This window comes from Adiantum capillus-veneris, chromosome 5 (assembly GCF_014529385.1).
Source record: "Adiantum capillus-veneris isolate H3 chromosome 5, ASM1452938v2, whole genome shotgun sequence".
NCBI lineage: Eukaryota > Viridiplantae > Streptophyta > Polypodiopsida > Polypodiales > Pteridaceae > Adiantum > Adiantum capillus-veneris.
Window position 1 is genome coordinate 107206940 of NC_140935.1, and position 72089 is coordinate 107279028.

Here is a 72089-nt window from a genome sequence, read left to right on the forward strand (position 1 = left end):
TTCAAAAATGCTGGTTGAGGGAGGTGAAAAGCAGAAATTTTGCCTCAAAACATACAAAAATAGTGTAAAAACCCAAAAAAGAATCTAATTTTTTGAAATTTCCTCTTGACAAAATCAAGGAAAGGAATTTTTGTATGTTTGGAAAAATGAATTTTCCCGAACATTGGGACTCAAAGAGAGAGCTTCCTGTGCACACGCTTGCACATGATGATGAGCGGTTGCTACTGCAATGACAGTGATGGTGACGCCACTCAATTAGGACCAGGCCTGACGACGACTGCTCGCAAATGAAAATAATAGCTGTTGTAGCTCACTACAACTTCGATGTTATTGTCATTGCCACTACCACTTAGTACTTAATCTTAGTCTTGGTCGTAGGCTCACTGGCAAGGCTAGAAAAAGTCATTTTTCCTAACTGGCAAAAATAAGGACAAACTTGGAATTGTCCCAACTTTCAAGTCGAAATTTGAAGCTTTTGCCAGTAATCACACTAACACTATCCACACATGCCAACAATGAAGAGAGAGAGAGAGAGAGAGAGAGAGAGAGAGAGAGAGAGAGAGGTAGATCAGTATTTTCGCACAGAGAGCAGCCATGAATCGTCTACGTCAGTCATCTCGCTCGATTGGGCTTGTTCCGTGTTGTGGTCCTCATTACAAAAAAAAAACACAACTCTCTCGCCTCCAACTCGACATGTGGTCCTCCCTCGGGGGACCCTCCCCCACTTTCCTATTCAAACTAAAATACTTAGGTTTACTTTTCCTTTTCCTCTTTTGTTTTTCCAACTAAGGTATCTTGGTTGATTCCCCTGAATGAGACATGCGTAGAGACCTACCTATTTTTGGGCTTAATAAACTTCCTCCACAACCCTTCACAATACACTCACAAAGAAGAAAAAAGAATCTTCATCAACCACATCAAGAAGTTAAAATGGGGCATAACAATTGAAGCAAAGTCAATTAACTCAAACTTCCATTACCGATAACTCAAAAACAAAAAACATGGCAAGTTCTACTGGAACAATAGGGGTAGAGGCATGTGAATTAGGTGATGGATGATGAACACAATTAGGTAGAATTCAATGATGCTATGGTTTCGGGCGGCATTTGGCAAGAGGTGGTGTGTGGAAGATGCCACATCTTGGTGGCAACACACGTCGTTGGCAAAGGGGTTTGGCCTCCGTTGTGGCTTGACCTACTAGAGATGATCCTGGGCTCATTATTAATAGCATGTAGCTTGTACTTTGCAATGTGTTTGGTGATTTCTCGGACTCAGCTTTCCTCCGGGTAGTTTGTGATAGAAAGAGCCCTTGTAGATTGTGATGGAGTGTTTGGCTCTCCTCTTATTCTTACAGCAATAAGTTTTGTACTAATCCTGCATCATTTTTTTGTTCTTGATAGTTTTAACTTGGGTTGTAATACCTCAAAGAAGAATATCGATCACTAAAAACTCAAAGCCAAAGGACAAAGCATACAAAGGATAAAGAAAGAATAATGCCTCAAATTTTGTTTCACCCAAAACAAATTTACACTTATTTGCAAAACACGGACCGCTAAGGAAAGCCTATTTCATATCTCAACAATTGGAAAGAATGACTTAGTGCCTATAGAGAGTGGATCCTTCCATAAGATCTCACCAAAATACATAGTCAATATAATGTTTCCTAAATCTCATCACACAGGGACCAAAATCACAACGGCTCTTAGGGTTCTTCTGATATCTTTTAATTACCGATGGCTCAACACGAGCATGACAAGGCCTTGTAATTTTTTAGGTTGATCAATATAATTCATTCATAATTGTGAGTTTTGCCATTAAAAAACAAAAAAATGTTTCCTAAATCTCTAACGCAAGCCCAGACAAGTAATACATCCTCACAAGGAGCTATAAGGTTGCCACATCACAAAATTCAGTCAAGAGGAAAGCTTGGTGCCCAAAAAAAACAAAAAAGGATACTCACTACCGTCAAGCCATTATATTTAAGTAAGAAAAAAAGCGGGTTCCAAAGAGATAGAAAAAACTCTCCAAAGCTAGCATCTAGTGCAAGTCAAAATGGATCCATAAACAATGTGCTACTAATGTAACTACAAAACAAAAGACAAGTGAGTTAGAGGAGGATGTACCACTACAAAAGTACCTTCACAAGTCTGTTAGAATGTGACACTTTGAACGTAGCCTTGTGTGTGCAACTGCTCTTTGTGTGAGAGAAAGTAAAATGACCATGTAATCTTCCAGAAGCCAAGTAATACGACAAGGGTAAAATTACCCCATGTAATCACATGCATCACTCTACTTACATCATTCACGAACTCATCTAGAATGTTTCAAAGCTTGTATAAAGGCCCATCTCTTATCATTTTATGCACTCGGTCTGATGTGTCTGATGCTCCATGCTTTAAATTTTTTTATCAGGCCTTTAATTCTGCAACACATTTCCTTCAATGAGGTGTTCTTGCTCTTCCACACACCCAACACTTGCTTCACAACTAGCAAGGCATCACCTTTTATGCTCAACCTTCTAATCCCATGCTTCAAACAAATGTGTAATCCGGCTTCCAACATAGCATATTCAGCCTCATTCTTACTATGTGCATCCAATTTGAACCCTCTCTTACATACTAGCTTCCCCTCTGGATCATAAAGTGCTATACCCCCTGAAGCTGCATTATGGCTCTTTCTGTATGAGCCTCAAAGAACAACACATGCGCATTGCTGATCTGTGGCACTTCTTCAACTACCCTTCTCACCGCCTCTTCCTTAACAAAAAGGGGATTCTCCTTGTAAGTCAACAAATCCGCTAGGGTAGCCCTTGTACTGTCTTCCACTAGAAAAGAGAACTCAAACTCTTGCAGCTAAATCACCCATTCCTTGACCACATTTGACATGTTAGTGCCATTAATTAATTGTGGCAAAAAAGCGTAACTCGTCAAGAAAACAAAAGGTCGTGGTAGCAAGTAATGACGAAATCGCCGACAAGCAAATATTACATTGGCCATCACTAGCTCTACTTCCGAGAACTTTCTCTCTGCTACCAACTTCACTCGGCCTGCACAATACATTGGCCTCATATAATGGCTTCCCTTCCCCTTTTGCAATAGCATGGCTCCAATGGAATCATCCCCTACTGATGGATTTACATAAAACGCTTTCTCCCAATCAGGAGCCTGCATGGATGACAACCCCCCTAACACCTCTTTCACCTCTTGAAACACTTCTTCACACTTGTCATCCCATTGCAATGGATCATGCTTTGCCACTTGTTGTAATGGATAAAGGAGCTGCGAAGACAATGGAATAAACCGCGCCATGTACTTCACTTTGTGTATAAAGGTTGCCAATTGCTTTGTACTCGTAGGTAATGGAAGAAGAATAATAGACTTAACCTTGTCTGAATCAGCCTCAATGCCATTTTCTGACACCATGTGGCCCAATAACTTCACCCTTGGCTGTGCTAGATGACATTTCTTTGGATTTAGTTGTCCTACACATTCATCATATCGAGCCAATACCATTTGCAACTTCTCATGCTGCTCAGCCCTACTGCTGTAGACACAAAAGTCGTCCATAAAAGCTTTAACACAACTACCAATGAATGGTTCCAATGCCCAATTTTCTCTCTCTTGATAGAAAGATGGTCCATTTGACAACCCAAATGGCAATACCATGTAGCAATAACAGGCCCATGGGGTAATGAAAGTTGTCTTTGTTCGGTCTTTAAGAGCAATGTTCAATTGAAAATAGCCGAGAAAAACCATCACACACATTGTACCTCTCATAACCTGCCACTGAATCCAAGATCTGATCGATGAATGGAAGAGGGTATGGGTTCTTCTTAGTGGCTGCATTTAAGGTTTTAAAATCTACACAAATCCTCCACTTTCCATCCTTCTTTGGGCTGACTACTACTGGACTCACCCATTCTGTGGTCTCCACAAGGACTATGAACCCTGCCTTCAATAACTTGTCCACCTCTTCCCGCAAGGCTTCCATTTGCTCTTGACCCATCCTTCTTAGTCTTTGCCGCACTGGCTTAGCATCTTCTTTCATCTCTATATGCATCTCTTCACCCTTGAATCCTTTGATCTCTTCATATGAAGTAATGAACAAATCAGGAAAACTAGCCAGCATGTGCAAATATATCTCCTTCTCCATAGCTGAGAGGTCTCCACTGATCATTTGTGTCATCAATTCCTGCTTCTTTGACAATTCAACCTTGGTTTGCATCAGCCCTTCAATCACTTCATAAGGCCCTTCACTTTCATATTCAACCTCATTTGTAAATGCAACTAAACCAGACTCCTGGATTTCTTTGTCCATCAAAAGAAATGCAACATCAACATCCTCATCACTGCTGGTAGTACTATCATTGTCCTCATCAGTCACTGTGGAATAGTCTTCATCACTAGACTCATCCTCATCTTCATAAAGCTCCTCCAATCGCTTCCTTGTGTCCATATTATATAGCTTCTTGGCCCCTGTCTTTCCATAGAGTCTAATCGTACCACGTCTCCAATCTTGAACAGCTCCCACTACACGTAACTATGGTATGTCCAGTATAATAGGATATGCTCCCAACCCCGCTGGCATCACATGAAAATCAACCACCTCCTTTGCATCATATGCCTCCACTTCTAAGCTCTTTACAACATCCAAACATTTTACTTTTTGATGGTTTGCCAATCTAATCCAGAAGCCTGACACCCCAGTCACTGTAAGACCCATCTTCTCAACTCATGAGTGTGTTATGACACATATTTGGGCTCCACCATCCACATAACCTTGTCCCAGATTTTTTCTTTTGTGCCACACATCTACTATTGGACAAATGTCTGGTAGCTCGTCCATTGCCAACACCTTCACTGAACCTCTCTTTGGTTCTTTCTCCATTGGGTTAACCATCCTCTTCCACTGTCTCTTTAGCTTAGGCACCATTTCTATAAGCTGCCCAAAATTAACATGTGCTTTCCTGCTTATAAGATCCTCCTTCAAGTCATAGCTTAATTTCCCATCCCCTAGTGGAAAATCTGAAACATGAAACTTGCGACGAGCCCTCCTTTTCCTCTTGGCCTTGACATCCTCGCCTTCTCTTTCCCTTCTTCTTACTAGGACCTGGGGCACTTCTTCCTTCCTTGTCCTCTGTGGTCCTCTTCCCAATAGGCATCACTAATGTATCCTCTAGCTTTGATGCTTTCTCCAAGGTGACTACACTTATCACTTTTTTCTTTCCCTTTTTCTCCTGGGTTAACCCACTGGTTCCTTCTTCTCCATTAATTTCGATGCCATAATCATTTGACCTAGTTAGCACCTGTCTTGGCAATGGATACATGTCTCCCCCCATCCTTGGTGGTTTATCACATTGCGGGTTGATGTGGCCCAACTCTCCACAATTATAACATGTGGGCGTCTGCCTCCAAAATCTATCATTGCTTTGTCCAACACCATTCCTAGGTCTTTCTTCACCTCCTGGCTAATTTGCAAACCTCCCTCGACCTCGATTATTTCCCACTTGGCCTAGCATGTTTAGGCTGAGATTCTTCATTAAATCTACCACTTGCCTCATGTCTTACCTTAGCCCATCATCTTGCACTATTGTAGTGACCACTGCTGGCATAACATGAGGAGTAATAGGAACCACTGGTTCATGATGAACCCCTGGCATGCGACCTTGTAAAGAGTCCATAGGCTGAAATTCAGACCTCATGGGCAAAGACTCCACCCCTAGATGGCTTATTTTTCTCAGCTTCCACTCTTTGTTCCTTGCCACCTTTGTTCCTTGCCACCTCCAATGCATCTTCATATGTCCTAGGCTTCTTTAGCTCCACTCTCCAACATATATTCTCCCAAAGACCAGCCAAGAACCTGTCCTTCTTCATCATGTCAGGTAGGGGTACTTGTGGTGCTAAGGCCTTACACATCCGCTCCCATGCTAATGAAAACTTAACGTATGTAAGCATCTACTGGCTCACCTTCCTTTTGCACTAAACCTTGTACTTCTTGCCACACTTTGTCAAGATCTTCTGTCTTCACAAACTCCACTTCCAATCCATGCCTTAGATTGTCCCAACTTAATCTTACAGGTGGATCAGCCATATGCAACTCCTCTTCAAATGCTTTGGACCAAACTCATGCATCACTCTTCAAACAAATCTGGAGAAAACGTAACATCTACATCGGGTCATGAATCTCGTTGCTAAGGCAAGCAACCTCCATCTTTTCCAAAAATTCTTCCACATCTTCATCACTTCTTCCATGAAACTCCGGATAAGAGAAAGCCATGGCTACCCAAGTTACGATGTTTTGAGAACCCCTTCGAACACAAGTACAAGAACCCAAAACTTTTGACTGACTCAATCCCAAGAAACCTCAATGGCGCTCAAGCTTTAGAGAAAGACAAACACGTGCACATCAAATGAGTTTTCATAGTTAATCATCGGAATTACAACAGGCAAAGGGCATTCCAGTATCTCTCTTAATCTTCTTGGCCCGAACATAAAGACTATGCGCTGCTGGAAAAAAATCTTCTTGGACACATGAACATTTATCTGGATCTTTGAGTTAAATGAAAAGGAGTGAATTGAGGTCCATTTTGATCATCCATTAAAGCCAACCATGAAGCTCCCAAGAAGGCACACCTAACTTATCCTCCGATTTTGCCAGAATTTCAGCAGTATAATAGCATAAATGGTTCAAAAGACCAAAAAACTAGCCATCATAACTTGAAAAAATTTTGGCAGAGTTTCCCCAGAAGTAGAGCAATAAGAACCCAAAATATAGACTGTATATGTATGCATAAACTGCCAACAATAGCACGCGAGCATCAAATAGGAATCACTAATAGATAGCCTATGGCGAGGTCATGAAAAGGGTGCTCCAGCCACCTGTATCACCGACAGGATCTCACATTTGAGAATCCCCCAGCTCAATAAAAACTCACGCTATCGACCCTCTCACGAAGGCTTATGCAAATCTCGTATAGTCAAGTCGTAGAAATTACGATCTTCCAAACCAAGTCTCAGAAATGGCTGGGGCTGCCATAAAACCAAGTATGGCTCCACAAAGGCGTACAATGGCAGTTTCCACAAGTAACGTATAGGACCAGTAGAAAATGCGCTCAAATAGGCACCAAATGATGCACACCCACGACAACTGCAAGTGACTCCCACTGTCAATGTATCACTCTACTCCAGCTACATGTACTTGTGTGAAACACCTGTACCTGTACCTGTACCTGTACCTGTACCTGTACCTGTACCTGTACCTGTACCTGTACCTGTACCTGTACCTGTACCTGTACCTGTACCTGTACCTATACCTGTAACCTGTAACCTGTAATCCCGAATCTCGAAGCTTGAAGCTCGAAGCAGAAGGTACTCGAAGAAGATCCTCAGTGGGGATGCCAAAAGAATGTGAGCGGGATGGAAACACACACAACGCCTCTACAATGACCCGACACACTCTTGGGATGATACACACACACACTATGGGACACCACTCGGCTTACACAGCCCACCTGGCCGAGACAAGGAACACACCGATGGAGTGAGAGGAGAGAGACTACCCATTTGCCCACTCCACACAGGGACACACACACACACCCCCCTATAAAACTTAGCTCAAAAGAGGAGAATTTATGATGTTCAGATACAATTGAGCTTGAGCCAACACCAACGGGTCAAATAGCTCACACAATATGGGTAAAATATGCCAGATGCAATCACAAATTGGAGCAGAAGCTTCGCTCATAGGAGAAACTTACACAACCAAAACAACACAAAAACAGTGAGGAATTTGGAAAAATGGACACCATCATCACGTTCGGAATGGCCAAAACCCCTGTCTACAATGTCAAAGTGCTCAAATCCGACCTCGGTTGAGCAGTTTATGGCCAAAACAGGCTCCAAAAACAGCAAAAACTCACTTGCGGCTGTTCCTCCTCTTCTCTCCACATTTTTTCTAGTCTTCTCTCAGGTTTTTCAGTTCCCACACTTAGTTTTATTACTTGAGCACCCTTGGCCTTTAAGTTGACCTCAAACGGACCCCGAACATGCCAAAAACTGACCTCGTAGTGCATAGTTGTCACCTTTTTGCATCATCCGCACACCTGGCACTCAACTTTTTCCAATAATGCATCCCGCCACCATGTGAAGTGGCCCCAAAATATAGTCTTCATGATGACCCTTTGCATAATTATCACAAGGAAACACCCACGTTGTGTCCGTACTCATCCTCGAGCAAGTATTGACCCCATTCGACCTCCTGACGCCACTAGATGCCATCTGACGCACCTGCTTACCTCATGTCATCGGCCCGCGGATAGATTTCTCGAGAAGTTTTACGTGCCACCAACTCCTCATTATTATGGAAAAAACACACGGGTACTGGTGATAGTGAAAATCGATGCACTATATACATGATGTCCTACCTGTATACATGTAGGCCCCACGTAACCACCTGGCTCTGAAAAATGGGCAATTCTTTATTTTATGCACCATGCATGTGTATATACATATGCGCAATCCCTTGCTCCAAAAAAATCCTGACAGCGGGTAGCCCATAGAGAAAATCTTGCCAAGGCTCCTTTCATCTTGGAAAAAGGAAAACCTTCCACAGACATGGGATTTTCATCACGCCGACTACCCGGTTATATAAAGAGAACAAGGGAGGGTGCTATTGTAAAGATGAGGAGAAAAGGGACGCCATTCTTAAGTGGTGCTACTACGGGGGAGGTTTCTGCAGAGTTTAAATGCATCATTAAGGAACGTTATATGGGAGCTTGAAAGCCTTTTGGTAGTTGCTAACATTTTCACTGTGAAGGATGATCTTGCTTGTTGATAAGATGATCTTTGCTTGCTCATTAATTAACCCATACTTAAAAGCTCTCTCTCACACTCGGAATCGAAAGCCACATTATCTCTCTCGCCAAGCTCATTAATTAAGCCATATGTGATATCACTCAAGGTACCTTAACCCAAGCTGTAATCTCTATCTCGTTCCAGATTATTTCGATATCTTATTATCTTAAGCTTAAGCTTTTTGAAACGCTCATCATAGCCACTACTTTTAAATCTACATACATATTATGTTAATATCTCTGATAAGATTATACCCTTATTTGTTATATCTCGATGATGATGAGGTACGTAGGTTTGCAATAACATCGGATACGTGTGTAGTTAAGAATTTTGAGAAAGGAAGGTGAGCTCGACAACAGATAAAAAAATTGGCATTGTTTGATGCTAAAAAGCCAATATCCATTTATTGAGGAGCTCGAGCGTAAGCGGCCATGAGGGCTTAAAATCGCATCAAGAAGACGTCAATAACATGATATAATTGGAAGTCAAACTCTGGTTCTAGATTGATATCTCTGCAGCTAGAGCTAATGACCTAACCCATTGTTGTTTATCATTTATGTGATTATAAGTGGTCGAGTCGACCAAGCCTTGTACGATTTATTTCAGTTATTGATGATATAGTGCTCATTCGGGTATCTTATTGGCTTTTATCTCTCTATTTCTGCTTCTTTCTCTCTACCACCTCTCACAACCAGAGGCCCCGAGCCTTCCTGGTCCACTTTGCGAACACATATCCCTCGACATATTTGGTGAAGCCTACGCGAAACGAGCCAGGGTGGGGGGCAAATGGAGAATTTAGAGCAGATGATGAAGTTGATTGTAGAGTTAAGTGCAAATGGTTTTGATGATAAGTCAATAGTTTCAGATTTTTCAAATATGCTTCAATTACTTCAAGGATCTCTGCTTGAAATGGAGGTCATGAAGAAGAAGAATAAAATGGATGAAGCTTTGGATGCAGCTTTAAATGCGGTATATGACGAGAGGCGAGTGCTCGATGGATATAATCTAGAAGGCTACGTGGAGTGCTATGAGTTGGAAATTAAGTTAAGAGGGATACCAGAAGAGTTATTGATCAGATCTTTTGAGCAATTAGTGAGTTCAGATTTGAAGGAGCAGATTCAAGAGGTTACCAAAGCCTACAACGATGACTGGGAATATTTCAAAGAAGTTATTGTACAAGCAAGTTATGAGCATTATGCAAGCTATCAAGAACAGAGTCCAAGTCTACCAAACTATTTCAAAGAAGTTATTGTACAAGCAAGTTATGAGCATTATGCAAGCTATCAAGAGCAGAGTCCAAGTCTACCAAACTATTTCAAAGAAGTTATTGTACAAGCAAGTTATGAGCATTATGCAAGCTATCAAAGAAGTTATTGTACAAGCAAGTTATGAGCATTATGCAAGCTATCAAGAACAGAGTCCAAGTCTACCAAACTACGTAGACATTCGAGGACAAGTACGATTGAAATTAGAAGTTGTGACTGATGAGTGTATTGTACATGATGCTACCTTCTTACAATCAAAAGATGAAGACATAGCTAAAGCTGTGTATGAAAAGCTTGGTTTTGCAAATGCCGTGCATGAAGTAGAAAGTCTTTGAGGGTGAGACTCTACAACCTCAGGATACACAGGGTGAATTTTGCAAAGAACATATACATGCACTACATGAGGAAAAGAAATCAGGGGATCAAAACAACGAAGTGGCTAAAGCTCAAGAAGAAATTATGCAGGTGAATGAGTGCAACCATATTCAAGTAGACATGCATGACAATTCGGTTACAACTGATACTTTTGCTACTGACTCAAAGCTATGGATGTGGCAAACTGCTCGTGAATTTTGTGATGATTTAGAGGGGGAGCAAACTTCTACTCTATCAAGATTTTTGAGACACAGGGCTCACACTATGGCAGAATGATCATGAACTTGATGATGTTGATTCAGAGGGGGTGCATAGTGAAGTGCAATCTCTTGGTGTTGAATATGATTGGTTTCATTGTGCCAATGATACAGACAGGACAGTAGATGAAATTTTCAATGTGCATGCTGAACTTTGTGCTACAAAAGTGCAAAGATATTTGGATGAGGTTGAAAGACTTGAAGAGTGGTTTATAGTAGATGTGTTTAGTATGCATGCCATATGTGGAAATCTTAGTTTACAGCAGCCTGAGATGTGCAGGATGGAGAAGCCTTTTGAAGCGATGGACCTAGATCTTATGTGCTTATTGGACGAAGCTTTGGAAGGATTCTCAAATGCAGATGATAAAGATACTAGTCAACTAGATTCATTGCATGAGCAAGTTTGTTCAAATGCAGTTGATAATGACCTTATACGGTTGTTGGATGATACTCTACTTGATTTGAAGCCTCTACAAGATAGAGAATTGTTTTCAGATGCATCTTGCGAGCCTAATGAAGAAAGTTTTGTCAGAGACTTGAGGTATTCAGATATGCATGATTGGGATTCCAATACTAGTGAGAGTGAAGGTGCACTATCAATGCTTTTACCCGTGATTGATATCAACAATTAGATGAGCCAGTTGCACATGGGATATGGCAGTATCTAGTGATACCTGATGCTATATGGGATCTGATGTTATCCTATGATGTAGGGGATTTTGAGCTAGCTTTTGACCCAAGAGGTGACAGATATATGCATGGTCGTGGAAATTGACTTATATGCCATATGATCTAGGTGGTTTTCATGAAGATTTATGGGTTAATTTATGTTTATGCTCTACTAATTGGAGATTCTTGTATTTTCCCTATAATCCTGGAGGATGGTGCAAATTTTTTAAAGGAATGCTCACAGTGGGACAAATGATTGGTTTCCCGTTTGATCCCGGGGGCTACTAAAGTGCAAGTTGAAGCTTTGAAGAGTACCAGCTATCTATTGTAGCATGTTGCATGGTACAAGGTTTTGGTTTCTAGATTATGCTAAGTCATAAGAGTTTTGGTTATGCGATCAATAAGCTTACATGGATAGCTTCCAGTTGACTTCTTTGGACAATTGATGAAGTATCTTCACATCTTATGAGTTGGTTCCGCTACCAAAACTTGAAGCAAAGGACTTGACAGCCATTCCGTGTGCAGACAGAGTAAGGCATACTTGAGCTTGACATGGTTCCCTAAAGCGAGCTTAATGGTCAAGTTGTGTGCATCATTAACTGGAGCACTTGAGTCTGGCGGGGTTCACTAAACAGGTTTTCCATAGTTGAATGCTTTGGAGATACGACATATACGGTTCAAAGAATTGCGATGGACAGCTACCTAATGAGTAAGCTAGACCATTAATGATGGGGTTTAAGGCCTTATTTTGTTTTATATATACTTACCAGTTATGTGAGCTGGATGGCAAGCAATTTAAGTCCTTATAGCAGATGTAGGATTGACCGAAGGCTGTGCATGTTCAGAGGGGGTGGATGTCGTGCGGCTCCGCTTTCACGATGGAAAAAAGAATAACAAGATGCATATCGGGTCTATTTGAAGGATAATCTTAGCAGTTTATTAACAACATGATATGCTAACAGGTTATGCTTAGCAATGCTTTGATCCAAAATGGTGTGCTCAACAATGTTAATCAGCATAAATGCCTAATGCGATGCTATTATCAAAGCAAATATCATCACTTGTAATGTCTTATTGCGGTATATATCAGGTTTGATGGGAAGGGCTTTCTCCAAAAGCTATCATCTATGTTTGCATCTTGAAGGAAAGTGGCTTTTTCATAAGCCTATGACATAGACAAGCTAGATTATTTGCCGGCTCAACGAAAGCTATCAAAGGAACATATTATCTAGGCAAAGCTGTCAAAGAAGGCGACTATGGATTTGGGATTGATGACAAGAGACAGTCGGGCGATGTGCAAACAGGAGTCCCTCACATGGATGGGGATGCTTATCGTGTGCATGAAGGCCATTGCTCGATAAAGGTTTGTGACTCAAGATTGTTGTCGATCAATGGAGATCAAAGTGGTTGCAGCTCCTGTGGATGTGGTGCCTTTTATGGTAAGCTAACCAAGAGTGGAGCGGAGTTTGGACATGAGGTAGAGGTGGTGTGAACCAAAGCCAAACAAGTTTTCTTTAATATGTGAAACTGAGGACCGAATAAAATAATAGTGACGAGTACAGTTGCATCTTTTGGGTACCACGGGTTGGTCAAAACCCTAGTCTCAAGGTGTACTAAGGTTAAAACCCCCTTTTGAAGACTCTGACCGATTTGTCAAATTTGGTCTCTAGATGCCTCTTGAGACATCATACACATATGATGTCCAAGTTTGCAGAATTTCAATTTCTCTACATAGAACTCTTGCAAATTCCCTCTTATATGCACAATATCAACCAGTCATGAAAAATGTCAACAAAAACCTACTTATTTCATTATTACCCTCAAAATCAACTTTTTAGAGATTCGTAGTGGTATAATTTTTCTCTGCGTTGTTTAGCTGTCGACTAGAGTAGCAAATGGGAAAATCCATGTTCTTCTCTCCTGGCTAGGCTAATATGCATCCTATGGCATGGAGGGCATAGGATGCATGGAGGGCAGGAGGGGAAGAGTGGCACTGTAGGTTGGAGGGCATTGGTTTTGATAGCGCATGGGGAGCTTGATACCAAGAGCTCCAATAGCAGCACACCAGAGGAGGGTCACCTTGGGGTGTTAGCAGAGCGCTATAGAAGGGCATTGGAGGAAGGGCTCTGAGGGCACAAGGGGAGAAGGTTCAAAAGCAGTGTAAGGAGGAGTGGGGCTGCTAGCTGCATGCAAAGGCCAAGCCCTGCGGCGGGCGGGTAGCTCGCAGAGAAAATCTCGCCAAGGCTCCTTTCATCTTGAAAAAAGCAAAACCTTCCAGAGACACGGGATTTTCATCAGGCCGACTACTTGGTTATATAGAAAGAAGAGGAGGGTGCTACTGTAAAGCTGAGGAGAAAAGGGGCGCCATTTTCTTAAGTGGTGCTACTGCAAGGGAGGTTTCTGGAGAGTTTAAGAGATGCATCATTAAGGAACGTTATATGGGAGCTTGAAAGCTTTTTGGTAGGGATTACTACTGATATTTTCACTGTGAAGGATGATCTTGCTTATTTATAAGATGCTCTTAGCTTGCTCATTAATTAACCCATAATTAAAAGCTCTCTCTCACACTCGGAATTGAGCTACCAAAGCCACATTATCTCTCTTGCCAAGCTCAATGATTAAGCCATATGTGATGTCACTCGAGGTACCTTAACCCAAGTTGTAATCTCTATCTCGTTCGAGATTATTTTGATATCTTATTATCTTAAGCTTAAGTTTTCTGAAACGCTCATCTACATACATATTATGTCAATATCTCTGATAAGCTTATACCCTTATTTGTTATATCTCGATGATGATGAGGTACGCAAGTTTTTGAATCACATCGGATACGTGTGCAGTTAAGAACTTTGAGAAAGGAAGGTGAGATCGGCAACAGTTAAAAAATTGTGATTGTTTGATGCTAAAAAGCCAATCTCCATTTATTGAGGAGCTCAAGCGTAAGCGGCTACGAGGGCTTATACTTGCATCAAGAAGATGTCAATACCATGATATGATTGGAAGTGAAACTCTGGTTCTAGATTGATATCTCTGCCAGAGCTAATGACCTAAACCATTGTTGTTTATCATTTATGTGATTATAAGTGGTCGAGTCGACCAAGCGTTGTACGATTTATTTCAGTTTTTGATGATATAGTGCTCATTCGGGTATCTTATTGGCTTTAATCTCTCCGTTTCCGTTTCTGCTTCTTCCTCTCTACCACCTCTCACAACCAGAAGCCCCGAGCCTTCCCAGTCCACTTTGCGAACACATATCCCCCGACACTGTGACCACAACATTACTCTAATAAAAGTGTCACATCTCGTTCTCTGTCCTTTCAATCAGTCCATGGTCAAGCTCCTATCTTCAATATCAACACAACACCTCACAACGAGACCTCCTAAGATAGGCTAGTGACCATTTCAAAGGAAGTTCCAATGGCGACCTCTCTTTGCAGTTGCCCACCACATGTGTATGTCTCCTCTTCGTCTACCTCCTCTCTCGCCGCAAGCATGGCCAACCTCCGCTCCCTTTCATTCGCGCAACCTTCACCTTCTCATGCTTCAGCTCCTCCCAGCATGGTATTTCTTCTGCAGATCCCTTCTATGCAAGTAGTCTGGTTCGACAATTATGTGCCTGTTTCAGGAGTCGGGTAAAGATCTGAGTCGATATCTTCTGCTGCTGTGGCTGCTGCTTCTTCGTCTTCTTCACCCAGTCCTTTGGAGGAGGAAGGATTTGAAGAAACATCTGATGATCCAATTGTAGAAGAGGTGATTTGGAAACTAGAATGGCATTTTCTTGTATAAAAGCTTAATGTACTGTTACTGGACTGACGTTGCACTTTGGCTTTTCTGGATGCTTCTTTACCCATCTACTAATGCAATGTGACGTAATTTGTGGCACGTGGAAAATCTTGGACACTCATTACATTGTTACATTGCTTGTAATGCTATGGTCACGCGAGGCTTAGTTATCAATTATTCGAACAAATAACTAAGCCTCATTCTGGGTTACACACACAAAGGAGCATTAAATGAATAACTATGCCCACACTTTGTAACTATGCCGACTTTGGCATAGTTGTGAGGTTCAAGGCTTAGTTGGGAGGATGAATGAATAACTAAGTCTTGTGTGACCATGCAAGAGGCTTAGTTATTCATTCAATGCTTTGTTTGGGCATAGTTGGCTTAGTTATCTATAACTAAGCCTCGCGTGACCATGCTCTAACAAGATCAAGGTGTTATATCTTGACTGTTAGTTTTTGTCATGAGAAAACTTTTTCAATTCAATCATCACCATGCGGAGGTTCTCTCCTCATTTTCACACCTCAAAGAACATAAGCTTTGATTGTAGCAAGCACAAGATGATGCTGCGTGATTGCTTCCACCCACTAAGTGAGGGTGAGGGCGGGCAATTCTTGGGAGCTAGTAGCATGTCCAATGCAAGACATCAAAGTGTAGCGGACAAGGTGAACAAGAGAGAGAGAGAGAGAGAGAGAGAGAGAGAGAGAGAGAGAGAGAGCATCATCAGATTGACGTCTCAGGGTGAGGTGGTGCTTGATCAGTGTCTAGATGCTCATTGGAAGCCTATTCGAGTGGTGGGCTCTTTGGGAAGGCGTTCTTATGTTCACCCTGATTTCACAATAGAGGAGGCACCACTTTGGAGGCTGTGGATGTGGTAGGGGTGACCATTGGTTGAATTGGACTCCATTCTGGTGACTGGCAGTGGCCTTCTTTGGAAATTGATGGGAGCCCTCTTTCCTTTTTTGAGTACACTGTATCCCTTGGAAGGAGGATCATTTTGAGGACAGGACGGCGTCCTCACCATCCACATTAGTAAGAGGTATGGCAAGATCAGCGCGTATCTCCACTTTTCCAACAATAGTTGTGGTCATGCATTTGGAGTGTCAGGTTCAGTCGTTGGATATGCTATTTGCATGGAGGATTGTGTGTTGGCACTTGGGCTAAGATTAGCCGGCTTGCTTGTGATGCACTTTGGAGCACAAGTCCTTGAGGCACTGTTTCTAGGTTTTTCCGTATGCTCAGCCAGTGTGAAGGTCAGTTTTTTGTTTGCTGATTAGAGTAGGCATTCATTCTGGGTTTGTGACTTGGGGGGCAGTTGCATACCTTTGGCGATTTTTGGGGTCTCACACCTTTTCTAGGGCTCTCTGATAGATCCAATTTTCATGCTTACATCATTGGAATATAGATTGGGTACTTTGCAAACGATTCTAGATACTGTCGATCAGGTGTCGCTCTCTCAGAGGAATTCGATTTCTACTGCGATATGTAGTATCTCTCTCTGGACCATATGGAAGGCTTGTTGTTGGAGTGCATGGTTCTCTAGGGTTGACCGGCGGGCTTCTGGCTGTGAGAGAGTTGAGAGAGGACAGAAGCATGACAGAGATGAAATGACTCAAAATAAACACTGCTGAATAGATTAGATACTTGGTAGAACTTAGATGTACAAGAAGTAGAAGAGCTTTTGCTTAAGACTTGGTACATTATAGACGTGCAACAAGAACTTTTTCTGCTTTCCTTGGGCACCGCATTAGGCACATATTTTAACTATAGCAGTGCCAAGCATAACTTTATCATGAACAAAATATTGCAAAGCACAATCTTTTAGCATATCCTGCAAATAGACCCGATTTGCATCCTCTGGCCCTATTTCCCATGGTGGAAGCGGAGCGATACGACATCGTTGTCCTCACATTTTGGGTTGACAGTCTTCCTCTACATTGACCACTTTGACAGTTATTTGGACTTGACTACGAAGGACCTAGCTAGTATTGAGACGACCACTCCACATTATCTAGGCCGGCAGATGGTGGGCCTCTCCCCCTCACGCGGCAAGTTCGTGAGTGGCTTTACTGTGCATTCGGTGGCTCCGAGGGTAGCATCCTGGAGCATCATGTTGGGCTATCGCATCTCTTGGGTACAACTTTCTGACGAGCGCTATATTGAGTCTCTCTATAGTCGCTCTCTTATTGTGGTTGGGACCTGATGGTTGGTTTTAGAGCACTAGACATCGGACTTCGATGTTGAGGAGTTTGATCGCCTGCCGCCGCGGATCCCTTGTTTTCGAGTCACTCTTTCCTTTCCATCACTCCCAGTCCATCTTTCAAGGTGTCTTATTGGCGTAGCCGCTAGGTGGGGCCTAGTTATACCAAGTTCACTAGTGACGAAGATTGGTTCACCACGAATATAGGTGCATGCCCCTAGTGATACCCATTTTTTGGACGTAGTTAGGCTTCGAGATCCCACTGCAAAGCGGTTCCATCTTCAACGTTTGGTAGTGCTCTAGTAGCTTGGCAATTCTTAAGGGCCAAGCACAATGGTGATGGCACATGTCCTTTATTGATACGGTTGTACATTTTGCGGCAAGTGCAGAGAACACGTTCTCTTCTAGGTAGCGGACAGAGTCTCATACTCTCCTTCACCCTACTTGTTGTTGGCACGGACATCAGAGACGTGGACAGGGGCTTCTGTTATGGAGTTTATTCTTCACTGCACTTTGCAAGCCATCCAGACTTGGGCAAGTTGCATTCGACTACGACTCTTGGTCTATTACCACTCACTCTTTTTCGCCTGGACAGCTCATCCGACCTCTACTATATGATGAGGATAATCTTCCCTTAGCTCTTGTTCCACGCTTTGACTCGGGATCAAGAGAGCTCGACATTGCTTTTCAATCTTGTAGCCGTTACCATGGTTGATGTATGCCTATGAGGTTGTAGGCTTATCATTGCTTGTATATGGATTTGCACATTGTTTCTTGGAATGTCAATGTATTGCATTACACTAGCATCAATATCTAAGACATAATTTGCTTTGCGGAGTTTGCACTCTTATGTGGATCGAGATGTGAACATACTTCTTGTTAGGAGCACAAGCTATTATTGTGGATGCGGCAAATTGTTACCTTGGAATGCTCATACGTTTTGAAAAACTAAGATAGGCCAACAATATTCTAGCAGTGGTGTGTGCATTTTTGTGGGTCCCGTTGGTGACATTGTATACATGACCATGGCACATTGGTACATGGTGGGGCAATGTGGATCACTATGGAGATTGATGACTCTTTGGTAGGTGTGATGTGTATATTCGGCACGGGAGAGAGCTGGATGTATTGCCTTCTATGGATTGTTGGAGGTGATTTCAATAATGTAGAGACTTCTGGGGATTGGTATGTAGTTCAACTGCTTTCTCTACCATTTCTTGCTCCATGTGAGAGATGCTTGGGATAGATTCCTTTTGCAGTTTTTGGTATAGATGCTTGGCATATCCCATCTGTCACAAAGTGATGACGTGGTATGTCCACCTGGACAATTCCTGACAGATGAAATGAACTTACAAGTTGTTCCAACTTATGGGGGGTCTCGTTCAATGGGGCCCATGGGGACAGAGAGAAAAAAAAAGATTGCGTGTAGCTGCTAACGTGGCAAAGATCTCCACAATTCACGTTGACATGGAAGGCTTTACGGACGCCCGTAAAACACAATGGCTGTTGACGTGGCACTGTGTACGGATTTTTTGTAATTTGCACTGACTGTTGGGCAACGCTAGCTTTCGGGCCAGGAAGCTTTTGAACTGATTGCTTTTGGGGGTCTGCTTTTGGGCTTCCCTTGTAAGTTTATAAGAGCCCTTGGGGCCTCACACTGCAGGGCATCTGGACGCAAAGTTTGAGAGCAGATGTTCCTCGGGATTTGTACTCTGCAATGATTAATGATAAAGAAATATTGAAAGGGGCGCGAGACTTTGGGGCCCATACCATGGGCACGAAATTACGCCGGCCCGTGTCGACTCTCTCTCTCTCTCTCTCAAAGCTCAGTGATTTTGAAGTTTCTGTTCTTGTGTTGCTATTGATTTCTGGCTTGGAGTGTCCAAGCATGTTACAGTGGTATTAGAGCTCAGAAGGATTCTTCTTCTATGGAGGATCTGATCCTTTTTGTAGCACGCAGAATTCGTTTTGAAAGAATCTTTGTGCCCGCACATCGGGTGCGCTCCCGTCTTCATCGCTCTGTCTTACAGGGCATAAGCCATAAAGAATCCCATATTACACATGGGTTCTCACAGAAAATTTGACAAAGATAACACCGCTCGGGGGGGGGAGGGCAAGAAAAGTTGAAATCCGGTGCGGGAAGTGAGGAAAAGAATGAAGATTTGGATAGATTTTCGGCAAATAAGTTTGCTAGAGCGGAGTACAAGCGTCAATTGCAAGTTAACACGTGTGTGAAAAGATTGATCAAGTACTCCAGAGACTCGAGATTTGCGAAACACCTCAAGAATTACCCGATTGATGAGATTTACTCGAGATGGTGTGATGCCATTGATTCTCCTATCAAGTCAGGAGGAAAGCTGAAAGGATAGACGAGTGCATAAAAGTACTCGCAAAAAGAGCTGGACAGAACTCTTGAAAAGAAGTTGAACCAGAGGACTACTAGAAGATAAGCCAAGGAGTTACATAGCAGCAGCCGAGCGCGGAAGAAAAGGAAAGACGAAAGCAGGATTGGTACCAGATTTTGTGGGGACCGCCGACCTTGATCAGATGAACATAAGTACCAAACTTTGTAGAGCATGGGGCAAAGTGCGAGACCAGGAAGCCCTTATCTTCTTTGATGGAGAAGCCAAGGCCAACTTCAACCGAATTGGCGGCTCGATTTGGAATTACGACCAAGGAAATGGGTTCACAGGTGACAGCCTCATGGCGCCCCTTTCCGTATTTCTTTTATATTGATCTTCAGAAGGTTTAACTACCCCTCTCTCCAATGTGCAATTGATAGCTAAGGTGAGCCTCCCTCAAGGCCCTTATTTAAGGCCATTGGCCGTAATAATACAAAAGCATGCACTGCTCCAAAAGTAACTGTTCAAGTTTGCGCTCCAAAAGCATCCTAAATCTTGCAGCAAAACTGTGACGTCAACAACCCTAAAAATGCATTGCAAAACACGGAGGCTGCTTTATAGCAATGCCACGTCATCAGTTCACCATAATATCTCCTGTAGGCCTTTTTCCGGCTCTCCTCGTCTAGTAGAGGTTGCCATGTCATCACTTTTGTGACAGATCATGAGATATAGAGCTTCTCCACATTTGATAAGATAGATAGAAAGAGATACTCCACAATTGATTGAAAGATGGTTTAGCTTATAAGCAAGGTCCCAGATGTTTATCATAAAACAAACTATCGTTTGGATCTCTCTATTTCTTTACAGAACATTGGCTTCTTTGCATTGGAACTTTAGGTCATGTTTCATCCTAGTTTGTAGTGAGTAAGTTTGACACACCTCGTTGTTTTCACAAGTTTGTGAATCCAGGTCAGTTGAATTGTGCAGCCTGCGGAGGGAGTTGCAGAGAGAGCATGGAAGATGTTGAAAAGAGCAAACAGTTTCCTTCCACAAGTTGTGATGGCTAGCACATTGCTGGCGCTCATGTTTCCACCTTCTTTCACATGGTTTACGAACAGGTTAACTTTTCTTCTAACCCATTTCATCACCATGATTTTCATTCATAAGAAGAGGGTTAATTCATTAGCAAGACGGTCGTTCACAAGAAGAGGCTAATTTCATCACAAGATTCATTTAGCTGCTTGAGCTCCAGGGATGTTTTCCATACGGCTTCTCCTTTTCATGGCTCCTTTATGGACCTGCAAGCTAGGTTAGGAATTCTATTGGCATTGATGTATGATTAATAAATTCTCTACCTTGAATTGTGTCTAGTTTATGAGGAATAGTAGACGGCAAGGTTTACGATTCTCTATGTGAAGAGGATTTCCATTGGTGGAAGAGAGGTTGTTATGTGGGAATTTGAGCTGTGGCTATTCTTGTCCCTTTCTGGATTCTTGAGTTGCGTAGTTGATCATAGTTTTGTTTGCAAATTACGGGCAGAACTTCTGAATGCTCTCACAGCATTTTGCAGCCAAAATATGTTAAAAAGAGTTGAGTTAAAGTAGCCTTGCATCTTTTATTTTTCTCATGCCTGTCAACTACATTGGCTAGAGATGTATAGTGAGACTATCTGAATGATGAGCTTGGAGGTCTCTTGATGAAACGAAGGCTTTGTTTGTGGAGACGGTCAAAGTTGGTTAGCTGTGAGGAGGTTTTAGAAAACTTGGTTCCTAGATATGGAGGGCAGTATTTGACCTGGCACTGAATGTGGTGTTGGCAGTGTTGTTGAGATGTTCAATGCATCCATTCTCACTGAGGAAAAGAAAAAATATAACAATGAAGGAGCTAATAATATAACCTGGGTGTGTAGGAGCAAAGTGAAAGTGATGGATGATTACCAGTGACCTGAGTGTCCTATGGCTATGGTTTATGTAGATGCACAAGCTTGCCCTGGAGAATATTTACGTGCATACTATTGATATGGGAGGATGCATGATGTAGTATACTGATGGTGGCAAGATAGCCTCCCTGAGAGCTGTCGCTATTAAGATACGCAGTCCATCAGTAATTATTTTCTCCTGGTGTTTGGTCAAAGCCTCCTCAGTCTGCTGTTGTGTTCAAATTTCAAGAGTGTGTGCACAGTTTATGTAGTTGAAACTTCTAGCGGTCTTTGGCCCTCATTGCCTTCTCAAGGGTTCACCTCCATGTAGGTGTGGAAGTCAAAGCATCCTCCTGGAAACCTGGAAAACCCCATGCATGAAAAAACTCCATCGGCGTCTCTCTTCTTCCCTTCTCCTGTCCTACTTACCTTCCTCATTTGCACCTTGACAACCTTGGGGACTCATTCTTGGAGTTAATCCTCCAAACATGGGCTCAGTCGGACACTGGAAAAGCCAACCCTTGCCCAAAAAGTGTCTAGTCCTCAGTTGCCTTGGTCAACTTGAGCGACTACGGTAGAGATAATATTTGATAGAAATGCCCTAAGCCTCTCCTCTTGGGTGTGATTACACTGCATGGGCTTTGTGCATGTAGATCTCCATAAATTATACTTTCTAACATCTATAGTTGTCACGTGTGCACTTCACTTGCGCTACGTGAACATGCTGTTGCTACAGTATAGCGTCAGTCTTAGCTTGGAACCTAGCTTGGCACTTTGTGAGCCTCTAGCAGGACGTGCATGCCCATGCCCATGCCGGTCATAGTTGCATACCTTGACTTGCATAGTTAAGTCACTTATTAATAAGTGACTTTGACATGACATTTATTAAAAGTAGGTAGGGCAAATGGCTAAAAGACCTATAAAAGAAGCCCTTTGGGCACCAATAGAAGGCAGAGGAGCAGTAGAGAGCCTCTCAAGAAGCACCAGCAAAAGCCAATGTTAACGTTTTTCCCAGTAGCCATCTGGTGTTTTCAGCCCAGCATCGCCAGCATTTCAGATCAGACCAGTGTTTTCTGATTCAGCTTAGATCAGTTCAGCGTTTTCAGATTTCAGATCAGATCAGCGTTTTCAGTTTTCAGCCCGTCGGTCGTCCTCGGTGATAGCATTCAGCCATAGCCTCGACAACGACGTAGCCTCGTCGTCACCAAGCACCAGTAGTACCAAGTACCCGCAGTATCCAAGCCTTGGTCTCGTCCTCGTCGTCGAGACGACGACGACAACAACGAACCCAAAGAACCCAAGCAGAACGAAGAACCTAAAGAACCTCTCCTGGTTTTTTTTCCTGAAAGAATCTTTGAATCCCGATCATGGACTTATTAGCTCTCATCTTGAGTCGGATACACGAAAACCTAGATCTTGAGTACCAGGATCTACTTGCCTCATATGGGGATATGGAAGGAGTTGGAGACAGGATCCCTAACCCACTTTTCCATTCGCATTCGCATTCGCATTCGCATGTAGCGTGCATCCACTTTCGTCGACAAGAAACCCTTGGAATTACCTCCGAGCACCGCAATGTTTCACAACAGGATTATTCGAGTGGTAGTACTTGATCGCAAGGCAGAGTCAGTATGAAGGCTGATATTTTTGCGACAGTAAGTCTACCTAGTAACTCGTGTGGTCGGTGTTTACATTGCACCATACCTACATCCATAGTATCCACCAATTTGGAGGAGTTTTCATCAGGTTATGTATCCACATGCATCAGAAGTACAGAAAGAATCCCAAGATAGAAGTTCGACAGTTGTGCCTCACCCTTAACAGTCACGTGGGCACTTCACTTGCTCTATGTGGACATGCTTTTGCTACAGTCTAGCGTTAGTCTCAGCTTAGGACCTAGCCTGGCATGTGCATGCCCAGGCCGGTCAGGTTTTACGCAAAGAAGAAGCATTTCAATTTTCTATAATGCCAACCAGTATGACTTCCTCGAAGATAAAAGCAAGAAAGTTAGAGAATTTAAAGAAGGTGGGCAGTCAATTAAGTTATGCACTGTTTCTGGATTCCAAGATGCTTCAAGGGCTTTGGACTTCATACAACAGTTTGACATAGCTTTCTCTGGAGGGCATTACTCAGAGCACTCCAAGATTCGGAGGGCTACCTCTTTCTTCAAGGGAAATGCTCGAACATGGTGGTCCACCCTTCTACTGAACAAGGACGCTCCGGTTAAATGGTTGGAATTCAAAAGGCTTTTTATTTCTTCTTGGCTGACTCGAGAGTACGAACGAGATATACGAACTGCTTGGAATCATCTTTGGATGACCAAGGAAGATTCTCTGGACGCGTATTGCGAGAGATTTTGGAGCTCTTTTCTACCAGCTTCTTCATTTAAGAAGATCTCGTTTAAAGAACAAATTGAGCGGTTTTGCTGTGGACTTCCTACGGAGATCCGAGATCGCTGCTTAGAACAAAAGTCAATATTCTATTCAAGAATTGATGGGTCATGCGAAACGGGGTTTTGCCATACATTCAGGCAATCTGACTTACTCCACTGATGAGATCTTGACTCAGAGAACCCAACAAACTTCTAATAATGAAAGTAGAAAGAAAAAGAGCCCCCAAGAAAAGAAAGACAAAGATTCACGACCCCGGCTTACTCTTCGAGAGAGGGCCAACTACATCAAAGAGGTTAAGTGTTTTGGATGCGGGGAACATGGGCATGTCTGCGCGAAGTGCCCTAAAAAGGCACAGCAAGAACAGAATGAAGACAAGCCAAAGAGTTCGAGAGCAGCTCAAGAACGTGGACGAAAAGGCAAGATGAAAGAAGGACTGGTGACAGATTGCATGGGTACTAACCCAAGCACGATTGATGAAAGTACAGAACTTTGCCTAGCTTGGGGCAAAGTGAAAGATCAAGAAGCCCTGATTTTCTTTGATGGAGGAGCCAAGGCCAACTTCATTTCACCTGAATGGGCGGTGCGGCTCGAGATTACACCCGATTGGATGTGACCACAAGTAGAGGCAGTTCTAGCGGCACCCAGCAAGGATGTGGCTATTACACCTGTCATTGGCAAACTTCGGTTGCATTGTCAGGGGTATTTAGGGCACGAGGACTTCTACATAATGCCCTTGGAAGGTTGTGATGTCCTCCTGGTAATCCCTTGGTACCATAAGAACAACGCCGTGGTCGATTATCAGGCGAAGAAAGCGACATTGACTACTAAAAAGGGCCGAAACATTATACTTGATGTGAAACTGAATGGCGTGTCTGTCCCTATTGTATCGACTTCGGCCGTTTCGAAATTAAAGAAATCCAGTCTGTTTGTTTACTCGATCTTTTTTGAAAGAGTTGAATGATGAACATAGGACAAATATGTCTGAACTTGATAAAGAACGCCAAGATTTTCTCCACACTCATGCTGATTGCTTTTCTAAGGGCCTGCTATGCGAGTTGCCACCAGCTCGTCCTGAGGATCATACCATTGATCTGATACCTGGAAGCACACCACCAAACCGGCCACCTTATCGTGTGAGTCGAGCCCAGAATGAAGAGATTATGAACCAAGTGAAAGACCTCTTGGAAAAGGGTCTTATCCAACCGAGTACTTCACCTTACTGCTCTCCTGTGTTGTTGGTTTTGAAGAAAGAAGCATCTTGGAGAATGTGCATTGATTATAGAGCTCCCAATAAAATGACCATTAAGAATAGATTTTTGATTCTGAGGATCGATGATATTCTTGACCGACTACAGGGATCCTCTTGTTTTAGCAAGATCGATTTGAAGAGCGGATATTTTCAGATCCGAATCGCGTCGGGAGATGTCTACAAGACAGCTTTTCGGACGAGCTTCGGTTTATATGAATTTTTGGCGATGCCTTTTGGCCTTATCAATGCTCCAACGACCTTTAACCGAATGATGGACAAGATTTTCCGAGAGTACAGATCTTTTGTTGGCACTTTCTTTAATGACATTATTGTCTTCTCCAAGGATGAGGCAGAACATAGACGATAGCTGCTATAGGTCTTTCAGGCATTGCGAGATTACAAGTTGGTGATCTAGGCAAAGAAGAGTGAATTTTTCTTATTAGAGATGCACTTTTTGGGACACATCGTCTCAGCAGCAAGAGTGCAGATGGACCCGGCCAAGATTGAGACTATACGTGATTGGCCCGACTTGAAGAATGTCCATGAAGTAAGAAGCTTCTTGGGCTTATGTTCTTACTACCTTTGCCACAAGGTACCATCACCTCTCCCACTTGAGGACTGGCCGCTACAGCCTGCAGGTAATGGTGATGCTTGGAGAAGATGAATGTTTATGGCATGAAGGAGCCAAGGATAGGATCTGAGAGGTGAGGATGGAAGGAGTGGGAGGTCTTGCCAGAAGAGGATGAGCAGTAGGGTAACCATATTGGATTTCAGGAAGACCAAGGTCTACTTGTAAGATGGGACAGTCGTTTTTACATTAATTTTTGAAATCGATGTCTTCTTCCTTAACCCTCCCAAATATTCTGCACCCAAGGTTAATGCAAAGCCAATGCAGCTCAGGATCTTGGATGCGGACATGCAGGGGGTGTTCCGCGTGAGCTTTGGCTGCTATGGCCCCTACCTTGCACACCACACGTGGCTTTTGCCTTCCATGGCCTCCACCTCGGAGAGAGAGAGAGAGAGAGAGAGAGAGAGAGAGAGAGAGAGAGAGAGTTACAAACCACCACGGTCGGAAGCTCCAGTGGTGAAGATGATAGTAAATGAGAAGGAGATGCATTCGCTAGCTGTGACCAAAGTGCCGGTGGATGTGATGGAAGAGCCAACCGGAAAAAGACGGCTCTTTGGCGATGCGCCCACCTTGGCAAAGGAGGAGAATGAAGAATGCAAGAAGAAGGTTCAATGGTGCGTGCCAGAGCCGGATCTCTTTACAAAGAGCCAGCTGAAAGACAATGAGTTCCATTCTTGAGGCATTGGACGTGTGTAGAGAAAAAATGGAAGGAGCTTGGTGGCTCAAGAGTGCGAAGGTGAGACTCGAGAAACGCTAGAGAGATGATGTCCGCACATGAAAGAGATGCGCTCGGTTCGTTCCCTCTCAGTGAACGTCAGCGAAAGATCGATTTCCTGCGCACATGAAGAGTCGATCGCTCGCGAGGTTGCTGACGTAGGTTGTAGGCTTCGGTAGAGCTTGTGCAGGGTAGTTGCAGAGCACTCGCAGCCTTTAGGAGAGCTTCCCGCCATAGTGAACGTAAACGTTTGCAACGAACGATTCCTTCATGGGCTTGAGGAATCGTTCGCTCGAAGCGGAAGACGACTCATTAAACGCCAAAAGAACAGAGGGCCTTAGCACCTTTTACATTGGAAAATGAATGAATGCACGTCATGTGTGCACTGCAAGAGAGTGGATCATTAAAATCTATGGAGCTCTCTAAAAACTCCTCATCACATGGACAAAACTGGCAGCTCCAGCCTCTCACTTCTAACACAATGTTCATTTCATCATTTCCCTTCCATCGAATAAACCTCATCCACCAATCGGAAATTTGTCTATTTCAAAAAACAAAAACTCCACAATGCCCCCTATCACCTAGAACCAATCAAAATTTTAGAGACCAATTGTCTTTTAATCAATGCACTCGAGGCTTCTGTCATATACCTTGGGTAATCACCTCTCAAGCTATCTAACAAAGAGCTGGACAATTCATTCAAGCCTGCAGCAAATAAATACAACGACAAAGAAGCCATTATCAAGCCAGCCATCTCTGGCCTGTCACTGCTTGGATGAAGATGATGCTATTGTAGCCTTTCTTGTTGCCCTTGAGCCCTTGCCCCAATCCAAGCTGTAGAAGGTGATGATGCAGCCCCCATGTTCTGCTGCTCCTTGGAGACAAATGAAATGCTTCCATATGTCGCCCGCTCATTCAAATACTCTCACACCATCACCACGACGCGCTGGCCTGAATACATGGTTTTCATTTAGGATTTTTGTTACTCATCTCATTCTGTCTTTGCAGCATCCAGGCCCCGAGCTCATATGAACACACAGCGAGGCCGCAATTGACAAGGTATGCGACTTGAGCACTTTTCAGATTCTATGTGAGAGGGAGAAAGCGTGTGCGAGCGCGCCTGTGGGCCGTGGACTTGAGCGTGCATGCCACACACACACACACACACACACACACACAGAGAGAGGAGGGGTTTTGTGGGCGATGGAGGAAGAGGGCGGAGGGGCCAGCAGGAGCGGAAGTGCGAATGGAAATGATGACAGGGTAAGTGAATGGGAAGATGGGCTGCCCTCTGTCGGAGACCTCACTCCTCTCTCTCAATGCCTCATCTCGCCGCAGCATTCAGCATCACATCTGATATCCCCCCATGCCGCTCTGCTGCGAATGTGATCAGCCGACAGAGCTTCACATTCCATGTTCTCCATACTCTAAGAACACCCCTTCCTTATCCTCAATCAACACCCTCACCCCTCCCCCAATGCCCCGGACACCCAACCCCATCAACATCTGCATGTAAATACGCAGGCACATACACGCACATCCCATGAGCTCACTTCAACTCCCAGAAGCTTCCTCCCACACAGTGTTGGCAACGAGAATGAGGCTCGCCCCCATGTCCCTGATGATGAGATCGATGCCCCTGCCGTGGGCTCTGACAGCAGTGAAGGTCCCAGTAGGCATGATGTAGATGCAGATGTGGAGCCCGAAGAGGTTGAATCAGTCCCAGCCGCTCTTGAGAATTCCATTGATGATCCCTCTGCACTCAAGTAGCGCAGTCGATTCTATGCTTCACCAGGCTAATTCAAGCCCCTACCTTGATTCAACTCCTTACCCACCCGATTTAGTTTCAAAAAATAGAGAGTTTACCCAGGCCACCCGCTCTTCCTTACCTTTTCTCAATCTATTTCTGCACCTCCCCTTTTCCAAGTTCTCTCTCCAATGAAGATGAGCCAAATGGACTGCCTCTCCTTTCAAGGTTTCCAAAATTGCTCTTAGATAATATAATCAAAAATTTTAGAGACCAATTGTCTTTTAATGAGGGTCTACAAAGCTCTATCTTTATAAATCTTTCTAATGAGTGTGTGCTTGACATCCAACCAATCAAAAAAAGGTATATTTTTTAAAACCTCTCCTTTTTCATAAGGAAAAAGGGAACACATCACTATGGCTGCCAAAAAAGATTGTATCAACATATGGCTCATCTTTGTTCATTTGGTAGGTAGGATCTCAATAGATTCTCTCGAGATCTTTTGCACTACTGAGGCCAGGAGCTAGCGGTTATGCACGGATTCAATCTCGACGAGGTCGGAGCTATCGAGGCTTCTGAGGCTGCCGATAGACTCCGGAAGCACCGTTAGCCCCCAGCACCCACCGAGGTCGAGGCGTATGAGGCTTCGCAGGCTGCCAATAGACTCCGGAAGCACCGTTAGCCCCCCGCACCCACCAAGGTCGAGGCGTGTGAGGCTTCGCAGGCTGCCGATAGACTCCGGAAGCACCGTTAGCCCCCGACACCCACGGAGGTCGAGGAATGTGAGGCTTATGAGGCTGCCGATAGACTCCGGAAGCACGGTTAGTCGTCGGCACCCACCGAGGTCGAGGCGTGTGAGGCTTCTGAGCCTGCCAATAGTCTCCGGAAGCACCGTTAGCCCCTCGCACCGACCGAGGTCGAGGAATGTGAGGCTTCTCAGGCTGCCAATACACTCCGGAAGCATTGTTAGCCCCCCACACCGACCGAGGTCGAGGCGTATGAGGCTTCTGAGGCTTCCGATAGACTTTGGAAGCATCTTTAGCCCCCGACACCCACCGAGGTCGAGCAGTGTGAGGCTGTCGAGGCTGTCGATAGACTCCGGAAGCACCGTTAACCCCCCGCACCGACCGAGGTCGAGGCGTGTGAGGCTTCTGAGGCTGCCGGTAGACTCCGGAAGCACCGTTAGCCCCCCGCACCCACCGAGGTCGAGGCGTATGAGACTTCCGAGGCTACCGATAGACTCCGGAAGCACCGTTAGCCCCCCGCACCGACTGAGGTCGAGGAGTGTGAGGCTTCCCAGGCTGTCGATAGACTCCGGAAGCACCGTTAGCCCCCCGCACCCACCGAGGTCCAGGAGTGTGAGGCTCCCGAGGCTGCCGATAGACTCCGGAAGCACCGTTAGCCCCTGGCACGCACCGAGGTCGAGGAGTGTGAGGCTCTCGAGACTGCCAATAGACTCTGGAAGCACCGTTAGCCCCCCGCACCCACAGAGGTCGAGGCGTGTGAGACTTCCGAGGCTGCCGATAGACTCTGTAAGCATTGTTAGCCCCCGGCACCCACCGAGGTCGAGGCGTGTAAGGCTTTTGAAGCTGCCAATAGACTCCGGAAGCACCGTTAGCCCTCCGCACCAACTGAGGTCGAGGAGCGTGAGGCTTCTCAGATTGCCGATAGACTCCGGAAGCGTCGTTAGTCCCCGACACCCATCGAGGTCGAGGAGTGCGAGGCTTCCCAGGCTGCCGATAGACTCCGGAAGCACCGTTAGCCCCCAGCACCCACCGAGGTCGAGACGTGTGAGGCTTCTCAGGCTGCCAATAGACTCCGGAAGCACCATTAGTCCCCGGCACCCACCGAGGTCGAGGAGTGTGAGGCTTTTGAGGCTGCCGATGGACTCTGGAAGCACCATTAGCCCCCGGCACCCACCGAGGTCGAGGAGTGTGAGGCTTCTGAGGCTGCTGATGGACTTCGGAAGCACCGTTAGGCCCCCGCACCCACCAAGGTCGAGACGTGTGAGGCTTCTCAGGTTGCCGATGGACTCCGGAAGCCCTGTTAGCCCCCGGCACCCACCCAGGTCAAGGAGTGTGAGGCTTCTGAGGCTGCCGATGGACTCCGGAAGCACCGTTAGCCCCTCGCATCGAAGGAGGTAGAGGAGAGTGAGGCTTCTCAGACTGCCGGTGGACTTCGGAATCACGGTTAGCCCTCGACATCCATTGAGGTCGAGGAGTGTGAGGCTTCTCAGGCTGCCGATAGACTCCGGAAGCACCATTAGCCCCCCGCACCAACCGAGGTCGAGGCGTGTGAGGCTTCTAAGGCTGCCAATAGACTCCGGAAGCACCATTAGCCCCCGGCACCCACGGAGGTCGAGGAGTGTGAGGGTTCTCACCCTGCCGATAGACTCCGGAAGCACCGTTAGCCCCAAGCACCCATTGAGGTCGAGGAGTGTGAGGCGTTCGAGGTTGCCAATAGACTCCGGAAGCACCGTTAGCCCTCGGCACCCACGCAGGTTGAGGCGTGAGAGGCTTCTCAAGCTGCCGATAGACTCCGGAAGCACCGTTAGCCCCTCGCACATATTGAGGTCGAGGAGTGTGAGGCTTCTGAGGCTTCCAATAGACTCTGGAAGCACCGTTAACCCCTTGCACTTAGTGAAGTCGAGGCGTGTGAGGCTTGTGAGACAGCCGATACCCTTTGGTACACTCTTTAGGTGTCGACAATTAGACAGATCCAACTTCTCTAAGTTTTTGCAAGAGACACCAAAATCAGGAAGTTCTTTGCAAATAAATTTGCAACCAATGAGTACCAGTTCCCGCAAATTCTGCAAAGCAGCCAACAATTGCAAACAAAATAAGCTTTCTGCAAACCTCTCAGCAAACAAGTACGAGAAAGGCACATGCTTTGCTATTACCTCAAACCTGTGACCACCTTGAGAAAGGCTCGATATCTGACTCCAGCTCAAGTCCAAGACAACAACCTTACTGAGTGTAAGCTGAGAAGGAAGAAACTCAAGGGGACACCAGTGCCACTGAAACCATCTGAGCTCCTTGGGAAACAAGCTGAAATTCCCTGTGATGTGGCCATTCCCAGATAGCACTAAAAACCGTAGAAAATCCATGCCAGCAAAAGACTTTACACCCCATTCCTCCCGGCCTTCCTCCAAAGTCAAAAGCTTTACCCCTCGCACCAAACTTGTTCCCTACAGCACTTAGCAATATCAGTACTAACATGTCCGAATACTGCGTGTCACATAGAAAAACACACAGATTGACACCAATTTTACCTTTTCATGTTGCAGAACAACACGCACCTCATCTTCGTTCCACAAATGGCTACGTTCCCATACGTTCTTGTGGCTGCGTTCGACCACTATTTCTCGCCCCATATCCCGAAGAAGGTCGTGCATAGTAAGGTTTCTTTCTTCATCAATCTTGACCAGGCACTTAAGTCTAAGGGTCTCAAAGTAGAGCACTGCTGCATCCGTTTCACACCATAGTCTCTTAGCTCGATCCTCACGCTCTCCAAGCATGAAGCACGCGATATCAAGGAACATTAACCTCTCTTCTTCACTGCCCAACCCATCGAAGCTGATTCTCAAAATCGCCGTCACTTCCCTCTGTGCGGGTGTGAGGGTGTGCTGATGGCCTTTGAGGACCTTCACTGTTGCCACCCAAAAATCCATGTCCTTACCATAAAGGTGCGCACCAAGAGTCTCCAAAGCCAGAGGAACGCCGTTGCATGCATGAATCACCTTCCCTGCCAATGCCTTGAAATCCTCAGAGGGTTCTTCTTGGCGAAGAAAAGCATGCCAGTTGAATAGCAGATGTGAGTCTGACTTGTTGAGCCCCTCCATGAAGTGCCTATGGTGGACCTTTGCCCAGATGACAATTTGTTCATCTCGTGTTGTAATCACAATCTGGCTACCATCCTTGAGGCAGCATGAATCAAAGGGTAAGAGCGCCTCAAGCTGCTCCCGGTTATCAACATCGTCGAGAATTAGCAAGATCTTCAAGTTAGAAAGGCGTTCTCTCAAAATTTGCTTCCCATGTGAAGTATTGGAAACAGGGATTGTCTCTTTGCTCTTTAGCAAGGCACCAAGCATACGCTCTTGCACAATTTGAAGCCCATAGGCTCTAGCTTCTGACCTCACGCCCTCTATGAAGTAAAAAAAATCAAATTCCCTGTAAATGGCATTGTAAATGGATTTGGCCAAGGTGGTCTTCCCCACTCCTCCCATGCCATAGATACCCAATTTGTGAAACCCCTTCTGCACCTTGTCGATTTGCATGAGACCCAATGCCAACTGTAGCTTTTCATTCACTCCCACAGGGTACTTGGCTATGTCCAAAATAGTTCTGTTTAATACATTAAGCACCTCAGAAACAATGAGCTTTACGAGGCGTGCTTCAAACCTGTCAAATCAAACTAGTAGATCAGAACAATACTCGCCCATTGCCTGCAGAGAGAGAGAGAGAGAGAGAGAGAGAGAGAGAGAGAGAGAGAGAGTGGTGTTCAGAATTGCTTACCCTTGAGCAGTATCCTGAAGTGTCCAGCCATGGACCATGGATGCTTCTTTTAGAGCATTCATCCAATTTTGCATTTCCTGCGAGTCGTTTCGCCGGGCAAGTTTAAGAAAAGCCGAAGAGTAGCAGCTCTTGGAAGATGCAGAGTCGATATGGCGAAGGTCACTGGGGCAAACATTGAAGAAGATGGGCAAGAAGAGTTGGCTCCGTCCTCTGGAGCGACACTCAAGGATGTTGACAAGCTCCCTCAAGCACCAGGAAGAGGCAGCATAGCCCGGAGAGAATACTGCGATGTGTACTTTGCTGTGGTGAATTGCATGCTCTATGGCATCCCAATTCTCTTCCCCACTATGGATACTTTTGTAGTCGACAAAGCAGTGGATGCCCGCAGCCTCAAAGGAGTCAGAGAGGTGGTCCGCGAAGCTTTTCTTCACATCGGGTCCCCGGTGATTGAGAAAGACATCGTAGTTTCCCATGGGTGCAGTGGCTGTGCAAATTAGGTCAGTAGCTGCTGCCGTTGATATAGTCAGTTCGGCAACTGTGTCCTCGGTTACTTCCTCGCCCCTGTTGCCATTACACAAGAGCATGAGGCTCGAGACCAGGAAATTGCAGAGCTTACCGGTGTCAGCCATGAAGTTTGAGACCAGGAAATTGCAGATCAAATCTGAAAGCGTCCGTGCGCGTGCTCGCGCGTGTCTGTGATAGCTCTAGCACATCTGTTGGTGCGGGTGTGTGTGTGTGAGAGAGAGAGAGAAAGCTTTGGCTCATAAGGAGGAGGAAGAGTAGAAGAGAGGTGACGAGGCTGGTACTGTTGAGAGTTGTCATGGTCTTTCGTCCTCATCCTCTATCTTATTAAATCATATTTAGATAGCAACAACCATTGACAGTCGCTATACAGAAAGCGCAGTGTGTGTGAAAGAGTCACTTCAAGAGTTGGCAACAAGGTAGGCATCACGGTTTTTGAAAAAGAAAAGAACAAGAGAATCAAGTTGATTCTCCTCTGTCTGTGAGAAGGCTGTGAAAAGGGGAGACGTTGCCCATGCTTCTCTTTTTCCTCTCGAGGTTGGCCACGTGCATGCCATGCTTCTCTCTCTCTCTCTTTCTCTCTCTCTCTCTCTCTCTCTCTCTCTCTCTCTCTCCTTGAAGTCTTCCATGAGTGTACTGCGTGCTTTGAAATAGCTTTCGTCTCTCTCTCTCTCTCTCTCTCTCTCTCTCTCTCTCTCTCTCTGAAGTCTTCCATGAGTGTACTGCGTGCTTTGAAATATCTTTCGTGTGTGTGTGTGTGTGTGTGTGTATGTGCACGCCATGGAGGTAAAAGGGCGAGGTGAGGGTGCGAAGGAAGATCTAGAGAAAGAGGCGGCTCGGCTTCCAAACGGTGCTGCAGAGGCGAGGATATAGCAGCGTGTCGAGTGCATCTGCTCTAGGGGGTTGTTGAGGGAGGGGAGGGGCTATCAGAGGCAGACGAGTGTTGTAGTTGTCCGCTGACGTGGTCCAGCCCGACCAGCATTGAACTTCATACTGCAGCGTCTGAGTTGCTTTACAAGCCTATTGCGTCGACACATCGCTGCAATCGGGTAGGGAGATGGAGTGACTTTCTGTTAGAAGCGGTAGCAAAACGGTGGGCAAACGATACAGAAAAGTCCAAGGTTGTGGTAGGCCATGCAGGAATCTCCGCCGGTCGCAGGTCACTTTTTGAGGCATGTGCGCACGCTATCTCTTTCTCTCTCCCTCTTTATCGCGTGCACAGGAGATTGTCTTATTTTTGAACTGTAGCCTTCAACTCGCACATGTCGACACGTGTAAAGAGCTCCCACTTCCACCATATTATGTTAATATGTGGAATTTCCTTAAAAAATTTGCGCAAAGGTTGTGTCACACTCCATGCCTTGCCTCACAATTGCAAAAAATGACAATGCGTAAGCTCGATAATGGAGCAAAAGGAACGTGTGGGGATACAATGACCCACAATCAACTAGCACCACTTTCTCTATTCGCGGCAAACTCCCCCCTCCCTTGCCACCTCCTCACTTCTGAAGCCTTGCCCAGGAAAATTCATCAGCTACGACTAAATCACATGTTTGTTTCTTGTAAATTTCTGCTACACAACTTACAGATGCCGTTTTGTGAGCCTCCTCAATGGGGAGTCTTTTTCTTTGTGGCATTTACTGACTGCAGCAAAGCGTTCGGTGCATTCTGAGTGGCAAAGACTTCAATTTTAACAGTGTCATGTTAATAGTGTTATCTTAGTTGGTAGAGTCATAGCCTATGTGCCTAAGGTCTTGGGTTCAATCTCCCCTTGGCTGCCTAAAGACACGTTCTAAGTCCTTAGGGATTGTTCCCATATGCCTCCACTGGGGGGTTGGGTGTGTGTGTGTGGGACGGGATGCCTATCTCCCTACCTATGAGGCCATTGTATATAGGGTGTGTGTTTTGTACTCTCTATTAAAAAAAAAAGTGTTAGCTAAATCGTAGCCATGCCTTTTTGGATTGCTGATAAAAATGTGCCTACATTTGCAATTAACATTTTTTCATGTGTTGTCGGTCGTGCACCACTACTACAAGCTGCCAAAGAATATTTAGTGAATGCAACAAAGTATAAAGTAATATTATTGGATGCATTGTGGTAGTCAAATGGACATCGCGTGAGATTTTGCTTGTAGCTTTGTTCTTACCGTGCACATCACAAAAAAAGTGTTGCTTATACTGCAATTGACATGTTCTCAGTGATATCCATGCGTCGTTCGCCATGCAGCACTATTGAAAGTTGCCAAAGCTATACTAGTGTCTCACGATTTACATGTTTATTTGTGGCTTAAATGTTCCTCTCATGATGATGTTTGCTCAAGAATTTTACCGTCTTTTGTGCTTGTTCCGAGCTTCTACAATGTTGAAATTGATATGGAGCACTTGTGTGCCTTTTTGTGTGTGTGTGTGTTTGTGTGTGTGTGTGTGTGTAGGACATGGACTCCTAGGGCTGGGACTTAAACAATGACTGCTCCCAATTTGATGATGATAGTTACCTCAAGGCTCACGCTGTCGGCGTCCTTTGCGAGCTGGTCCCCAGGGCCCCCACAACATGACACATCCGGGCAAGAGAGAGATAGAGAGAGCACAAAATCGCAGCAAAACCCAAGTGGAGCAGGGGAAGGACTCGCCATTGGGGGAATTTAAGAGCATTAAAACTCATCCAAGCTCCCACTCAACTCAACCAAGTCGAAGAGTCCACATGTTTTAATCACTCACTAGATAGAATAACTATTAGCTCCATCATATCATGGCAAAGAAACAAGGAGAGGCACATTCACAAATTGAGGGCAATATATGGAACAGGCTTAAGTGAATAGCCCACAAGATAATAAAACCATCACCTTCATTATGGCGAGCATAAGCCAATAGACTTCTAGACCCATGTTTAGCTTAAGAGGGTGAATCATTAAACATGAAGATTCCACTAAGAAATTATTCCATTAGTATTATTCAAAATGATGTCAATTGTAAATCAACCAAAGTTCCATGCTAGTGATGACTTATGGTAATCATCCTCAAAAATATATAAAACCATCATATCTAATAAGTATAGCATAAGCAAGGGCAGTAGCCAAAGCAAGGCAAACCTCCATAAGGTTATGTTACAAATTGTATATCCATCAGCTACATCCTACACAACATAGTCAGATTCTCCCATTGTGACAAAAGCAAGGTAAATACCCAAGGTAATTATTTATACGACAATATAACCATTATCTCTATCAAGCATATTAAAAGGCAACTACAACAGCCAGATTCTCCCATTGTGACAAAAGCAAGGTAAAGACCGTAGGTAATTACTTATAAGACAATATAACCATTATCTATATCAAGCATATTAAAAGGCAACTACAATAGCTGAGAATAGCAAGAAGAAGTAGCTTCATAACAAAAGTGTAATAATGGGATAAGGAAACTTAGCAGATTGTAGCTAGATGTAGCACTCAAAGCCAAGTAAATTGATCAAGTGGCTCGGTTAGGAGGTGAAAAGCCAAATGCTTTAACATCAAAGAAACACGGGTCCTAAAATGATCACAACATCAAAATTCCCCATCAACCTCAAGTAAAAAGTGTAAGGTAATCACCCACAAGAAACTATTATCATCAACTTACATAAGCTTATCATAAGCCATATTCACCCTACAGTCTATCCACAAGGTATCACCTAGAGGTTATATGTGTACAACCCACACCAACAAGCCCCAAGTGGAGGAAAAAAATCCAGATTCACCATTGAGAAAAGTGAAAGGCACATCCTTTAAATAATCATTCTTATGACGATATAACCACCAACTCCAACACTCCCTCGCATAAGTCAGATTCTCCTGTTGAGGATAGTACAAGTTACTATACATGGTGTTTACCCACAAAACCAAGGAGAGCACATACAAGCCATCCTCTCATGCTTTATATGCAGTCATGTTTAGGCATCCCATTAGGTTAGGCTGAGTAAATTCTTTTCTTGCATTAGCTAGCAAGTGAGTCCGAGTTTAATAGAGGGAAATCAATATAGTGTGTGTGTCAAGGATGAAGCAATCAAAGCCAAGTATAGTGACTGTGTGTGTGTGTGCCCACCCTTACCCAACCATCAATACTCAATGTTAAGGCAGAGGCTCGTTGAGTATGGGCCTACTGCCTCATTAAGTCAATGAGAATAAACTAGCCAAATCTCAAGCTTAAGAGATGTACCACATCAAAAATCCATGAAGAAGGAGAAGCAAGTCTCATTAGAGCTATGTGCAATTATGTCTTTAGATAAGATTGTACTCTGGTAGGAGTTTTAAGGCTTTGTCAGCCATTAGAAAATAGTATGGATGCCGTTCATAGTCTTTCATGGATGTTTTCCATGATTTTTAAATATCTCTTAGGTCCATGGATATGCCTCAAACTAACACTCCGTTTAACGGTAGTATATTCTTGAAAAACATGAGAATTAAATTAATTACACGTGGGTGAGCAAATTTGGATTAACATGCAACCTAAAGCTGGTAGAGCCAAAAGATTCCAAGGAAAGACCACCTAACATCTATCAAACTAACAAGGACTTATAGACAGTGGCTCAATCAAAGCCTATAGAAAAAAAAAAAACTAAGCCAACATTTAGGAAGTGTGTTTTGTTGTGTTAAAACGGAATTAGGCTAATAACATTAATGTAGCGAAATTAAAATGAGAGTAGTATTTCATTAAGAGAATTCCTAATGAAGATAGAGAGGACTCACTTGATTAAAGATAGCAATATAAGCGTGACACCTAGTTAGCGTGGCATGAACAATACTTGTAAAAGAGAGAGAATTAGAGAAATTGACAACAATTGAGGACCGAATTTACTTGGAGCGAGTCCCCCCTCCAAAAGAGCTTTTTGTATTATATGTTCTCCCATAAAGAGAGACTTGGTACAATACTTTATTTGTGTTCCTTCAGACCTTGTTGATGCCATGAAGGTGGAAAGCTTCATGCACCTATATTATGCCCAAAACAACAATTAAACTTACTCGCAATAGCATAAACTTGTCCCCGGTCTCAATTTGAGACCTCAAACACCTTCAAAGGTGAAGAGAGCTGGCACGGAGTGAGGAAAGTGAAGAGGAAGAATATGTAACATACGAGAAAGAAGTATTCTCCTTACCATAGATTACTCTTAGAGATTAGCTTAGCATAGTAGTGAAGATGGTAGAGAAGATGAGCATGCCATTGAAGCTTGCCTCTTGCTTGGATTTGCATTCCATAGCCAAGAGGTGTCGGCGTAGGCTCTCTACTTCTCAAGCTTGGAGAAGGAGATGGAGTTCTTGCTCAACACATGATAAAGTGTGATTGTGTGTGTGAAAAATAAGAGCTTTCTCTTAATTGGTCGTGTTACCATATACATGTGGTAGTGATGTATGTGAATACACTTAGGACCGCTGGGGCATTTTTCCCTCACTAGGAGGATTTTTCCCTTGTGCATTGTTTATATGCCCATCATTCTAGGGCTGTCTATTTTCCATTGCACACTAAGTAATACACTCTCTATTGTGTGCCTTGAGCTTCCTTCGTCTTCTCCAAGCTGTGTGTGTTTTCCTACAACCCTAATTCCAAGTCGCCAGCAGCTCCAACACACGTCAGCACACAAATGTGTTCAAGATGTTTTTTGTTAAGGAAAAATTGGATGGGGACAATTACCCTATGTGGGATTACATGATGCAACATGTCCTTGTGTCAAAGGGTGTTCCAAACATTATGGAAGGCATTGATGTTGGAATTAGGGTTGTAGAGAAATACACACAGCTTGGAGAACACGAAGGAAGCTCAAGGCACACAATAGAGAGTGTGTTACTTAGTGTGCAATAGAAAGATAGATAGCCCTAGAGTGATGGGCGTATATACAATGCACGGGGGAAAAAACCTCCTAAAGAGGGAAAAAATACCCCGGCAGTCCTAGTGTGTTCATACACATCACTACCACATGTATATGGAAACAAATCTCCCCTGGAGTGATGCGGTGAACGAGAGCTCGCACATGAGTAAAGGGAAGTGCCATGCCCTGAGGACATGATCAGTCCACAAAGGGGAGCAAGCCCAAAGCTTTGCCGAAAGCTTCGAGCTTCTCACGAGACAATGCCTTTGTGAAAAGATCTGCAAGGTTGTCCTGTGTTGGCACATAAGCCAAGATGATCTCTCCTGATGAGAGCCTCTCCCTGACATAGTGGTAATGCACCTCAATGTGCTTTGTGCGAGCATGAAAAATTGGGCTCCTCGCAACTTCCAATGCTCTCTGGCTATCAATGTAGATAGTGTTGGCAGTGTCCTGTCCAACACCCAAATCAGCCATAAGGCGTCTGAGCCATACACACTCAACCGTAGCTGTGAAGACTGCCTTGTACTCAGCCTCACAACTCGAAGTGGCCACGGTAGGTTGCTTCTTGCTCAACCATGATATACATGAACTGCCAAGCATGAAACAAAAACCACTTGTGGACACTCGCGTGTCAAAACAACCAGCCCAATCTAAGTCCGAAAAAGCATGTAAGTCTGGCGGCAATGATCCCCCCTTGGGATAAAAAAAGCCAAGATGTAAAGTGCCACTAAGGTAGCGGAAAATCCTATTGACTGTCTGCCAATGCTTAGAGCCTAGGCTATGCATAAATCTGCTAACCTGTGAGACTGCAAACTGAATATCCGGCCTCGGGTTGCATACATAAATGAGGCAACCAACAGCATTTTGGTAAAGAGTGACATCAGCAGGATCACCAGCATCATGTAGACTCAACTTCAAACCTGTTTCCATGGGAGTGGCAATAGTTTGCAATCCTCAAGTCCAAACTTACATAGTAATGTCTCTATGTAACTTTTCTGACACAAGGCAATACCACCATCACACTGCTTAAATTGTATACCCAACTAATGATGCAACAACCCCAAATCTTTCATCTTGAAAGTAGCATTCAAATCAGCCTTAAATTCAACAGTATGTCTCTCATTTGGTCCAGTGATCAGCAAATCATCTACATAAAGAACCACAATGAGAAGTACATCACCCTCATGCTTTACATACAATGTGCTTTCTTTTGGACTGTTACGAAAGCCCTGTTTGACCAAATGAGTGTCATCTTTCTCATACCAAGCATGAGGAGATTGCTTCAACCCATACAAATCCTTCTTACATCTGCACACTTTGTCCTCTTGTCCTTTCTTGACAAAACCGCGAGGCTGTGTTACATAAACTTCCTCAATTATGTCACCATTCAAGAAAGCAGTAACAATGTATGATTGAGTACATCCCAACCAAATTGAGCTGCCAATGCACATAGAAAATGCACAGTAGTCATACGAAAAGTGGGAGCAAAAGTCTCTTCATAATCGATGCCTTTTTGCTGTGCATAACCATTTGCAACAAGTCAAGCCTTATGGCGATCGATCTCACCATCCGGCTTGCGTTTCAACTTGTAAACCCACTTCGTACCTATGGCCTTTTTGCCAGGAGGCAAATCACATAAAGTCCATATGTCATTTTCTATAAGTGCATCATATTCTGATTGCATGGCAGCCATCCAATTTTCTGAATTTTGTGCTTCATCAAAAGATAGAGGTTCCTCAACATCATGTAAGCTAGACACAGCCAAAGCATAACAATCTGATGCATAAGATGCATGCTGAGAGCCTAAATGAGTACGACTAGACAAAGGTGCATCTAATTTACTATCACGCAATGTATGCACCAACCATTTTAGCATACCTCTAGCCTGCTCATTTTCAGCCCTTTCTTCATCAAGTACATCATGTACATCTGCATCAGTAATAGGTTGATCTATAACATTTTTTGAAACCCCCATAGGCTCTACATTTGCCTCATTGGAATTTACATTTGTATTTCCACCACTGAAAAGAGGCATCAAAATGTCATAAATGTCCTGCGAGCTTACATTATTGTCTATAGTACATGAGAGCAAGGGCTGAACAGAATCTTCCACAAACACTACATCCCGTGAAACCAAAATACCCTTTGTTTGCGGATGATACAACCTGTAACCTTTTCTTTCAGCACTATAACAAACAAAAATACATTTGACAACCTTATAACCAATTTTCTGCGCTGCACTTGTGGCACCAAAGCATATGCCAAACAGCCAAAAACACGCATGTGCTCAATAGAAGGCTTTCTATCATGCCATGCTTCATATGGACTAATATATACTACAAAGATTTTGTAGGACACCTGTTAAGTACATACGTGGCACACATGATGGCCTCAAGCCAAAAAGAATGCGGCAAAGCTTGACTTTTGACCATACATCGTGCCATTTCCGTAAGTGACCTTTTGTTCCTCTCAGCAACACCATTTTGCTGAGGTGTATAAGGCACTATACATTTGTGTTTTACCCCACGACTAGCGAGAAATGCAGTAAATTCATGAGACATATACTCTCCCCCTCGATCGGAACGGAGGGTGCCCATAGTAAATTTCGAGACATTTTCAGCCATAGCCAAAAATTGTTTGAAGCACATAAAAACTTCGGACTTCGCTTTAAGCGGAAATACCCATTCATGCCTGCAGTAATCATCAATGAAAGTCACGAATACAGGTAATTTCCCAAGGACGGAGTTTGCATGGGTCCACAAACATCACTATGCACAAGCTACAACCTGCATGTGGCCCTAACTGAACCATCCTTTGGAAACTTTTTTTACCCAAAATACAGCCTTCACAAACATGTTTGACAAGTGCTTCAAGAGGCGGCAAAGAAGCAACCATATCAGATTTGTGCAAACGCAATAAACAGGCAAAATTCAGATGACCAAAACGTGCATGCCAAAGTTTTGCATCTAAAATAGCCCTTGAATCTGCAACTGTATTTGCAAAATTTGTCCACACTTGTCATACAAAGTGAAATTATACAGCCCACGGCACAAAAGCCCAGATGCAACAACTTCATCACCAAAACTAAGATTATGAATTGTACATCTATCATCCACAAATTTGACTACAAGTCCAAGTCTAGCAAGTGCCGATACAGACAAGAGATTCTTCTTGATCCCAGGTACATAAAGTGCATCAACAAGTGTGAGGAATTTCCATTTGCAGTAGTAAGCACAATCTTTCCAACTTTCTGAATCGGATAAGAGGCATTATTGGCACAAGTGACTTAATTCCCATGAGGGACAGACTTGAGAGAGGTGAACAATTGACGATGTGAGGTAATGTTCTTTGTAGCACCACTATCAAAATACCACACATGTGAATCTGCAGCAACTCACAAGCATGCATCATGGATAGCAGGATTGTAAGTGCACTCTGCGCTAAAAGCCCATTCTGCATCAACATCAGCAACACAATCTCCTTCCAAAGAAGACTCAACAACAGAACCATAAGAAGTGGCTACATTGCTGTTACCACCCTTTCTTTGAGAAGCAATAAAAGCCTGTTCAACTGCACGCTGCATAGTCCTGTTTTTTTTGAAAAGTGCCTCTTGCAACAGCAATGTGCATAATACATCAAACTTGAGAACTTCAGGATTTCCTTGGGTCATAAATCTCCAAGTACTAGCAAAAGTCTGGTAAGAATCTGGTAAGGCATCAAGAACAGTCTGCACAAGGGAACTATCTGAAATGACTTCACCTACAGAAATAAGATGCTCATTGATATCCTTGACTTTAGCAAGGAAAGTGTCCATATCATCTTCCTCATGCATAATCTTCGACTCTAGCTCTTTACGCAGCAAAGCAATTTTAGCCTCATTGCATAAAGACTAGCCAAAATATCCCAAGCTTGTTTTGTAGATTTTGCTGAACGTATGTGAGGAACAATGGTGCGCTTCACAAACAACACAATCAATGCATGAGCCTACGCATCCTTTACATCCCAACGAGCTTGTTCTACCGTAGGCAAAACAACTCTAATAGCAGCAATCCTTACAGCAAGACCTGCAACATCCTCAACATCGCCTGCATCTTCAGAACCAGGACGTACATCAATGCCGTGCACAATATTCCAGACGCCCTTTGACACAAGAACGTGTTGCATCATATAAGCCCACATAGGGTAATTGTTCCCATCCAACCTGTCCTCAGCAGCAAACATCTTGAACACATTTGTGTTGTTGCTGTCAGCCATGGTAAATGCTGCACCTGATGTGAAAACTGTCCGAAAATAGGAGAAACAGAGCTGGAACAACACGTGCTATATAGCACAAACCGTAGAAGACTATAAGGCACTTGTTATGCAAAAAAAGGCATTGACAGAAATTTTGCACAAAATGACAAAATTGCCTGTGCAGACTTGCCTATAGTGGAAACGGAGGCCGAAATGAGCCCGAATCAAAAATCTGAGCAGACTGAGCTCTACAAGCATACCCGAAATATTTGTCGACCTGCGAACGCTTGCCAAAGCTCACTGAAATCAGAGAAAGTGAGCAGGCGTGTACTGGAGCTGCTGGCAACTAAGCCCGAGAGGACGTAACTTGCTCTGATATCAATTGTTGGAATTGGGGTTGCAGAGAAACACACACAGCTTGGAGAAGATGAAGGAAGCTCAAGGGACACAATAGAGAGCGTGTTACTTAGTGTGCAATAGAAAGATAGATATCCCTAGAATGATGGACGTATATACAATACACGGGGAAAAAACCTCCTAAAGAGGGAAAAAAAGGCCCCGATGGTCCTAGTGTGTTCACACACATCACTACCACATGTATATGGTAACAATTGATGTACGTCTTAGTTCTGAGGATGTAGGCGATGCTGAGGATGTTGTAGGTTTTGGTGGCAGGATTGATGCTGGCAGAGCTGTTTTGCCTATGGCTGAGCAAGTTCATTGGGATGTAAAAGATGCACCAGCTCATGCATTGATTGTGTTGTCTGTGAAGCGCACTATTACTCCCCACATTCGTTCAGTAAAGTCTACAAAAAAAGCTTGGGATATTCTAGGCCTAAAGGCTTTTAACACTAACATTTGGACTATTTTTTATGAAGGTTAACCCAAGCTCTTTTAAAGATCCATTAAGTGCACATTGCTCTTTGGTAGACCTCTCTCCATATGGACCCTTTTTAATATAAGCTTTATCTCTCCTCTAGGTCCCTTGTTGAGAATAGATCTAACAACACATATTAATATTCTAACTCTTGCTCCCTTTTATCTTACCATATTAAATGATCAGTTTAGTATGAGAAAATCATTTGGGGTAGTTAGATATTAGATTTTATGACATTACCTCTCTCTTGAAATCATAGTCGTCCTCGACTATGAGGTAGAGAAGGTACCTAGTGAGGCGGTCCGGGGCGGGCAACAAGAAGAGTGGCCTCTAGACACCCTTCAAGGCTCCCGTGCTGCTCAATGGGGCTGGGGCACAACACAACACAAACCAAAACAACAAACCCACAGCCAAATCCCAACTACACAAGGGGCACCACCTAGTTTAAGAGCGAACTAGGACGCAAAAGAGGAGAATCGTTAGAGCAACCCACAAACAAGCAAGGAATTTACACTAGCCCTAACACCAATGGAACACTCTTACACACTAAAACACGATAGAGAGAGAGATAGTGCTCGGGCTGCTTTGAAACGTATCGGCAATGATCAAGCAAACACAACTATATATTTAAGAAAGAGAGAGAAAGGGGGAAGGGGTGCTTGTTGCATTAATACCTTCTTACAAATCTGTCATGACAAATCAAAGTGAGATTAGTATTTGTTCAACATAGCTTGCGTAAATTTCACCACAACACATCACAAGAAAAGCCACCCCAATCACTGTCTTAAGGCCAGGGGAGTCCTCTCCACCCTGTCGCCCTCTTACAGTATGTGGGATTTATGGCTAGATTGATGACAACACCAGAGACAAGCTATCAAGAACTTAACAAAAAACACCAAGACACTTACGCATCATTGTTGTCCATTACTTCACGTTGGAAGGGAGACAAAGTATCCAAGCTTAGTCCAAATCCACCCTCCTTGATTCAGCGAATGTTGGGCTTACACTAGTAGGAGAAATGATAGATTTCCTACTCTCAATTGAATGATCACTCTCTCTCTTACAATGGCATAGAGTTCCCTTGCTAATCCCTATTACAACACATGCACATGCATAAGACAATGAGCTTCCACTCAAGAGCTCCTTCTAGAGAGGTTGAGCTTGGCTTCTCAAGCTATAGCATAGTGCTCTTGCTTATGGCTCCCCCCTTTTTGTGCTAGCTACACCCTCCTTTTATAGCAATTTTGAAGGCTAGGGTTACTCCTCTAACCATGGTTGGGTTAGATTTTCAGCAATTTATCTAACTTCTTTTGCTTGGAATTATCAAGAAGTTGGTGGGGAAAGAGAGAGGAGAGAAATGGAGGTGATAGGACTTTTCATAGTGGGTTAGTGTTAGTAGAGTTAGTATTAATTTACAAATGGAATTGGATATTTACAATGGGAGTATCCATGTAGGATACAAATAAGGAAGAAAAACTCTTAAGAGGTAAGAAAAGGTGGATTTCTTACAAGGTTGATGCTCCAAGTGTCTTAAGTAGGACCAATTTTGACGCTTGTTGACGGTCCACTAGCTTTGACGGTACATTTTTTCTCCACTCTTGACCTTTCTTGAGAGACAAGGTAATTGAAGCTGAGTAATCAACCACCATGATGCTGTCTTTTAAGAGAAGAGGCTGAATTTTGTGGTTTTTTTGATAGACATGGGTAATTTGGAGGAGAAAAAATGAGACTAGGTGGTCAATTTTGGAATGGAATTGTGTGTGGGAGGTATGAGTTCACCATGGTTTCTCTTATTCTTCAAGGTTGAGGAGAAGGTGAGTAGGGTGCAGAGAGGAGTGGTGAGAGAGGTGGGGATGATGAGTGGAGAAGTGTGTGTGAAAGAGGAAAATGATAAAGTGGAAGAGAGAGTGTGGCTGCATAGCATGGGAAAACTGGGGTCCACTAATAAAATCATAGCTCACAGCTCGTAGCTCAAAAAAATATGAAAAAATTTGAGGCAAAAGTTCAGCCCACGAGCTACAACTTTTGTTTGTATCACCTTTTCAAATTCGGAGAGCAAGTGAACTTTAAAAATTCAGCAAAACCGACCGTTTTTTTCCACTGCACAAGGTCCTTGTGGGGTCCTTCTTTGGATGATTCTTTTGAATACCTCCAAGAGTGAGCCCTCCATAGTGCATGTATGCATGCCACCTACCCTTCACCTTATTTGGTAGGTCTATAATTGAAGATATTGTTAAGATCATGATATAAGTGAATAGTACAACTAAGAAAATCAAATATTGAGGGGTCTAAAAAATATGTACATGTCAAATATAAATAATATAGGTGGAAAAATATAAAGGGGTCAAAATAAATCTCTCTCATTATAAGTCTACCATAAAAAGATGAATATTTTTGGTGGTCTAATTTATGAGAGTAATAGAGAATATATGTAGAAAGGAAAAAATCACAATAGTGAAAAAAATATACACATAAATAGAACTAGTTTTTTTGGATTTTTGTTGGGATGGAGTTACATCAAATATAAGAGAAGCTTACATGAAAATATTTCTATATGGAATAAAGAATATGAAAAATGGTAAGAAAAATTGTGGTAATGGTGAGGCAATGTACAGAGCATAAATATCACACACCTCGGTAGAAATATTAAAATAAATACCAAAATAATTATGAAAAAATCTTTTATTTAGGCCCTATATACAAAGAAATATTTACATACGCATGGGCCATAATATACTTATATTTTTTATTTTATTTTTTATTTTTTTGGCTCAACTAGTCCAATGGTTAGCTAATTGAGGGTTTTTTAAGAAGATATGGGAAAAGTCCCGTGACTCACGCACGCCTATGTACAGTGAAATGGTAGGGATAGCCACAGTGTTTGGGTGATTTTGGTAGGGTGAGGTAACTCACTGTGGCAATTACAAAGAGCCGAAAAACGGCTATCACTAGTCATCAGTCCATGGTTTGCTAGTGGATAAATGATCCCTTTCTACCCTTTGACATCATTCCAAAATGGATGACTACTCCATTTAGTGCTTGAGAGACTTAGCTGTCCTAAGCATGTCTGCTCTTTAGTACATATCATACTTCCAAAGTAGAGTGACAAATTCTACTTGGTGTTTGGGAGACGTCGTCACCACAAACATGATTCTAAGCATGTTTGTGCACAAAGAAAGAGAGAAATTCTCTTAAGACAAATTTTTATTATTACTAAAAAGGCATTTATATTTGCTTACTCTATTGTATCATTGTAAGAATTGACAAGGTTCATATTATCCTTAAGTTGTGTTCCTTGCATCCATCTAGCATCTTCAAAAGTATAATTGTTGAATTTAGTAAGATACCATCGGATAATCTTGCCATGTCTTAGTACCTTGTCTTCATGTCGAAGGATGGATTTGGGATGGAGCACATCTTCTTGATCCTCAATCTCTAGAGGGTCCTCAATTATTGCTTCTCTCGGTGCTCTCCTTTGTAAGGCTTAAGTAGGCTCACATCAAAAGCATTGTGTATGAGCCAATGGTTGGGAAAATTTAATTGGTAAGCCATCTCGTTGATTGGCTTAAGAATTTGAAAAGGGGCATAGTATCTTTTTGCTAACTTAGCATAATACTTCTGGTGGACCGTAGAATTCTTGCTAGTAGTTTGCCTCAAACGAGCCTTGGGAAAATTTAGCAAGACCCATCATTTTCCTTAAAGGCTAAGGCTCTTCTGTGCTTGTTAGCAGTAACCTTTTGCCTTTGCTGTGAGATGGATATAGCCTCTTTAATCTTTTGAAAAGATTCTTGTAGATGTCGGCTATACTCATCAACAACGAAGATCTTCCCATATACTTTTAGTAGCAAGGGACTTTTAGATCTTCCCTCTATGACCTTGAAAGGTGTCTTTCCCATAGAAGTATGTACAATATTATTGTACGCATATTCTACGAGAGGTAGTTACTACTACCATTGTGAGCATTGATATACTTTTGTAACATAGGCTTTTAGTAGATCTAGAATCGTAAGGTTAGCTATCTCACTTTGGCCATCGGTTTGTGGGTGATAGGCTGAGGAGAAATTTAACCTTGGGCCTAGGTTCTCAAATAGACCCTTCTAGAAGTTACTGGCTATTTTAGGATCTTTGTCTGACACTATGGATGTTGGTAAGCCATGGTACTTGAAAATTTGAGATATGAAGAGGGTTTCCATTTGATGTGCCTTAATAGTCTTCTTGATAGGTATAAAGTGTGCTTGTTTGCTAACTACTTTGCTAAACCTATTGGCTATTGTCCATATTCTTGTATTCCATGGATAGACTTGAGCAATCCAAAGATAAATCCATGGATATTCTCTCCCATGGTGAATTAGGAATTGGCAATGGCTGGAGCAATCCAGGTTGCTTCCCTCTACATACTTCGTCTTTTGGCATACCATGCATTTCGAAACATATTCTTGTACGTATACTTTCATGGTAGGCCAATGGAAGCAAGTCTCAACTCCGCAAAGAGTAGGTTGAATCCCTCTATGCCCTGCATAGGGAGGGGAATGGGATTCATACATTACTTTCTCACGGATTAAATTAGTAATGCGTCACCTATTTCCATAGAGAAGATAACCATCCTGCAAGATGAATAGTTCCTCTTCTTTCCTAATGCAAGAGCTGAAATTACATCCTTGAAATTGGGATCAGTAGCATACTCATCTATCATAGAAGATAGATCATTTTGTGAGTTCCTATTGACACCGCATTTACTCTTGGTTGTCGTGATAGTGCATCGGCCACTTGATAGTGCTTGCCGGCAATGTAAGCAATATGAAAATGAAATTGCGAAAGAAAATTTTCCACCTCACTTGTTTGTCGAAGATCTTGGTTTGCGTCATGAAGTACTTGCATCATGAAGTACTTGAGGCTTTGGTGATCCATTTGTAGGATGAATGGAGTCCCCAAAAGGTAGTGCTTCCATGAGTCTAGGGCATGTAAAACACGCAATAGCTCCTTTTTGTATATGCCCAATACTCGCTCATCGTCATTGAGTCTTTGACTCTCATATGCTATGGCATGTCCTTCTTGAAGCAAAACTGCTCCAAGGAAATCGCCACAAGCATCACATTGAACCTAAAATGGGTTTGAGAGATCCGGTAGTGTAAGCACAGGTTGAGAGATAAGCTTCTCTTTGAGCTTGCCAAAAGCATTTTTCTCTTTTGCAGTCTATGAATACCTACTCACATTCTTTTTTGCTAAGTCATGTAATGGTCCTTCTATTAGTGAGAATTTCTCTATGAAGCGTCTACAATATGGACACATAACAATAAAGCTTCATAGCTTGTGTAGATTCCTTGGATTAGTCCATCCTTTTATTACCTCTAGCTTTGATTGATCCATTCGGATTCCATCTTGAGAGATAATGTGACCTAAGTATTGAATGTCTTGCAGGAAAAATTTACTTTTCTTTTGATTAATGAAAAGTTTATTCTCTCTTAGAACTTGAAAGATTACGTGGAGATGTTGCTTATGCTCCTCGAGAGAATTGGAATAGATGACAATATCATCAAAGAATACTCCAGTAAATTGTGGTAGGGCCTAAAGATTTTCTCCATTAAGCGGTTGAATGTGGTTGGAGCATATGTCAGGCCAAAAGGCATAACAAGATATTCATAAAGATCAAATGGCGTGCAAAAAGTGGTCTTTACAATATCTTCATTGACTACCCTTATCTAATGATAGCCACTTTCAAGGTCAATCCTATTAAAGTAGGTAGACCCTTGTAATTTATCCAATAGATCTTCTACCCGTGGCACGAGAAATCTATTTTTGATAGTGATTCTGTTTAGTGTTCTATAGTCTACACACATACGATATGTGCCCTCTTTCTTTTGGACTAAGAGGACTGGTGAAAAAACTTGGTGAAAAGATAGGCCTCACTAACCCTTTTTCTACCAGTTCATGGACTTGCCTCATGATCTCCTCTTGTTGAGCTTGTAAAACTCAATAAGAAGGCTTATTAGGAGGTGAGCTTCCTTGTAGAAGCTCTTTTGCATGATCATCATCCCCTGTTTTTGGAGGCAACTCTCTAGGGATATCCTCAATAAAAACATCTTGGAATGTACTTAACAAAGTAGACAACTCTAATTCCTCTTGATTGCGACCGTTTTTATCTAGTAAAACATTAGGATCATTTATACCCCTTGACCAAAATCATGTACGCGGAAATTGAGCTTTTCATTGACTTATAAAAAACAGGTGTATTTACAAGGGGTATGGTCTTACCCAACTCATTCACATTTATGTACATATTCTTTTCATTGTACTTAAAATATATTATCCTTTCAGGGAACTTCATATTGGCAGCCATGCAATGGAACCATGGTGCCCCTAGGATAACATCCTCATGCTGGAGATCAGAGATGAAAAAGTCCTCTTTGTTGATGTAGCTTTGGACATGAAACATAAATTTCCCAATCATGGAGTAATGGATGCGTTTTGTCCCTTGAAATCCCCCTCGACAATCACAGTGTCTCCCATCTCAAAATCTTGTATGTCTAACTTGGTAGCCAACTTTGTTGATATAAAGTTGTGAGTTGAGCCAGGGTCAAAAAGGATAAAGGCATCATGTTCTCTCCCTTTCCCCAAGCATAGGAAAAGGGAGATCCTTCACAATGAGCATCCCCTTGTGGAGTTTCAACCATAGAAGCTCTAGGCTTTGTTGATTTAAAGTTGTGAGTTGAGCCAGGGTCGAAAAGGATAAAGGCATCATGTTCTCTCCCTTTCCCCAAGCATAGGAAAAGGGAGATCCTTCACAATGAGCATCCCCTTGTGGAGTTTCAACCATAGAAGCTCTAGGTGGCTCATTGCGTGCATTTCTTTGGGAGAAAGTGCGATAGCCATGTCCTTGCTCCCCGCACTTGAAGCACATGTTTTCTTTGCAAAAAAAATCTCTTCAGGGGAGATTCTATTCTTACCTAAGTAGACTCCTTTCTCCTTAACTTTTTTGTTGTTGTTGCTAGAGCTGCCCTTAGAGGATTTTTGAGCATTGTTCTTCTCTTTAGGCTCATTTTGGTATTTAGTTTCCATGGGCTTAGAATTTCTCTTAGGCTCTGAGCCCCTTGTTGGAAATTGATTTGTGAAGCAACCATAGTATGGTGTTTGACTGCAGAGATCGTCATAGGCCTTTGAGAATTGACTTATTCGGTCATGTCTTCAGATAGCCCAACACAAAACTGTTCTCCAAAGTCTATCTTTTTTGTAAATAGTGGCTTTGAGATGCAAATCCCAAAACTTTTCCACATACTTGTGGATAGACTCATAGGGAGACAGCTTCAAACTTCGCCATTTGGTAAGAATTTTGTCTTCGACATCACTTGCAAGAAATTGCTTCATTATGGAAGCTTTTACGACTTTCCAACGTCCTTGAAGCTTCCCCATTAGCTCATAGACTAGATGTTGGGGGTGCCATCATAGTATAGCTCCAATGAACAACAGTAATTGTCAATTTGAAGGGATGAGCTACCCGACTAGGGCATGGAAATACTCACCAATTAGTGAGCTAATCATGGCAACATGAATGGAAACTCTATGAAGTGGGCTTCTCGGCTTATGGAGGAGCTAAGCCACGATGTCTGGCAATCTCCACATCCACTTCTCTTCACCTCAAATCAACCCAATCACACACACTAACGATTGCAAAGACGCACACGTCACTAATCATACCATGTAACACACTAATCATAAGCGCACACACATAGATCCAATCAAGGATTTCAAAGGCAACACAAAATTTGATATTGTATTTGGGAGTACAATCTGTTACTTGGATAGGAGATGTACCGATGTCAAAGACCTTCGTATAAACTCTTTCCTGGCTCCAACCCATGAAGATAGAAGAAGGGATTATACATCCATAGCTCATGTCCTTATGACTCATCTATGAAAGGTGGCCAACCCTCATGTAAGGCCCAAAGGTAGCATTTGCAAAAATCTCATCATGGATTGGTAATTTGAGTTTGACTTAGACCTAGGAATTTGCCAACAATAGACATATTGAGTCATGTCATACAATTATGCTTCCACAAAACATGCATCTTCTTTCTATTGTGGTAAGGTGTGTAATTCTCACAATCTCAAAAAATGCATCAACCAAGATGAGCACATTAATTGTTTTCTCAATTGCTTATTTACTTATTCATGTCTGCTCTCTATAACATAGATTTTGGAGAAAAAATGTTGGGGAGGACAGTTTCCCTAATAAAGGTTCTTATAAGTTGAGATTGCCATCTCACTTATTCATCTTGGTAGCCATTTTCGAAAAGAATTATCTTGAGAGCATTCATCTATTAACTGTTCTGAGTGTCAGGAAAGATGGACTTCACATTTTATTGTAAATGAGACATTTGATTGTGTTTTTATCTTTGTGTATGCAGAATGACAGAGACTTAATAGAAGAATGCTCTTGAGAGCATTCGTCTATTAATTGTTTTGAGTGTCATGGAAACATGGACTTCAAGTTTTACTATAATGAGACACTTTGATTGTGGTTTTATCTATGTATATGTGGAATGACATATACTTAACTAGGCAAATGACACATTACTCGATGTGGTTTTCTCAACACGTATTTTGAATCACCTAAATTTAATTAACTTTGAGAAAATCTATCAACCTAACTTATGAAAAATTTACAATGGTAAAAAAACCACCACAAATGAGGTACTTTCACAACAAGAGCTTGCATGGCTACATCATGAATCCTTTTATTGTAAGGTGACATACTCCTATAAATCTTTATATGTCGCGAATAGAACATTGAATAGTAATGTCACAATATTTCTTAGAAATTGTTGTAGCATAGGTAGAGAAAGCTATTGTGAAAGCTACATAAGTAAGCCCAAGAAGCTGATGAGCTAAGACATGTGAGTGTGCGAATGCGGTGTGCGTGCAAAGAGTGAGAAGGGGGGAGAGAGAACACAAGATGTGGGTGGAGTAGCTCTACACTATGTGTGAGAAAGAGCCCCTTATTCTTCTATCTAGTAAATAATAAGGTGTGTGCCTATAAATAGACGTAGAAATTTGGTACAATTTTATGAATATCATGATAGTCCAAGTATAAGACATCTAGGCATAAGGAGGAATTATGGAGTTGAGGTTTGAAGTGAGCTTTTTGAGCTATATTTGTAGTGTGCTTTTTTCAGATATTGCTCAATTGACCAAATCTTAATAAAAGCTCGCTCCAAAAAGCTCGTCCCTAACATAGTTTTTGGAGCGAGATTTTTTGTTCTCTCCTTTCTCTCTCTCTACCTCTCCCCTCCCTCTAAGTCTCCTTTTGTCTCTTTCCAACTCTCCCTATCTCTCTCCCCCTTCCCTCTCTATCTTATTATATGTACTATGCCATGTTAGTGGATTGTCGTGACGCGGACGTCTATAACATGGCTATCTGGCACTAACATAATGTCAATACTCAGCGAAGTGACTCAAATGGGGCACAAAGACTCTTTGAGGGTGTCAACCTCAAGAAGTGAGCCTAAAGAACGAAGCCATCTCTCACACTAGCAAATCTATCACTCTCAAATCTAGCAAATTGTCTATGTCCTATTTTACTAAACTTGGTCACTACGCCATTTTGGCACTCAAACGATGTCCAAATGCAACAAAATTTTAAAGGGTGGTCGGAGACACCTAGGGGCACTATCCTGCTAAGTCTGGTTGCAATCTAACAAGGTACCAAAATCATGATCCATCATGATCAAGGTCATAAAAACTGCAACAGAACATACCAAAAAGGTTTGCCCTATGGTCTAGGAAAACCTTCCTATGGTCGAAATGTCAAAAAAAAATCATTAATGCACTCAAAACTATCGATTTAGCTTTCTAATGTGTAGTTGTGAACCACATTAGAATTGAGAATGATTACACTTAAATTAAAGAGCAGTAGACAAGAAACACAATGCAAGTTTTGGAATCGTAATTGGATTATCAAAGCTCAAGCTAAATCAATTACAAAGCACGTGAGAGTAGCCACTCTCAGTCGTATGTTCCAAAACTCAAAAAACCTCTTTGATGATGATAATGTATGTTCTTTCCTACTCACAAAAAATAGGCTTTATACCTAGGGGTTTTTTTACCAATGACCAGCTTTACAAGGCTCGTACTCAAGTTCAAACTTTAAAACTCAGATTTTACATAAACTGTCTCAAAACTTATCTGACTAAAATTAGAGACTCTCATATAATTACAAAGCTTTCGCAAGAAAACAATGATGGGGTATCAAAATTTTAGGGCTCATGAAGAAGGGGTCGACTAAGTGCCCGTCTGGTCCATCTGTCAACATTTCCCCCTTCCTAGTCTTTGCACGCCTTAATGCAAACTGTGTCTTGGTCTTTGACTTTGGCTTTGGCAGTAGATGGTCTTCAATTTGATTTGTTGGAGTCTTTAGTAGTCAAATGTTCTTTTTTCTAGTGTCTTCATGAGGTGTTAAATTTCTCCGCTTGGGCCTCAATCCCCGCTTGGATTGCCAAATCTCTGAAAGGATTGTTCATCAATGTTCTTTGATAGGCGATATGTCGAAGTTGGGGTTACCATTGTAGCATATCTCTGATGAACAACAATAATTGTCTGGAGAGATGAACTACCCGGCTAGGGCATGGAAACACTCACCGATTAATGAGCTAATCATGGAAACACAAATGGAAACTCTACAAGGTGAGCTTCTTGGTTTATGGAGGAGCTAAGCCATGATGTCTAGAAATCTCCACATCCACTTCTCTTCACCTCAAATCAACCCAATCACACACACTAATGATTGCAAAGACACACACATCCCTAATCCCATCATGCAACACACTAATCACAAGTGCACACACATAGATCTATTGATTATCCACATTCCAATCAAGCTTACATGGATACACAAAGAATAGAGGGCATTCACACAACATTAGAGTGGGACTAACCACTAACTAGTTACGATCTAGATAATCAAAGCATCATTAACAATCACAAGAGAGTATGAGAGAAGCATAATGAAAGAGAATTAAGCATTGATTAGTGTTAATCAAAGTCACACGAGAAAGGCGAAGCTCAAGGACTCCATAGCCACACACCTCATGAGCTTTCACCAAAGAGTGGTCTCAACAAATGAGGCTGAGAATCTTAATTCCATTTACACACTGCTTTATATACCTATAGTAAAAATATGCAATGTTCGGGGGTCCAAGGACTTTAGGGTTCCACAACTTATTGAATCTACAACCTAGACACACTAATTGACATATTCTTTATAGCTTGGAACTCACATTGATCCCATAACACATTACAAATATTACAACAGCTTGAAATAAATTGGGAAATTATAATACATGGCCATTTTGAAAAAATGTGTAACTCCAATCTTTATTGATTATTTGTGTCTATCTTTCATGTGCACTCATAAGGCTTGTGTCTTTAGCAGCTTTTGTTAACTAATGTCGGCTTAGGTAACATTCTCCCCTTTCGATTTTAGTGCCCGTCCTCGAGCACTATTGAGAAGTGTCCGTGGAGGTTGTGAAAGGTTTTTGATTGGTTGTTGATGGACTATGTTTGCTTCATTTGTTGATGGATTTTGTCGTTGAGGTTCATTCTGTTGTAGCATCTTCATTGGTCCAAATCTGTCATTTATGTAAGAGATTATATCGTAGTTTTCATTATAGCAACATAATGGTGAGGCTTTTATTTATTTATTAAGAGTATGTACAAGGGAACTAGACTGATGAGGCTCTAAATTAGGGTCTAATAACTGGATGACCAAAGCGAAAAACCCAGTGGAAAAATAGTGTCTTTTGGATACGTGCATTGTTGAAGTACTTATTATAGTGGGAAATATTAATTAAGTACTGGAGGAACTATTTACTGATGGTTATGGAAATAAAAGGGCAACAAATATGAGGATAGCATGATGGAAATTTAGTTTTGCGTGATATGTAGTCCACTCAAGGTGCATAGCTGGAAGCAAAAAAAGAGTGTCTAATGTATATGTCCAATGATGGGACATCCTATATATGCATACACATAAATGCAAGGGAAACAATATGTTGTGCAAGAAATATTTTTGAGGGGTTCTTAAAAAAGAAGGTGTATCTATAAAAGCATATGTCGTGGCTTTACAATCTAGCACCCCATTAGGAAGGGTTTTTGAGTCGAGGATATGTGCTCTCATCTTACTGCGCACTGCGTGCGAGTGTTGGACTCTGCATCACTTCACCATGATTAAGTTAATAGACTTTGACTCTTATGCTCATCTCATTGAGCATGAGCAACACAACTTAGGTATGCTAAACTCTTCTAGCTTGAGCGTAAGCCTAATAACTACGACCCTTAAAACAGAGTTTAATATGACTTGAAGCTTTGGGAGTAACGCTTTGCTCCTTTTTTGGCTCAACAACTTGACTTTGATTATACCAAAGAGTGTCTTTTGAATCGTGACGACTTGAATTTTCACATTTTTTATCTTACTACAAACATTTCTTCAGGTAAAAGTAAGCTTGAATCCTAAAAAAGTGGATCATTGAAGGACCAAGTTAGCATTGAAGGTTTCTTTTGACATACCTATTTTATCAGCTTGGAATCTGCATCTATGTGGAACTGGTTGTCCTTCTTTGATTGTGCAAACTCCATGGTCTATTTGATTCTCCAATTAGGCCTATTGTAAGGAGCCTTTGATGTTTTTGGAGGACTTTGTTGGCTTTTGGCATCTGGTTTTTGACTCGGAGCATTGGAAGACTTAGGAATCCAAATCTCTTTTATGACCTTTGTAGCTTCCTTGATGAATTTGTATGGCTCAAGGTCTTCTTGATCTCTTGAGATCTTCATGCAATTTTGTTGTAGTTGTAGTTGATCTCTGGTTGACTGGTAGCTGAATCTTTGTATAGTCTATGTAGAATCCTTGTCCGAGAGGAGTATTCTTTGAAATCCATCTCTGATATGTATCCTCTTGAGAGTTGTGGCTGACTTTAGTAGCTCTTGGTGTTGTTTTGTTGTTTAACTACTTTTTAGGTATGTTGGGATATTCTCGAGGTTGATACCTAGTGGGCCTTCTTTCTTGGGAGGGTCTTGATTTTGCTTCATACGCTCTAATCTTCGGTTTTGGTACCCATATGTGTGTTACCTCTATGGTGCTCTTGTTCTTTTAAACTCCATTGTGATGCTATCCATCCCATGTGTTTGTCTTTCTGTGTTGATCTTCCGTCTTAAATCCATACTATATCACTAACTTTTACTAGATTGCTCGGGACAAACACTTGCTTGACTTGCTTTTGCTTCTTTAAGTATTTGGGTTGATATATCTTTTATTTTCTTGGCTGTCTTCCTAGAGGTTTTATTTGGGTCAGCAATTGACTTGAAGTTTCTAAAGCCTGATTTGCTTGAAGAAGATGATCCATGATGGTTCTTTGATGTAGAGGCATATGATGTGACATCTTTCATGATTGTCATTTGTAGCTTTACCTTTGTCTGCAAGATTTGTCATTCATTCCTGTGACATTTGCAACTTTGAATCCAACATTAGTGGTACATGTAAAAATTGCTTGCTACCTTTTGGAAAAGAAAGTAATAGGATTGCGTATTCTCTATATGCTTTGTGTTGGTCTAACCACTGATGTCCAAGGATGACATCTGCAAGTATGTCTTTTGAAGAATTTACTTGAAACTTTACCTGCTCTTCATGCTTTTGGATGCTAAGGGTAGCAACCATTTCTTCTTGACTTGTATCCATACCTAGTGTTGCTTTGCTGTCCTGTTTGCATAGAGTAATCTCTAGAATACTCTGGATGTTATCAGCAACCATATTGCACTTTGCTTCTTTATCCAATAGAGCATTGCATGTAACACTTGCTCCAATTGTACTACTGAGGACTATGTCTATCTTCATTGGTGGTTCTCTTGGAGATCTCTGTCCTTCTTTTGTTGTGGTTTCATCCTGATCTAGTTTGGTCTCTCTGGAAGGTAACTGGAGACTTTGTGCTCCACTAGGACTTCCATCTATTCTTTCACCTGACATTGATAAATTGGCTTTTGGACTTCCTATTTCTTCATGTTTGTTTGCAACCTCGATATTCTTAACTTGTGGCTTTGATGGCTTTGCTTGCTTGATAGATTTCATGGTTGTTGTTTGCTCTGTTTGATTTGCACTTGCTATTGTCTGGTCTAGTTTAAGCTCTTCGACGATTCTATTGGGAGGAGATGAATCATCTTCAATAAACTCTACTTTGGCATCAATCTCCATTTGAATTGTACTCAAGGACTTTGTACTGTCTTTTTCCTGATGACCATTCCTAGATTTTCCATCTTGGTCGTCTTTGAAGATTGCATCTTGTTTGAACTTTGTATCTCTAGAACCTTTTGGGCTAGTGGCGTTCCCAATATGATGTTATCTGTTATATCTTTTACTCTCATCACATGAAATTGAGCTATGAGGTTCTTTGAACCTATTTGAATGGCGGTGGTGTTGGAATTAGAGTTGCAGGAAAACACACACATCTTGGAGAAGACGAAGGAAGCTCAAGGCACACAACAGAGAGTGTTGTACGTAGTGTGTAATGGAAAGATAGATAGCCCTAGAATGATGGGCGTATATATAATGCACGGGGGAAAAAACCTCCTAGTGAGAGGAAAAATGCCCCGACGGTCCTAAGTGTGTTCACACACATCACTACAACATGTGTATGGTAACAAATCTCCCTTGGAATGATGTGGTGAATGAGAGTTGATACATAGAGTAAAGGGAAGTACCATGCCTTGAGGACATGATCAGTCCACAAAGGGGAGTAAGCCCAAAGCTTTGTAGAAAGCTTTGAACTTCTCACGAGACAATGCCTTTGTGAAAAGATCTACAAGGTTCTCCTGCATTGGCACATAAGTCTACCTCAGTGTTGAAAGCTTTGATTTTCACGGCACTTACCACACCCACACACTTTACTTTTGCGTTGTTTGCCATCTTTGCCTTGCATGGAGAAGGCCTGTCAACCTCGAGCCCTAATCGAAGCATCATAGCTTCGCTCATTACACAGATTTGTGCACCTCCATCAATGTAGGTGTTTCCAACCCTCTTTCCTTTTATGTTTACGTCGACAATTGGAAGGATGTCATCCATGTTGCATCCCGAAATTGCTCCGGCTACCTTTGTTTTGGAGCGTCTTGTACTTACCATTTTAGACCATTGTCGCCTTACTTTTGGTGCAAGATGTAGCAGCTGTGGCCATGTAATCTTCGGTCCTTGCTCTGCCACATCCAATGTTAGATCATAGGGCTTAGAACTTTCCCCTAGCTGGAAGTCGGTGATGCCCAATTTCCGTCGTGGCCTGGATGGCCTCTTGCTAGTTTCTCCTCTCATGCTTCTCTCATCATCTCTGATTGTGTAGCTTTCTCCCTCCTAGCTCTTTTCACAGTCATGGCTTCAAGTGGTTCTAAAAAGGTTACCTTCCCTTACCCTTGTCCCTCTCCTTTGCTCTGGGTGGATCCACTACTATGGCTTTTCCTTTCTCTTCTAGCCTTATGATGTTTACAGGGCGATCAGGTGGTGGGGCTGGTGGAAGAGGTGGGATGGATGCTTGTAGTGGTGTCTGGGGTGGACGTAGAATTTGTGTTGGTGGGGGTGGTGCTCGGGGTGGGGGTGTTCTTTCTCTAGGGGGTGACAATTGGTTCCTCCTACCTCCTCTATTATAGTTTTGTCGTGGTTTGGGACAGAAGTACATACCATGACCGTCTTCTCCGCAGTTGTAGCAATGATACTCCCTATTTTGTCGTCGTGCTCTTCCAGGGTCTTGATCTCTTTCTTGACTCCTCCCTTGTTGTATTAAGTGGACAGACAAATTCTGCAGTTGGTCAGTAATATGGGCCAACATATCTTGTTGGTCATCTCTTACCCCAAGAGCTGGTGGTGGTGGTGGAATGGTGGTTGTCGTAGTTGCTGGTCGACGCGATGTTCCTGATTCTGTTGACTTGGTTTCTTTGGCTTTCATTCGCAACTTCTTGTCTTTAAGGCGAGCAATCTCAACGGCTAACTCGTACGTAGCCGGGAATCTACCTTTCACCTTCTCCTTGAGAAGCGGCCATAAGCCATGCGTGAACCGGATTTTTTTTTAGGAAATCGGGTGCAGCTTCCCCCCTAGCCAGTGACTCAACCCACCGTTCCCACAAATCCACAAATTTGGACTCATAGGTGGCATATTCTAAAAGACCCTCCTGCTTCAAGTCTCTCAACTTGTCCCACAACTTTTCTGAAGTGGTACCTCCCCCAAAGCGCCTCTTAAAAGCGGTTTTTAAGGGTTCCCAGTCATCCTTGGTTCCTTGTGGAAGTGCATTGTACCATGATCTAGCTTCTAGCTTCATGAGATGCTTAAAGATTCTAACCCGGGATTCATCCGTATCTTTGTTGCTCACTACACATGCTACTTCAAAGTCATCTAGGAAGTCGGTTACCAAATCCTCCCCCTTCTTTCCTTTAAATGTTGGAAATGCTACACTTGCCATGATTAGTGAGAGAGAGCTAGAAAGACACATTGCTTAACTTGCAAAAGTTTTTTTCTTCTTTACAAGGAGGCGTGTATACCCTCTTATACTAGGACATAGATTAAAACTTCAAACGGTACATTGCCTTGTACCGAAGGTAAGACAAATGGTTGATCTGATGCCAGAACCTCCAAAAACCGCTCCCCACCCGGCATGGTGTCAATGACGTGCTGGTAGTGAGCCTTCAAATCCAGTATTACCTTGATTGAGCGTACACGTGTTGGTATGTGTGATGTGTCTTGAGGTAGGTTGTACTGATTCATGTGAAGCTTAGAGGTGCTTAGTCACTGTCCAAGCTTGTGGGAGAGGGTGGTGTTCTTTCCTGGAACAAACTCAGTAGATCCCTAGTTTCTCTAGTGAGAGTGTAAGCCAATGCTTCCGTTATCTGTGCTGCAGCATCAGGTGCGACTTGAAAACTGACTGTGATAATTACCTCGGTGACTTGAGTTACCCGATTCTCAAAGTAGAATCGTGTTGATTCTCTATTGTGTAGAGCTCCTTCCATTTTGTTGTTGTGGGTTGGTTGTAGGTTGCGGACATGGTTTCGACCTTCTCCTTCTTCTTCTTGGCACTTGGCCTATATATATCCACTGGGTTTGGCGTGTTGGTTGACTTTCCCACTGCAAATCGATTACCGTTACGCCTAGCACTCGAGCTTCGATGGAGATGCGGAGTTCGTCTAGTTGTGCTTGGAGCTCTTCTTCTTCTGTCGTCCAATTAGCAAATCCTGCTAGCCATTCATCCATTCACAATAGTTTAAGGGTTTCAGTCTTGTAAACTGAAGGGTTTCATGAAAAGATCCTCAGTGGGGGCACCAAATGACGGGAGCAAAGCGAACCCCGAACCCCGACGGCCTTTAAAACACCGGGGACCCAATGGCGCGCCTCGAGCCTGTCATGGTAAAGAAAACAGGGGGCACCACCTAGCTTCAGCGGCTAGGACGCAAACAACACACCACCATAACAAAGTTTTCATCCAAGAGAGATGGATGCTTGGGAGTAATGATGAAGAGGAAAGGGAATGAGATCAAGTGAGAGAGAGAGAGAGAGAGAGAGTGAGGGAGGGGGTATAGCGGCTTAGTACTTAGGCACCACAAAAGGATGGCGAATCCGCACACCCTTCACACATACACAAGCTCACTCCAAAACACAAGACTAAGTGGCGATTCCGCACACCTCACATAGGCAAAACATTGCAAGAAAACATACTCACAAAACCTCAAGCTTTATTTAGAGAATTAGGCGATGAAATGGGGAGCATAGGGTAGGGGAATGAGAAGGGAGAGAGTGGTAGAACACATGGCGGATAGGTGGGAGTTGATGGCAAAGACTCGCACGAGGGTTATGACCATCATACTTCATTTAGTTGCCCTTCATCTTCCATAGCCAAGGGTGTAGAGGTCATGCTCAAGACAAGCATGGTGATTGCGGTGATGGTGATGGTGTGGGTGTGTGTGTGTGCACTAGGCACACACAGTGCATAGTGTGTTCTTTGGTGATGTTGTGTGTGTATTTAGTGTGATAGTGACCCCTCTTTATATAGGGGAGGAGGGGGGAGAAATTCTAGAATTTAGAATGAAGAAATCATTATCTACATAGGCCATGTGACTGTGGGCCCCACTTGCCTGGCTGTGTGTATATGTGCCAGAACAGCAGTCTCATGAGAGAGAGACTAAGAGAGAGAGATGGGTGGATGAAAAAAAGTGAGAGGTGACATGGAGAATAAAGTATTACAAGAGAGGAGTGTGTTCAGAGGTGGATCTGTGTGCAGATGTGTGTGAACACAAGAAAAATCAGGTAACCACCGGGTGGGGATGGGTCTGTGGGCACCTTTTTTAGTGAAACTGAGTGTGTGTGAGTGTGGGGGAGGTTATTTAGCTACAAGACAAGAGACGTGGCGCCCTTTAGAGAGAGGGGGGGGTATTTGGGTCATGGGATATGATAGGAGAGAGAAAGAGGGGGTGGGGTATACTATTTTGGAAGATAGGGTAAGTTGCATGTGAGTTAGGGTGCATTATTGGTGAGTTATAATGCATTATTGGTGAGAGGTGGGGTAGCTTGAGGGGAGAGAGAAAGGAGAAAGGACAAGGGGAAGAGAGAGGGGGTTGACCTTTTGAGTGGAGGAGAGGAAAAGGGGCACACGGCGGGGCAACAGTGAAGAAAAAAGGAGGCAAGGTGGGGATGGGCTACCCTGCAGGCATGAGGTGGCCTATTTTACCTTTCTTATATATTTACATAATCATACTTTATTTTTTTCTTACTTTTTCCAATGCCTTTTATCACTCCCTCCATAAGAGGGGGTTTTCATGGGGTGGGGACGAGAGAAGAGGGGTATGGGAGTTTGGCTTGTGAAAAGCCCCCATCATCGTCTAGGGTATTATGGTATGAAATGTAGTTTATAGCTGGCTTGAGCAAAAGTATGTCAGACATGACATAATAACAGAGGTATTTTTTTTATAAAGGAAGTAAATATAAACCAGCAAAAAAGGCTCTGGTTTGTATTTTGGAAATCGCTAAATACTTAGATGTTTTTGGGATATCTCAGCTTTTTTATAGAACTTTTTTTGAAGTAGGAACTATTCCAAAAGATTGCTTTTTATATACTTCAAATTACAAGGGAGGGGGTTGTCCTTAATAAACTGATATATGGCTCAAGATTGCTTGTGCCTACTTCTATAGAGTGAAATTCTCTCCAATCGGACTAGAAAAGAAGTTTTTTTAGTTTTGATAATCTCCTTAAAAACTCCTTAAATCTAAGGTTAGGCAAGAAAAAATTATAAATTAAATCGAGAACTAACCAGATATATAGCTGCTCTATGGGAATTTCACTTTCCTTTATCGGATTGGCAAAAAGCCAAGGAACTTTTTTTCTAAAAGAACAAAATACAAGTTAAGAACTGTGTCATTAGGAGATTTCGGAGGTCATTTGGAGGGCCTTTTGGAAGAGAGAGGAAAATAAGCTCTTCTCCAATGAGAGAAGAGCTTACGTTACGTAGAAAAATATATTGATATTAACAAAAATATAAAAGGTGTCCCTCTCCTCATTTAATAATCTAGTGGTCCTTAAAGACGAGCACTGTCTTTCATTTAATGCGAGCACCTTTTTCAGAAGGTAGATGTGGTGCATTTGATACGGGCTACGTCATCACTAGAACTCAAAAAGTCACAAAACTATCAAGTGGTGGAAGATTTTGAAACTTTTGATATTGTCAATGCGTCCGGAACGTACATATCTCCTAGAAATGAATGTCCAATTGCCTCGCTCAGACATCCAAAGAGGCAAAAAAATGTCAAAAAGCCCTAAAAGAACATTTTACTAACGGCACGCGAGGGGCCATTCCAAAATTTTGTAATGCCTCCTCGCGCGCCGTTAGTAAAAAACCCCTTTTTCCTCTTTTTAGGGAGCTTTTTGAGAGGAAAATGTCCAAAAACCTCTAAAAAGGGGCTTTCTGAAAAGATAAGTGTCCAAAAATCACTAAAAGGATCTTTGTACTAACGACGCGCAGAGGGGCATTCTGGAATTTTGGAATGCCTCCTCGCGCGCCGTTAGTAAAAAGCCCCTTTTTCCTCTTTTTAGAGAGCTTTTCGAGAGGAAAATGTCCAAAAACCTCTAAAAAGGGGCTTTCTGGAAAGATAAGTGTCCAAAAATCACTAAAAGGAGCTTTGTACTAACGGCGCGCAGAGGGGCATTCTAGAATTTAGAAATGCCTCTTCGCGCGCCTTAAGTAAAAAGCCCATTTTTTGGGGTTTTTTGACATTTTTTGCATCTCCGGTTGTCGGAATGAGGCAAGTAGACATTCGTTTTTAGGGTATTTTGGCGTTCCGGACGCATTGGTGGTGTCAAAAGCCTCAAAAGCTATCACTATTTGACAGTTTGTGACTTTTCAACTTTTAGTGATGACGTAAGCTGCATTGAATGTGCCGCACCTGCCTCCTGAAAAAGACGCTCACATTAAATAAAAAAGTGACCGTTTTCAAGGACGATTGGGAATATAAATCTACTTTTTAGAGTGTCTGGTTGTCCTTTTGGACGTACTCACAAGGTGCAAGTGCATTTTATAAAAAGTTTCTAGGGAGAGAAATACAATTTCTTACAAGGCCCTCCAAATGACCTACGAAATTTTCTAATGTTTTTTTATTGTGACGTGGATAACAACTGGGATGCCCAACATCACCTGCGTACAGTCACGTGCTAACGAATTGTTTTCTTGTGGCTATGGGTGCAGGTGAGGGCTACCTTCTTTGATTAAAACATTCTATTCTTAACATATGGCGGATCTCTTACCGTGAAGGAAAATTTCCCAGACTTTGGGATTGCGGTTTCCTGCATTATATTCTATTATCTTCATTACCTTGTACAAAATTTATTTTCAACTGCAAATAAATTACTGTACAAATCCATTGTATTATTCTAGAATTGTTAGTCTGTGAACAGGTAGTGTTCATTTGCGTATATATATAGATTTAGAACTGCTACACACACAATAAACGCAAATGAGAGATTTACTTGGTTGTTGATCTCTCTCAGACAATAAATCTAGAAATAAAACGCCTATTATAGTATAATTTATTATACTGTAGTAGGCTGGCGTGCTATCACACATTCTCAGTGGTTCTTTTTGACCTGACTAGTGAAAGGCTGCTAGCACAACCATTCCACTCTATATTCATGATTCTTGTTCTCACTTTACTTTAATTACTATCATTTCAATAGTTATTACGTCTGTTTACTAGGTTGTGGGAAAGCTCACTACAAGAATTAAAGTATGCTCTGACCCAGAGAAAAGAGCTCTGATTTTGGAGAAGTTACGACTTGCTAAAGAAATAGAAAAGACCTTCCGTAATATCTCTCTTAGGATTAGGCTTTATCTACATGGGGCCGTAAAATTCAAAAAGATGTAACACTAAGTATTAGATCCTCAGATCTACTCAACTCTTCCAAAATTACAGAAATCTAACTACTGTTATTTTTGCAGATTGTTTCCCTTTCCCAAGGGCTCGCTCTTCCTGTGGAACCCCTTTCCCTTGCTTCTCTTCTTGTATTGAAATGTATAGAAGACAGAGATGTCTCTGCCTTAATTTTTGATGCTTCAAAGGAGTTTAGTTTGTCTCTTGTCCAGCTTATTTCATTTGACCTATGGGTAAAAGTTCTAGCTCTCCTCGTTAAGAATAAATCTGATGGCATCAATCTTCTGATGGAATTTTCTAATTTGGCTGGTCTTTCCAAAGCCCATATTCAGGACTTAGAATCATTCTCTTCCAAAGGCTCTGAACTATCCAATCTTCTTAAAAAATTTTGCGGGCTCAGTCTCATCTTTGTTACGGCCCCCTCTACTCCTATAGTCCCTCCACCTAATAGCCTCTTTTGCAGAGATGCAGCTGCATTGGAAGCTGTAAAAGAATTTCAGAAGGACCTTTGTTCACTCAATGAAGCTTCGCTTTTGGATATGGTATCGAAAGTCTCTAGGACCTTTCCTTTTTTACCATCACAACAGATTGAAGTAGAATCCTTGGGGGTAGAGCACATGTTGTGGATGTTCCCAAATAAAGGGTTTCTTGCACCCATTTCTATGGAAACTTGGGTCTTCCTTGCCAACTTGGCCCCTACAACTATTGAAGAATGCAAACTTAAAGTTCTTAAAGGGATTCAGCTCTTGGATAAAGGGGATCTGATTAAAGCTCCATTCAATATGAGTTTTCTTGATGATAAAAAATGTAGTTCAAATACAGGTTTATATGCAAGAACCAAAGGAGTGATGACCTTTAGTAAAAATAATGCTGATTACTACACTGAGACAGTGTGGAATGTGTTCAGACCTTACCTTAAGTGTGCATGCAGATTTTTAGACCCCAAAGCTGCTTGTGAGTCAAGCATCATTTAGTTTGACCATGCTATTTGGTACGCCCTCAACAATCTGCCTAGTATCTTTCCTGACAAAGCAGAAGAATTTCACCTTTCCCTCTTTTGCTCATGGCTTGGTGGACAAGCTAAGGATCTGGTCTCATCACACTGCGTAAACTGTATACCCAAGTAATGATGCAACAGTCCCAAATCTTTCATCTTGAAAGTAGCATTCAAATTAGCCTTAAATTCAGCAATATGTCTCTCATTTGGTCTAGTGATCAGCAAATCATCTACATAAAGAACCACAATGAGAAGTACATCACCCTCACGCTTTACATACAATGTGCTTTCCGTTGGAATGTTACGAAAGCCTTGTTTGACCAAATGAGTGTTAGCTTTCTCATACCAAGCACGAGGAGATTGCTTCAACCCATACAAAGCCTTCTTACATCTGCACACTTTGTTCTCTTGTTCTTTTTCAAAAAAACCGCAAGGCTGCGTTACATAAACTTCCTCAAATATGTCACCATTCAAGAAAGTAGGAACAATATCTGATTGATGTACATCCCAACCAAAATGAGCTACCAATGCACATAGAAAACGCACACTAGTCATATGACAAGTGGGAGCAAAAGTCTCTTCATTATCTATTCCGTTTTGCTGTGCATAATCCTTTGTAAACAAGGCGAGCCTTATGGCGATCAATCTCACCATCGGGCTTGCGTTTCAACTTGTAAACCCACTTCATACCAATGGCCTTTTTGCCAGGAGGCAAATCACATAAATTCCATGTGTCATTTTCTATAAGCGCATCATATTTTTATTGAATGGCAGCCATCCAATTTTTTGAATCTTGTGCTTCATCAAAAGACAGAGGTTCAACATCATGTAAGCTAGAAACAGCCAAAGCATAACCATCTGATGCATAAGATGCATGGCCAGAGCCTGAACGAGTATGACTAGACAAAGGTGCATCCAATTTACTGTCACGCAATGTATGCACCAACCATTTTCGCATACCTCTAGCCTTCTCATTTTCAGCCCTTTCCTCATCAAGTAAATCATGTACATCTGCATTAGTGTAATAGGCTGATCTATAATATTTTTGAAACCCCCATAGGTTGGACATTTGCCTCATTGGAATTTACATTCGAAATTCCACCACTGAAAAGAGACAACAAAGTATCATAAATGTCTTGTGAGCTTACATTAATGTCTCTAGTACATGACAGCAAGGGCTGAACAGAATCTTCCACAAACACTACATCCCGTGAAACCAGAATACACTTTGTTTGTGGATGATACAACTTGTAACGTTTTCTTTCAGCACTATAACCAACAAAAATACATTTGACGGTCTTATCATCCAATTTTTGCGCTGTGTTTGTGGCACCAAAGCATATGCCAAACAACCAAAAACATGCATGTACTCAATAAAAGGCTTTCTATCATGCCATGCTTCATATAGAGTAATAGACTGCAAAGCTTTCGTAGGACACCTGTTAAGTACATAAGTGGCACATGATGGCCTCACGCCAAAAAGAATGCGGAAGCTTGACTTTTGACCATACATCTCGTGCCATTTCCGTAACTGATCCGTTTTTCCTCTCAAGCAACACCATTTTGCTGAGGCGTATAAGGCACTGTACATTGGTGTTTTATCCCACGACTAGCCATAATGCATTAAATTCATGAGACATATACTCCCCCCTCGATTGGAACGGATGGTGACCATAGTACATTTTGATACATTTTCAGCCATAACCGGAAATTGTTTGAAGTACATAAAAACTTCGGACTTCGCTTTAAGCGGAAATACCCATGCATACCTGGAGTAATCATCAATGAAAGTCACAAAGTAAAGGTAACTGCCCAAGGACAGAGTTTGCATGGGCCCACAAACATCACTATGCACAAGCTGCAACCTGCATGTTGTCCTAACTGAACCATCCTTTGAAAACTTCGAACACTGTATCTTACACAAAATACAGCCTTCACAAACATGTTTGACAAGTCCTTCAAGAGGCGGCAAAGAAGCAACCATATCAGATTTCTACAAACGCAGTAAACTGGCAAAATTCAGATGACCAAAACGTGCATGCCAAAGTTTTGCATCTGAAATAGCCTTTGAATCCAAAACTGCATTTGCAAAATTCTGCCCACGACATAAAATGCTTGATGCAACAATTTCATCACCAAAATTGAGATCATGAACCGTACATTTGTCATCCACAAATTTGACTACAAGTCCAAGTCTAGCAAGCGTAGATACAAACAAAAGATTCTTCTTGATCCCAAGTACATAACGTGCATCAACAAGTGTGAAAGAATCGCCATTTGCAGTAGTAAGCACAATCTTTCCAACTCCCTAAATCGGATAAGAGGCATTGTTGGCACAAGTGATTGAATTCCCATGAGGGACAGACTCGAGAGAAGTGAACAATTCACGATGTGAGGTAATGTGCTTTGTAGGACCACTGTCAAAATACCACACATGTGAATCTGCAGCAATTGACATGCACGCATCATGGACATCAGGATTGTAAGTGCACTCTGCACTAAAAGCCCATTTAGAATCAACATCAGCATCACAGTCTCCTTTCACAGAAGACTCTACAATGGCTGCATTTGTAGTGGAACCAGCATTTATAGTGGAACCACCCTCTTTCTTCTTAGTCTCTTTGGCCTTCAACTTAGGACACTGCTTGATCAAGTGATCATTAGCTTTACAATAATGGCAACGCATCTTCTTTTTGCCCTTATCACCAGAATTTCCAGACGAATTGCTGCCAGCAGAAGCATTAGGAACAAAATTTTTGCCACTCGCAGCAGAACCGTAAGAATTGGTTGCATTGTTGTTACCACCATTTCTTTGAGAAGCAATAAAAGCATGTTCATCGCACGCTGCCTAGTCTTGTTTTTTCTAGAAAAGTGACTCTTGCAACAGCAATGTGCATAATGCATCAAACTTGATAACTTGAGGATTTCCTTGGGTCATAAGTCTCCAAGTACTAGCAAAAGTTTGGTAAGAATCTGGTAAGGCATCAAGAACAGTCTGCACAAGGGAACTGTCTAAAATGACTTCACCTATAGAAATAAGTTGCTCATTGATATCCTTGGCATTAGCAAGGAAAGTGTCCATATCATCTTCCTGATGCATGATCTTCGATTCCAGCTCTTTATGCAGGAAAGCAATTTTTGCTTCATTGCGGCTTGCATAAAGACCTGCTAGAATATCCCAAGCCTATTTTGCAAATTTCGTTGAACAAATGTGAGGAGTAATGGTGTGCTTCACAGACAACGCAATCAACGCATGAGCCTATGTATCCTTTACATCCCAACGAGCTTGTTCTACCGTAGGCAAAACAACTCTAATAGCAGCAATCCTTGTAGCAAGACCTGCAATATCCTCAACATCATCTATATCCTCAGAACCAGGACGTACATCAATGCCTAGCACAATATTCCAAACACCCTTTGACACAAGAACATGTTGCATCATGTAAGCCCACATAGGGTAATTGTCCCCATCCAATCTGTTCTCAACAGCAAACATCTTGAACATATCTGTGTTGTTGTTAGCCATGGTAAATGATACACTTGATGTGAAAACTGCCAAAAAGAGGAGAAACAAAGCGGGAACAACATGTGCTCTATAGCACAAACCATAGAAGACTGTAAGGGACCTGCTATGCAAAAAATGGCACTGACAGAAATTGTAAGGTCTCCACCTTTCTAGCTGTCGAGAATTAACTCAAGCATTAGGAGAAAGATTTGATCAGGCAATCAGGTAAAAACACTATCTCAAAAGCAATGAAAAATGGTATTTTTGGAATCTTTTGCACAACAAACCCCGGGCTAGAAATTTTCAGAATTGAACTCCGATAAAAACTGGCATAGTTATGGCCCGTGGAAGTTTACACTCTGAATTGAGTTATTAGATAAAATTGTAAGGTTTTAGTAATCATTAATGCAAAAGACTTTTATCCTAAAGTTCCTAGATATTTACAGATAATTGCAGATATTTCCAAAATTAATCATTAAAAGTTTAAAAAAAAGCAAAAAATCGATTCTGTGTATCTGGGGGGTTGTGTGGGGCAATGATGAACTTTCCCAGACTAGATTTAGCAACAGGGGGCGCTTGTGAAGCTGTAGGGCTACCTTGGGATGCAAGTTACTGCCATATTCAGCCTGTGAGTGCCCAGAAACCTATATATATGACCCCTTGCTTCACAATTTTGGACAGACTCGGAGTCTTGGCAAATTCTCTCTCATCTAGAGGGAGCTCTACTCAGAAATCACTAGAGAGCAAAGCTCTAGTTGGTTAATATAACGGTAATTAGCACTAACCCTTTTTAATTAGTAGAACTATGTTAATCTATTTACATTTTTTTAATTAAGAAGATTAAACCGAATTATACTCTAAAACTCTCTCCAAATTTTTAGTTTTTTGCTGATTATTGAGATTAAGCTTAAGGATACTGATCTAGTTAATTATTATATTATATTAGGACTAAAATTACTTATTTTAACCATAAATTAATGATAATTATACTAATTAAACTTAGATTAAGATAAGATATTTATCAAAGCTGTGTTAGACTATAAAGATACAAATTCTCTTATTATTTTTTGAATAATTTTTGTAATTATCTAAGCAGAATTACACTGTTTTTGAGAGAAAAGTAGATGGGAAAATGGTCAAATTAGCCCAAAAATCTTTGAGATAATTATCAGAGGTAAAACATATCTTATGAAACTCATGATAATTATATTAACCTCAGATAATTAGTTTAACTAATTATCTCAATAGAAAAACATTGTTTTCAAGGGAAAATAAAAAGGGAAAAACAACAAATTAATTCCAAAAGCTTTGAGATAATTATCAAAGGTAAAAATTATCTTTAAAAATCCATGATAATTATGTTAACCTCAGATAATTAGTTTAACTAATTATCTCATCAAAGAAACACTATTTTTAAGGGAAAATACAAAGGGAAAAATAGCAAACTATTCCAAAAAGCTTTGAGATAATTATCAGAGATAAAACCTATCTTAGAAAACCTGTGAATTATGTTAATCTCATATAATTAGTTTAACTAATTAGCTCATTAGAGAAATGCTATTTTTAAGGAAAAATACAATGGAAAAAATAGCAAACTAATTCAAAAAGCTTTGAGATAATTATCAAAGGAAAAATAAATCTTATGAAACTCGTGATAATTATTTTAATTTTAGATAGTTATTTTAACTGATTATATCAGCAAAAAAACACATTTTTCAAGGAAAAATAAAGAGGGAAAAACAATAAATCAATCCAAAAAGGTTTGAAATAATTATTAGAGGTAAAAT

The 72089-nt window shown here is 42.3% G+C and overlaps 1 protein-coding gene across 2 annotated transcripts; it reads right to left on the reverse strand.

Moving 5' to 3' along the window:
* Positions 1-27322: 27322 nt before the first annotated feature.
* On the reverse strand, positions 27323-33987 carry LOC147457884 (uncharacterized). Of its 2 annotated transcripts, none has more exons than XM_086512664.1 (4): positions 32908-33987; positions 31692-32793; positions 31293-31580; positions 27323-31202 (listed from the first exon to the last, which is right to left on the reverse strand). In XM_086512664.1, exons 1-4 carry the CDS (start codon positions 33534-33536, stop codon positions 28917-28919), a joined length of 4305 nt encoding a protein of 1434 aa, XP_086368790.1. In that variant the 5' UTR covers positions 33537-33987; the 3' UTR covers positions 27323-28916. The 2 variants fall into 2 exon arrangements, with proteins under 2 accessions (XP_086368790.1, XP_086368789.1); XM_086512663.1 differs by having other exon boundaries at positions 31665-32793; positions 32908-33986.
* Between the last annotated feature and the right edge of the window lie 38102 nt (positions 33988-72089).

What these genes read in the sequence shown, in the direction of transcription:
- LOC147457884 (XM_086512663.1), bottom strand. Translation starts at nt 33,536, where the DNA reads ATGGCTGACACCGGTAAGCTCTGCAATTTCCTGGTCTCGAGCCTCATG. An exon ending in CTTCAGGATACTGCTCAAGG is followed by an intron (nt 32,794 to 32,907) that starts GTAAGCAATTCT and finishes TTGATTTGACAG; the next exon opens with GTTTGAAGCACGCCTCGTAA. An exon ending in AAGGTGGTCACAGGTTTGAG is followed by an intron (nt 31,203 to 31,292) that starts GTAATAGCAAAG and finishes GCTGCTTTGCAG; the next exon opens with AATTTGCGGGAACTGGTACT.